Source organism: Poecilia latipinna, unplaced genomic scaffold (assembly GCF_001443285.1).
Source record: "Poecilia latipinna isolate Pla-1442-1.1 unplaced genomic scaffold, P_latipinna-1.0 Scaffold2652, whole genome shotgun sequence".
NCBI classification, from domain to species: domain Eukaryota; kingdom Metazoa; phylum Chordata; class Actinopteri; order Cyprinodontiformes; family Poeciliidae; genus Poecilia; species Poecilia latipinna.
The window spans coordinates 11,240-78,352 of record NW_015115268.1 but is presented as its reverse complement, the minus strand read 5'-3'; the positions used below and the strand labels follow the sequence as shown (position 1 = coordinate 78,352).

The window sequence follows — 67,113 nt, the reverse complement described above, 5'->3', positions numbered from 1 at the left end:
TCCCCCCCCCCATCCTTCCTTTGAGACAGGGAGTCTCTAAGCCATTTCTACAGCAATAAAAATGATTCTGACTATTGGCTGGGGACTTGGCTATCTCGTCACAAGAAGATTAGAAAAGTTGCTGGGATGTCAGAAAAAGATGATGTTTCAGCAGAGAACTCGTCTGCTGATGATGCAAAGATTAAATACTTTTGTTTTGAGGACATTCACCCTGAAGACAATTTAAAAGACAGTGACGTTTCAACAGAGACATCATCTGAAGATGAAAGATATAAATACTTTTGTTTTGAGGAACTTATCGACAAAGACAACGTGAAAGATGATCAAATTTTAGAGGAATTTGAAGTGGATGATAGATCGAGGTACGTTGATTTTGACATTCCTGAAGATCAAAATGACCTGGAAGCCTCCCCAGAAGTCAATACGCACTTCACAGTCAAAACATCGGAGGACACTGCTGCCTTGGAAAGCATCTCTGAACCTGAGAGCGAAACAGAGCTGCAATTTGAAGCTTGCTCTGAGGACACAGAAATGAACACTGAGGACACACCAGAACACTTGATGAGTCTGTTGATGTTGCTCATAGTCAAATGGACCTGGCTGTAAAAGAAAACTGTGACAGCAAAGAAAACCTGATGAATTTTGAAAAAATCTTTGAAGGTGCATCAACGTTAGAAACCTCTTCCATTGAAGAAGTTTCAACGGAAGAAACCTCTTTAGCTGATGCAACCTTCAAGAACGAGTTCAAAATTACACAGGACATTTTGAGAACCTGGACATGGATGATTCCTCGAAGGAAGTTTATTCTGAAAGCAGAAATGCTACAAATGTGTCATATTTTGATGACGTCTCTGAGGATTCTTCACCCTCAGAGACAAATATTCAGAAGAAGAATATTCTTCTTCAGAAGAATATTCTGAAGAAGATATTCTTCTTCAGAATATTCAGCATGGATGTAAATGCATCCATGATCCACACATCATCACAACCATGATGTGTCAACTCCGTCAGATAGACTTTTTGTTGTTTTTGGTTTTAAATAATATTTCTTTTGTTACATTGGCGAAGAAAAGTTTGAGGAAGCTCATTAATGACCTGATCCACTGGTGATATCCCAAGAAGTCGGGTGTGGTGTTTGGCCTGTCCCTGCCTCTGCTGCTCTCTCTGGCAGCCTTCAGCGTCAACAATGTGGTTTCCTACATGCTGCTTGCCCTGCTCTGTGTCACCATCACCTTTCGCATCTACAAGTCTGTTGTCCAGGCTGTGCAGAAGTCCACTGAGGGACGCCCATTCAGAGAGTTGATAGAGAAGAATGTCACCATTCCTCCCAAGATGTTCCGTAAGCACGTGTAGACCAGAAGCTGAAGTTAGCTTCTAATTTGGAAAATAGCTAAACGATTACACTTTTTCACTAACTTGAGCATTTTTAATGTGTTGTATTTTAAAACCGACAACACCCAGACATTTCAAACCCATCTAGATTATTTTTGCACTAATGCACTAATAGCAGAATAAATAAAACATTTGTGAAAACTTCTAATTGATTTGTGAGATTTGTAAAATATCAATGATAAATTTCAGAACTTTTTTGCATCTGGAACACATTAGATCTGAATTATTGAATTGGCATTATTTGTTATTTTATCTTTCCGTTTTATTTCTTCATCTTTATTATAGCTTAAGTTGGACAGGAGTTCTGTTTGGTGACTTCCTGAACGGAGGCATCGGCTGAGCTAATGCTGCTAACAACTTTTTCGTCTCCTATTAACTTTTTTGCTTTTCTTTATATAGGAAGTATTACTATCTGTAGCTCTGTTTCCATTTTCTATATTTACTCTATTTTTTATTTTTACCTTAATACTTACCTGATCAATTGAAATGGCAATGCATATCCTCTTGGTTACTGACAAATGTGTCAGAATCACATACTGAGCTGGTTACGTCAGATCAATCTAAATCTTTATTTCTCATTAAAACGACTTCTTGTAATTTTAAGACATTGTTGTAAAATTGCATCTTTATTCTGTTATGATGACTGCATTCCCGTAAATAAAAATTCTTGTAGCCTGACCATAATGCTCCCTTATACAACACACAGAAGTAATAATTGAAATAAAGGCACTTGTGGAAATATTTTTATATAGAAATTGAGGACGGGAGGAATCGATTAAAATCAAATCTGGTATGAAAAAATATATATTTCAAGTCATATCATCCAGCCTTATTCAGTATATTGAATTACATGACTAACGGCATATTACTTAATACTCACATTTTCTTGCTGGTATTACTTAAAAGTGTTTTTAAGCATTTTAATATCCCCCTTGAATCTGCAATGAATGCAAATACTTGATATAATGTAAACACTGAGAAAAGGGGAAAAAGGTGCTTGGATCATAAGGAAAAGTGGTTCAATCATGGCTCAGAAACATCACAAGGTGTTACGATGCAAACGTGAAAAATTAAAAACAATAAAAAGAATGTTCATATTTAGTCACACAATGTAATCAAAAACCTAATAAACCCTAAGCTCTTTTTGAGTTTTGCTTGAAAATAAATTGACAATATCTCAGGAAATTAAATGTTTAAGTGAAACAGTTCCTGTATCACAATAAAAGAAACTGCAAAAAAATATTTCAGAGGTGTAGCAACACTGAAGTAACTGAGTAAACTGAAATATTTACTACTTAGAAAGTGAATGTTAAAATCTGAATATTCTTTTGAAAGTCTGGAGCTGAAATTAATTTAAACTACTATCAAACGCAGTACAGGGTTTGCCTATTATCTGTACCAACATTAATACAAAAAAATGATACATATTAGAGGTATTAGTTTATAAAAGTCCAAGCAAACCTAAATTTACCATTTTAATAATAAAAAGCAGAAGGGTTAAGTAACTTCATAGCCTCATTTTTCTAAGCAGAATTTCAGAGAGAAAAAAAAGCAAAAAAAGAGTACTTACGTCTGTGTAACGCAAATAAAGGTTTATAGCAAATAAGTGGAAAAATTCACACGAACATGGATTATAATTATGAAACAAATAGCAAAGGTACAATGTCATCGTTACAACTGGCTCAAGGTCATAACAAAAACAGGACACCATGCAGTGGTTGAAGTGCAAAAGGAATATTTATTAACAAAAACAACAATGGATTGTGGATGTCAGTATCAGTGGTGTAATGCAAATGCTTGGATGTGTTTTATGAGTGCATATGGAAGTGTTGAGGTGCAAAAACAAACAAATGTGCAAAAGGAGGGGAGGTGAGGCCTGGCAACAGAGCACCGCAAGCGTCAAGCAGCAGTGGACACCAAAGGCGACCCAGAAGGTGGAGACAGCCAGGCTTAAATACTCTGTGCTCCAAATCAAACGGACCAGCAACACCTGCAAAGGGGAGGAGCACAAAAACAGACAAAGGCACCTGCAACCCAGCCCACAAGGCCCAGGGCCATAACAGTCATATTTTTAGGATTCAGGAAATAAGCCCTTCTTTACTATTCGTAGGCTGACTTGTTCTGTGGGGATTTTTTTTTATGTAGAGCGGTGACACTAATACGGCTAGAAAGGGAAGGTTTTGGTCTTTAATTTGTCCGGCTACCTGTGTGGTTTGGATCGTATTGCTCGTTGTTGGTAGAACAGAAAGATGAAATAATTTTCAGGCTTAAGTGTTGCTGCCCTCGGCTGTTCTTAAATTACCATGCTCGGTATTGCTCCGACTGCATGTTAAATGTATTTTATATAATTGTAATATATATATATATATATATATATATATATATATATATATATATATAAATTGAGTTACCTAAAAATTATTTAATACTCTGTATACAAACGCATACATCAACACACACACATTGACTTACCTTGTGCCGAATCGCTGCCTCTGTTCTCAGCCTGTTCCCGTAGCAATGGATTTCCTCCCGCATTATTTTCTTCCATCAAATTATTCCACTGAACGAAGCACGTTGTTGTTCTTTGGCTTTACGTATAGTTGCTAAATTTGGTAGATGACTTGGCTCAGCGTCTCCAAAGTTCTCCACACATGTGGCTGCAATCTACCTTCACAAAGTTCTTTTTTTGACTTCTGCAAACAATCTTCCAGACAATGAAAATACACTGTGCTCCAAAACCTTTGAAAACCCTGTGTGCAGGGATTTGTCCGTGTTTGCCATCACACACCGCATCACCATTGGGCACTGCATGTCTGGTTCCTTTTCACATGTAATGTACAGTTGACCCTTGCACTCTTTACAGAAACCTCTTATTTTTATGAAAGACGACACCTGGTTGGGGTACACCTTGGCTCTTTTTAATGTAAAAATGCAAGAACTTTTAATTTCATTCCAGATTCCCTGGTTCACAATATGAGTACATGTGCCTCTCTTCAAAATGGTGTATGCCCTTTTTTTTTTAAACATATCCTTTTTGTATGCGACTCCCTCTGGAATCATATGCATCCACTGTTCAAATGGGAGCTCCACATTAAAAGCCGTATTGCCTTTGTTTTGTAAAGGAGTCATGATTTGGTCAAAAGAAGCGTCTTTCTCACCGATGTCTGTCTCCGTCATGTTCTTTTCATTATTATAGTCAAGAGTAGCCCAGATATTGTGTCTGTTTAATTTGACAAATGTGAAAAGGGCTTTTGGTGTTAGCTTTTCGCCAAGTTTTTTACTGAGCTTTCCCCATATCCCATCACTTGGAGTTGCAATGTTGCCATTTCGTATGACTGTGTTTTTTGAAGCACAGAGGACTTCAATTACAGCTTTTGGGGGAACCAATGACTTCTTTGGCATCTGTTTAGCAAAATTATAAAAAATCTTGTTAGTTAAATATGTTGAAATATTTCAAATAACATGGCAGAGAATCAATAGCTTATAGTAGCTGTGTGAAGCTGACACCGCACCCACACCGAAAAATCCAGCAAATAGTCTGAGTGGTTAAAATTTTCGTTTGTGCAGCTTTAGTTTCTGGGATATAAAAAATTATATTTTAGGTCATCCAGAGTTCACCATCCCCCTATCTTGCTCCAAAACAAACCAAAGTGGGCTACTTTGTTAGTGCTCCATTTGTGCCATTAAAATTTTTGTTTGTGCAGCTTTAGTTTCTGGGATATTAAAAATTATTTTTTAGGTCATCCAGAGTGGATGTGGTGAGTATTCCTGACACTCCACCTTGGTTAAGTGGAAAAGCTGAAGTTGATATAAGCTTATTGGAAAAAGGCAGACAAATATAAAAAAAGAGGTGGAAAGGTATATAAATAAAGAATATGCTGAGTATTTACAAGTATGTACAGATGCTTCTAAATTGTTAATTGATAAAATTGGAATAGCATTTATAATTCCGGACTTAAATATTATGAAAAATAAGAGTAACGTATAGATTGACAGTTTACACGGGTGAGCTAATGGCTATATTAATGGCTCTAGAATGGAGTGAGGAAACGAGAAAGAAGGAAATATTGATTTGTTCAGATTCAAGTAGTGCATTAATAAGTATTTTAGAACAGAATTCAGAAACAAGACAAGATATATTGGATATTAATCAATCAATTTTTAGAATTAAAAAATATGAATCCTGGGTTAAGTTAATTTGGATTCCTGCTCATATTGGAATAGTAGGAAATGAGTAGGCGGATAAATTTGCTAAGAGTGCAGCAAAAAGGGATAATGTTGAGGTTAATATCAAAATAAGCAAAAATGAGGTCAAAAGTATAAGTAAATTATATATTAAAAAGAAATGGCAGGAACTATGAGATAGAGAAGAAAAGGCAAGATTTTATTATAGCATTCAAAAGAAGTAGGGGAATGTAGGGAAGGTAATAATAGGAATAAAAAAGAAAAGGATGTTATATCCAGATTAAGGTTTGATAGTACTTTGAAAATAATTAATAAACATAGTACAGGTTTGTGTAGTTATTGTGGAGAGTCAGAAACAGTGCCGCATATTTTTCTAGAATGTAATAAGTATAGTCGGGAAAGAAAGGTGTTAATCAGAGTTAAATAGAAATAAAAATAAATAATGGAGGCCTTAGTGCTCGATGCAGCTGTCGCAGGTTCGATTCCCGGCCTTGGCGACCTTTGCTGCATGTCTTCCCCCTTCTCTCATTACCCACTTTACTGTCAATTAACTTTTGAATAAAGGCCACTAGAGCCCCCCAAAAGATTGCTGCAAAAATCGTCTGAGGATGTAGTATTTAACAGCATTTTTAGTTTTCTTAGGAAGTCAGGTATTATGGGAAGATTATAGTGGTAGGACAACTAATCTATACTCCAGTCTGGAAGGTGGCGGTAATGCACCTATAAGTTGTTTGCCAACCGCCATAAAACAAGAAGACGACGACGACTGCGCTGGGTTTACACCTGTACGGCAGTGAAGGAGACCTGCTGCTGCTGCTGTGCAGAGCTACGCAGGTTTGTGTTACAATCATGGCAGCAAACCGCAAATAACTTTTCAGTTTTTCCCCCAAACTAACCGACTGAGTTGAGTAAAGCTGTTGGATGCAGGTAATGCTAGCTAAAAGATGACTAGCTAATATCACATCACCTTAAGCTTAACAAGCTTGATGTTGTCTATGTTCGGCTACGTACATTCATTTTGCCCCCAAAAAAGTCGACCCCCACCCACAAACGTCGTTCAAAAAGGCAGCTATAAGTAATCCATAGGGGGGGCCCAGAAAATGTTTGGAAACCACCACTGGGGGGGAGGTGAGCCCAGGTGAAAAAGTTTAGGAACCACTGCCTTAAGCTAACACGCGCGTGCCTCATGCTGACATTCAGATTCAACATTTTATCATATTTATCCCAGCATAAGATGTCCCAAACATACCTCAATAATGTTAACAATCATGTTCATTACGTATCGGCTTTCTGCTTAGCACGGAACTAACCTGTTTTAACAGGAGAAATAAGTGAGCCCCACGGTGTTGTTGCGCTGGTAGCTCTCATCTGAATGGAGGGTAGCTTTTTCAACACAGAAATATTGCACCGTCAGTCCCACAATGTCCCCCTTCTGCCATCTAGCGGCGCATTTGTGCTGCTGCATGACATTGCTTCAAAAATTTCCAAACAAGGTAAAATCTGAAACTAAAATCACAATTAGTTGTGATTTTAGTGGTCATACTTTGTGACCACATACTTTGTGGGGGTCACACAGATATCTAAATATTCCAAGAATGTGGCCAACCGGCTATGTTGCGTTTTGGTTTAAGTAGTTTTTGATGGTGCCATTGCTGCAGGCCCTCAGTTTCTTGAGTTTCACGAAGGTTTGACAGTTCTATGTCTCTTCACCTTCCTTTGTTCTCTTTGTTTTTGGATGTTTCTTTCTGTTAATAGTTTTTTCTTCCTAAGTTCGAGGATATTTTTTTTATTATTCTTATGTTAGCGGATCCAATCGTCTCCCTTTTTACTGGTGTGTTAACTCATTTTTAATTTTATCATATTTTTCACCATATGATGGTTCTTAATCTAATCTCAATCAATGCCGAGGTCATAACATACTTCACAAAAGCACCACTGTATTAGAGTTTCTCTGCAAAAAAAGAAAACATAGATTTTGCTATGATTCAGGAATCACATTTAGTGCACAAAGATGTGGGTTGACTAGCCAATAAATGTTATCATTCTATTGCAACTTCTTCTGCAGTAACAAAACGTAAGAGGGTAATGGTTGTGTGTAAACGCAAACTAAACAGAGTCGGCCACGTTCCCCACCTCCATTGACTTATCAGAGTTGTGGCCACAAGGTTGTCAGTACCTGTTTTAGGAGCAACCCTAGAATCAGCTGGTGGGCAGTTGTCAGAAGTAATGGATGCTGTCAAGCTGAAAATAGAGAGCTATCAGGTCTTTTTGGTCTGTGGGACCCTGGAAGCAGCTGATGGCTACTGGCAGTCCAAGCGACATGCAGCTCAGGTGGTCGCTGAAGCAAAAACTTGGGCATGGAAGAAAGTCACAGAGGCCATGGAGAATGACTTGGTCAGAGTACTTTGAAGACCTCCTCAATCCCACCATCGCATCTTCCACTGAGGAAGTGGAGCCTGAGGACTCTGGATCAGGTTCTTTTGAGTTGACCACGGTGAGAGGCGCAGAGAAGGAGTGGGCATACTTTTTGCCTCCCATCTTGATGCCTGTATGTTGGGGTTCCCTCCAGTGAAGAGGGAACTCCGTCTACTTGTGGGGGGGTACAGGTTTTGACTGTTGTTCGTACTTATGTGACAAACGGCAGTTTGTTTTGAGCATTTTTAAGATCAACATTTCTTTAAGCCGAATATTAGTGACTAAAAATTAAAGAGGGAAATGAGAGCCTATCGAGGCTGATCCAGATTTCCTGTCATGCTGTAGTTTGCATGTGATGTTGCACAATTGTCAAATGATTTCAAATTGCTGCACCGTCATTCAACAGACATTGAGGATGACAGAATCTTTAAAGCTCTTTGTCCAGTGTTTGTTTTAAGATCTTGGGAGTGTTTGCCTTGGAGGGAGTGGATTTTCTTCAGCTGAGTCAAACAGTTAAATGACTCATTGAAAAATGATGTAGCAATCACTGTTTCTGGTTTAAATAGGTTTACATCCAGCTTTTGTCTTGAATGACTTTTAGTATCTTTGCTCTGTCAGAATATATATATATATATATTTTATTTCCAATAAGTTAAAGTTTGAATAGGAGAAAAACAAGAGAACAGTTGTTTTTAATATTTCCAAGCGCATTTTTCACAATTGTTCTATTTATTTCCCAATATTAAATATGCAGCCACAAAAACAAATAAAGAAAAAAGAATTGGAACAGCTAATCTGTATTCATAACAACAGATGGTTTTAACGCAGTGCTGTTAATACATCTGGACTATTCTCTGATAAAAGACAAATGCAGTAACATGTTATATTTCACAAGAATGATTCATTTCATCACAGAAAGCAGCAGCAGCAGCAGCTTTATGTGTCTTAGTGCTGGGTGGAGGGAACGCCCCCCGGTCAGCCTCCTGCTTTCCTGCTGACAAGAAGCACATGACCAGGCGTGTTTACACCTGCAAACACGTACTCGTTACGCACACCGTGACGGTCCCGCTGCCTGTCTGTCAAGCCAAGACAAAGATTTGACCTTGTGTCAGGACGCGATTCGCTTTGGGGACGCTCTCTCGGTGAGTGGGTTCTGTGTAAATTAGCCTCATTGTCTCTGGTTGTCCTCCTCCTTTGAGGAAACGGCTAGCTTCTCTTCCGTAGCAGAAGCTGCTAGGCTAGTGTGCTAAGCTGTCAGAGGGTTTACTGCAGCACCTTTACTGTCCTACTAATTTAAAACTGTCTCTTTAACAACTTTTTTTTTTTTTGAACCACAAAATACTATATTTCTGACATAGGAGTGCAGAGTATGTTTGTCTTTTAATGTCATATAGTGTTTGCGCTCCAGCAACTATATCGGAGCTGCTTGTCTTAATTTATAGGGACTTTGAATGGATTTTGGGAGAAAACTCGTGTGATATCTGCGATTTTTTTGTTTTCTAGATAAATACAGTTAAACTGTAATGGCCGTTTCCACTCATTGTTCAGTATTTAAAGTGTGTGTAAGCTGTCACGCAGGTTTGTCGTATGGAAGCATTACCTGCTGTGTGAGCTCTAAATCAGTAGAAGCTGCACAGTTTGCCTGTCCGCTTCAGTAATAACTTGGTTTACATGCATCTTAGCACAACTAATAAGACATTACTTATTTGCTGCTGTCTTTTCTAGTTTTGCAAGCTAATTTTAAAAAATAACTATGTGCACAAGCTTTAGGAAATCTGTTGTTTATATAAAACTTTAGAAAGCTACAAACCCGTTTTTAATGTGAAAAGGGATGTTTGATGCGTCTTGATGAGGTTGGCAGCCACATATTTATAAACCAGAGATCAGAATTAGTTAGTTTTCTCTTGTTCTGTTCCGATTGGTGACATGAACTTCCTCCATTCAAAGTCAGTGAAAGCATCAACCTACTGAATATATTTAAAAGCGCTTTTTGCATTTCATAGAAGCAAGGTTAGGGAAGCGGTCCGATGCATGTACGAAGATGATCTTTTGATTCCTTTTATTTCTGTTTGATTCAGAACAACTCTCTTTATGAAAAAAGGTACAGCAGATTTGTTTTTTCTCTTTTGTGCTGTAATCCATTGGAGTAAAAACTAGAATGAACAAGGAAAACCAGAAATCTGGTGGTAGTCTGGAATAAACTGATTGATGGAGCTGTAATTCTTGCCAACAATCTCTCCCTGTATTAATGGTAGTTTGCATTTTGTTTCTCAGCTCCAGGGAGCCTCTGCTCGTCTGTCCCCAGCAGAAAGTGTCCAGCTTCGCTCACTGGTTTCAGGAAGCCTGTCTTCTTGACGGCTACCATGGATGACACAGACGTAGAACGTACGTTTTTTTTTTATGCTAAAGTCTTTCTTTGTCACAACGTTTTAAATCGAAATGTTCTGACTTAAGTTTTCCGTCCTCATTTACATGCAAGTACAAGTCCGCCTGACATATTTGTTTCTTCTGCTGTTTTTTTAATCCGCAGAGGTGACACTGGCTCTGCTAGATGCAGCCAATGATAAGGACTCTGAGGTCCAGGATCAGGTCAGAAAGTCTATGTTGACTCTGGGAAAACAGCAGCCAGACCGAGTGCTGGCCATGTGCCAGGACTACCTCCTGAAGCATCCCAAGGTAAAACTTCAGGATATTCAGTGTTTGTCTTGAAATTTTGTCCCATCATTAGGCGTAAATTAAATGGACAACTTCTAAAACGTTTCTTTTTTTTTATTATCTAAACTTCTGCAAATTGGTTGTTGCTGATGTTTGCTTTGAGACACCTGGTGACATATAAATGAGGAAATGAAACTGTGTCAAAGAGGTTTCACTGTGTAATCTTGAAAACGGCATCAAAAGATAAACTATAAAGTAAAGAATAGACGTGATTTGATATAACGTGTCATTTTATTGGTCCGCAGGTTTTAATTCAGCCTTTTGTTTCTAGCACAACTGAACACATCAAGTTGAAACGTAATGTTTGAGGTTCAAGTATGAAACGTCAATAGATTCAGCTTATTTTTACATTAGTCCAGGGCTCTGACTCAGCTCATGACTGTATAATAGGGATCCATCTTATCACACCGCCACAGCTATCGATCTCGCCATCTTTGGTTCACTGTGACACATTGCAATCAGGAAGTTTTAGACGACATGCGCGGTGCAACACGCAAAGCAGAGGAAGGCATTTTACGCGACACACTCTGTATTGCAAATGTATTTCTTGGAATCTTCACATATTTTTATGCCTTCCTCATAATCTGCTCTCCCTTGGTTTTCCTCTTGCAGCTGGTAGTGAGTCACAGAGTCGTGGTTCTTCAGACCATTGAGCTGATTGTTGGCTGCAGGATAGAGGAGATCAGTGCTCCCCGAATAAAAAGCATCATCTCCCTCGCTTCAGAGGAAATGACCAGGTCCAAGGTGAAATGGCCGCTCCTTTATTTTTATTTACACAAAATAAATAACATCCACTGATAATAATGTTTTGCTCTCATCGCGCCCTCTTGGTTGCCTAAGGATGTCGTTCCTGACTGGCAGCAGGCGGCCAGTAACATCTTGGTTGCCGTGGGGAACAAACACATCAACGACATCATGGAGGAGATACTGAGCAAGTTCCAGCCAGGGGTCCTACCTCACTTCTTCGTGGTTCAAACACTGGCCAACCTCTCTGACTCAAACGGTGAGACACATGAAAGGGGGAAGAAACATTTCAGTCTCCGATAAGGTAACCACCACAGAGTGGCTCACGTGAGCCAACTCGCCAGCCACTGACCAGGAAGTCACAGCTCTGGCAGGAAAGCAGTGAGTGACTGTTAGGAGAAGAACAGGAACCTGTTTAACCTGCCCAGAAACGTTCCCACCGTTTGGTTTTTTACTAGAATGAGTCGGTTCCACTGACAAGAAGACTCACTCAAACGTTCCTACACCTCTGAGAGATTATCCTGCCGTGGAAAAGGAAATGTCTGAATGCTATTAAACATATTATAAAAGATTGTATCATGAGGAACTCGTAGGAAGTCTTTGTTGTTTCCTCCAAAAGCTTTCTTGCAAAGTCCCAAATAGGACTCATTCCAGTGCTGTAAAAAAGATTATTTTCAGTGGTTTTATTCTTTTAATTTCTCAATATTTCTATTTTCTAGTTTATGGGATGGTGCCATTCCTGAATGCCATCTTGGGAACCATGTTGCCAATGCTGGCCATGGCCAAACAGGACAACATGAAGTGGGTATTTTCATCCGGTAAGAACCTCCCACCATTCAGTTCACGTCTCATCTTAAAAGAACTGACTAAGAACTTCAAACATTTGTTCTCTGATGTTCTGTATAATAACGATGGAACACAAAGTGACACCTTCAGCGTTTCCTCCTCCTCCTGCTCTGTTCATGCTTGTCGCTCTCTCTCCTGCTGTTTTCCTCCTCATGCTCTCCTGGCAGCGCTGTGTCATTTCAGTGACAGCATCCTGGAGTACCTGGCCAACCTGGACAAAGCTCCAGATCCCACAGTCAGAAAAGACACATTCTCCGGTGAAATCTACGCAGCTTTTGACATTCTCTTCAATAACTGGTTACAAAGCAGGGAGCCCAAGGTAAAGGATACTCCAGATCAATACAGAAAGTTGAACAAGATGACATAAAATGCATCAGCCTACAAACACAACCTATAGGTAGCATAACGTCGTATATTTGGGGTGTAATTAGGACGATTTTTATCCTGTAGTAAAGTAAAAGTCCCAAAGAAACACAAGAGTCCTCTGTTTGTAATGAGTCTGCATTAATGAGTGCTGCTGAGTAACAGCCCCTCCACTGTTCTCCTTAATTGAAGTCGATGTTGGTTCCATTTAGAGACTTCCTGACAGTCGACCAGATGCTCACAGAGTGACGCAAGTTTTCTCTTTTCTTTATAACTTATTAGGTTTTTTTCGGTCAGTAGATTTTTTTTTTTTTTTAACTGGTGACTTGAAGACGTGTCCCAGTGCTATCGTGATTTTTCATTTGCTTTATTTAACTTGTAAATAAAGTTAGCTGGTATGCTGGTAGTCTCTTCTGATTTCCTCCCTTGCGGAGCGGCGAATGTGCAGTCCGTCTCATCTGTCACCTCGTATCCTGCCTGTCTTTGTGTGTCCTCCAGCTGAGGCTGACAGTGGGTGAGGCGGTGGGCTCCATGTGTCACCTGATGGCCAGTGACAAACTGGAGGAGCAGCTGCCCAGAATCATCCCCACCATCGTGTCCCTGTACAAGAAAAACACCGAGCACTACGTCATCAGTAAGGTGGGCGCAAACGCTCCGAAACAGTCAGGTTGTTGACTGCAACAAGTTTAGCTTGAAGCTAAGAGTCTTCCCTTTGGTCCGAACAGAGCTTGTGCCAAGTCCTGGAAGCGTCGGTCAACATGGGCAGCAGAGTCCTGGAGACGCAGCTGGACGGGCTCCTCTTGACTCTGCATCAGCAGGTAAAGACACGTCAACGCCAGGTTAGGCGCCGCGACTCCAATTTGAGTGATCCTGGACGTTGCCTTTAGTTGCATCACATGTCGTGTCACTGTAGTCATAGTCATGTGGTTTCATGGACTTTGACAGCACTTGAATAATGCTTGTTATTGCAGAAATTTACCACAAATGACTGAATGGATGTGCAGAAAATCTGTAAACATTGTAAAAGTGCCTTTTCCTTTTTTTTTTTTTTTTTTTTTTTTTTTCCTTTTTTCAAAAAAACAAAGTTTTTTGACCCAAAGTTAAAAAAATGGACACAGCATAGAGAAGTGTGATTGGTATGTCACGGCTTTCTTGTTCACATTATCATTGAAGAGATAATTTGTCATTGAATTTATAGCTTTATTACCTGGTTTTGTAACTCAATAATCAAATCTTTGTCAGATCAGTGCCCGAACCATATATGAGTTCTGGGTTACGATGGCAATACTTTACAATATGCAGGTTATTAATAAGCGACACAGACTTGAAGGTTGTGTTTTAAGATGAAGTCACATTATGCATTGAAATATAACAAGATATTTAAAAGGACTTTTCTGAAACACGTCCTCAAAAACACAACTTAGTTCTTAGTTAGTTGAGGCTATAAGAGAGATTAAGACTTAAAACAGAAAAAAAAATGTATAATCTGTTTTCTTATATAATTTAACAGGACACGACAGTCATTATTACTGTCTCATTCTAAGCGAAGCCTCCTTGCTAATTTAAAAAATAAGTGAACTTTCACAGCAGGACGGCTGGAATAAAAGCTTCAAATTCTTTTATTATAATTCTTAAAGAAAAATCAGAATGGGTTGTGATTGGTATAGGCACTTTACAAAACAATTGAATGTAAAATTAGTACATCTTTAAGTACATCCGTTTGCATTAAATTAGTTGTGATCTCGTGTACCTTTTCCTTCGTCTCCTGCAGGTTTCTGCTCCTGTCGATTACAGCGACCCTCCTACTGTCAAGAACCACAACGAAGTCTTGCGTTGCTTCAGCTTGCTCGGTACTGGTTCTGTTTTTATTTCTGTATATGTATTAAAATGTGAAGGGTGACCACAGTGTCTATATGGCAAAGTTTAAACCCCATCCAACCGGCTGATCTATCGGATGTAGCTCTACGGAGTCACAAGTGCAGTAATGAGATCATGCATTAGTGTGTTGGCTCTGTCTCCTCCACATAATCTCGTTAACTGTGAAAGTTGCTCCACAACTTCTCCCATTTCACTTACTTGCTTGTTTTTTTCTGGCTTGAACTATTTCTATTTAGTTATTTATTTTATTAATATCTTTACTTTTTTTGTCAACTTTGTCCATCTCACTGTTTTATTCCTCCTCTCCCACTAGCCAACTCTTTTCCCGACCGGCTGGTCATGTACGTTCTGCAGAGGTTGGAGAATAGCAACGAGCGCAGCAGGATGGGCTCCCTGGCTGTGCTTCGTCACCTCATAAACTCCTCCTGTAAGGAAAATGCTACAACCACACGCCACAAATTTCATTTTTTTTAACATGGCTTTTATGAATACGTTCACCTCTTATGTGCATGCGTGTTGCAGCTTCTACAATGGAGAGCAAAAAGCTTCTGATTCTGGCCAGCATTAGACAGCCGATGGCAGACCACAGCAACAAGGTAACATCATAACGGTGCAAAGAGAGATTCATTTTATTCTGGGGGACAGCCTGTCCTTTTTTCTTTTGGTCAGGGTTCTTGATGGAAAAATATGGAGTTTGAAGTATTTTCCATGTGTGCATAAGTATGGAAAAAATATTTTGTAGATTATTTCCGTTTTCACAGTTGGCACAACAAACATCTAAGATCTAATTTGCGCCAATCACACTGCTTTAAAACTTTTCTTAATATGGAAGATAAAACTCCATACAAACTCTCAGATATGGATGGATAGAGATCAGTCTATCAATGATGATTGTAGAAATATTCAGTTCAGAATGAACTTTTGTTCTTACGTTTTTCAAAAAGGCCAGAAGGTGGGAAAAGTTTGAAATTTTGACAATGATAAACAGTATTTCCATTGCTGCATATTGGCTTGTATCTGAGCATCTGGATTTGTCTGTTTTGCAGGTGAAGAAGCGTGTGGTCCAGGTGATCAGCGCCATGGCCCATCATGGTTACCTGGAATTAGAGGGAGGGGAATTACTGGTCCGATTCATAGTTCAAAACTGTGCTCTGCACGACACATACCAGGTAAAAAAAAAAAAAAACTTGAAACATCTGTTCCAGCTTTCCGCTTTTGTTTTGAGTGGAATTTAATGGATCCGACTAAAAAATTAATGTAAAAAATTGTGTGATGGATCATGTTCCACCAAAGCTGATTTGGCACAAAAACGAAGACGGCAGATTTACAAGCAGACACTCGCAGTAAAATAAAGCAACAAAATCATTAGTGCAGCATATATGAGATCTGCAGATGGCAGGAGATAAAAATGTACCTAATCAGCTCAATGGTCCTGCTAAGATTAAAGTTGTTTAATGACTCTTAAAGCTAACTAATTAACAATGTCTAGACAAAAGTTGGTTCTTTTATATCTTTTTGCACTTTTTATGAAAGTAAAATGTATTCCTATGAATATTTGCTCCTCTGTGTGTCCCAAAGTCCCACCAAAGAGCAACCAGCGATCCAGAGGAGGTGACCAATGAGGCACTAAGGACGATGTGTGACAGCACCCTCCATCTCCTCACCACCACCGTCGGCCGCCTCGCTGACGTAAATGTCTAAATGTCTCTGTCTGATCTGTTCATGGATAATGAATGCTGATATTCCTACCATGAATTTATTTTTTTTTTTTTTTTTGTTTTTGTTTGAAGGTGCTTTGGCCCAAGCTGCTGTACTACCTGACGCCTTCACAGTTCAGCAATGCCACGACTCCCCTCTGCAAGAGTCTCATCGTGTTGGGGAACAAGAAAAAAAGCAACCAGGAGCCCAGCTTCAAGATTGATTTTACACAGGAGGGTTAGTATGCTGCTTTTACTGATCAGTAAAACAAATTACACTTTTATCACACTCCGACAGTGTGACGAATGTGTGCTGTTATTTAATCAGAAAAGCAACAATTATTGTTGCTTTTCTGCTTCTAAAACAATGTTGATATTTACAGTTGTCCTATCTTTAATATTTATTTCTAGTCATTTTGAAAAAAAAACAGATTATTAACTTTTGCTGAGGAAAATCTTTGCAATTTTCAGGCTATAATTTCTTGATATGCTTTGATATCGGTGCTGTGAAATACATTTTCTCTGCTCATTTGGTGCAAAAAAATAACAAATTCTAATAAGTATTGGAAGTAAATCTTCAAACTGAAAAAAGTGTTTCTTACAGTTTGTCTTGTTCTTCTGATGAATTTCACGTTCACACATTCTTCTCTTTTTCTCCTCGCCACCAGTTAATCTCCCATCTCCTCAAACTCTAATGATCAGACTGCTGGTAAGTCAATTTGCACATTACAAATGAGCCATAAGCTCATATGCTAAAAGAAGGATTTGCATATGTTTCTTCTCGGCATGTAGAGTGTAAAATAGAGGCTGTAGAAAACTAATTATTAAGTATCAGGAACAGATTGTGATTGAATGGGGGAAAATTAATTGCGGTACATATTTGTCTTTCTGACTAAGTCTTGGTTACATTCTGCAGGATGCCATGATTTCCTTCTATGTGATATCTGATTTATTTTTTTTTCTCCTAGCCTGTTTAGGCCTCCAACTATAGATGTTTTGAAACTATTTTTACAGAACGGTGTCACTGTGTTCTAGGTCAACGCAGCGTTTCCTTTTAATAGCAGAGGCCATGGACCGCCGTCGCTCTCGCTCCTACAGATCCTCAGCATCAACATTCACCCCAAAACGGAAACGGTCTGGGAGAAGGAAATTCCTCCTCTGCTTTCGCTGCTAGAGGGTGCGGAAACTGTTTCTTTATTCATTTGATTAGATTGTAAAGTGTGCAGGTTTTCATTTTCTATTGTTATTATCAGAGTCAACAGCAGAGAGTCTGGATAAGAAGAAGTGGGATGAGAAGCTACTTGAGGTGGGTTTTTATTGTCAATAATGTGAACTTCTGCCAATAATTATTAGCCTTTTGTGTGTGACTAGATGTTAGCAGAATCGATATTTAGCTGTCTGAAATTGCCCCCAGCTCTTGTCTCAAACCCTGACGTCGATTGAAGATGACAAGTGGGTTTGTCAGTTTGCTGCTGAAGCAACAAGATACCTCTCGACATACAACAACGCCCTGGAGGAGAAGGTAATGTGTGTGTGTAATAAGCTTTATTTTCATGTGTCTAAAATTAAGGCCTTGAAATATAAGTTGGTGTTAAATTTTATCGTGGCAGGACAATTTAATGTCTTTTTTTTTCTCTCTCTCTCACAACTTTTCTGTCAGACAAAAAAGTTTGAGTCGCACACAAACATCTTCATTGCATTCTGTGACTCAAGGGAGACTTCCTGCTAATGTACCCTTGCTAGCCAGCTAGCTAGCTTTTTCATCCTTATTGTGGGCCCAACACCGAGTTCACAGTTTTTGCTATACTTGATTGTAATGCAAGTTCGCCTGATTGTCCCCTCTTTTGCTTTTTCTGTCTTAAATATCATTCAAGGTGACATTAAAAGCCTTAAAGTTGACTTGCTGTAATCTACAGATACCCTGTTTGAGTCTGGGGTTTATTAACTTCCCATTTTGGAGAAGCTACTGACATGCCACACAGTAAACGTGTTATAAAAGTCAAAAGCTAAGGCTTATAAGATTTCCAATAAAGTCTCTGAACTCACTACATAATTTGTAAAAGGATATTAAAGGGTCACTAGACAAAGTATTGAAGTTCTATAACCTAAATGTTTATGAAAGACTTGTTAAGATTGCATATTTGTATTTTACAGGGTGTGGTGCAAAATATGTTGACATCTATGATTGTGCAAACTCAACATTTATAAGGGATGTAAAACTGTCTAATAAAGAGCGGAAAACAAATCCCTTCCTTCTCTCGTAGAGCTTCCTGTACCGATGCATCGGAGTGACTCTCCAGCAGTGTTTCAATAAGGAGGTTGTGAAGAAGCAGCTACAGGAAGTCCTCCTCGCAGCGCGACACAATGACGCAATTGAAAGAGAGGTAAATGAAACACAAAACAGGTTATATCCATCATTAATTTCTGCTTTACATCAGTCTAACTTTTAACTTTCCATCCTCAGGGGGTGGCGATGGGCGTCGGTCTGTGTGCCAACAGCCATTTAGAGGGAACATTGGCCAAGCTTGATGAGTTTGGCAAATCGGACGCTTTCAAAAAGTCGCCGAGCATCTTCAACCTGCTCAAAGTACAAACCGTGAAACCCCCTCAAATGGGAAACGTTTTGTCCGGGTTCCTGCAAAGAGTTTTACCGTCCGCTCTCTTGCCACAGGAGCGTAATGAAGTTGAGGTGGAGAAGGTGAAGAGCACATTAATCCTGTGCTACGGCCACGTGGCGCTGAACGCGCCTCCGGAGAAGATTCTCAGCCGCATCGATCAGGACATCTTACGCTGCATCAGTAAACACTTCAACACCAAGGTACGGAGCGTGCTGGGAGAAAGAGGCAGCGATTACGAAACCAACCGTCTGTGCAGATAATTCGGATAAGTTCCTCCCTGTGATGACAGTAGTATTTATTATCAGTGAACAGTGGCTTTGTCTAAGCTCCTCTTTGTTGTGGGAAGTACTGCAGGTCACTTCTGTGCTGCTGAACTGAAGTGACTGTTCACAGCAAGATGCTGGTTGTTTAGATAAAGATTTATGTTTATACATAATTTTGTAACGTGCTTGTAATAAATGCAGGACACATTTAGTGACCAGTTTTGCATTCATTGCAAAAAAAAAAGGGAAAAAATCCTGGAGCTGGCCTGCAACATCTGACCAGCATCATTATATGATTCAGATCAACATTTAGCTTCTGATTAGACGGATATTTCAAGACTAGGCATGCCATCATTCATTTAATCCTTCTCTAGTTGTATGTTTATTCAGCATAAGATGTCATGAACAGTTTATAAAGGTAGTAACGTTTTTTTTTTTTTTGTTTTTTTTTGCGCTATTATCCCGTCACACTTTGGGTTATTTCTGATCATGTCACCTTTCAGCCTGAAATGCATAGAATTTATTGAGAATTTGTATATGACCTTATTACGTTGTCACCTCTTTTTATGCAGGTTCTTGGGATTAAAGTAGAGACAAAGGTATAGTTACAGGGTTAAAGGGTTTTGTTTTGTTTCTTCTGTTTGTTTCATCTTGCTCCTCTGAGTTTTCCTCTCCGGGTAATTTTGCTAAATCCTTGCCTGACAGCTCTAAAGTCAGCTTGATCTTAATGAAACAATCGCATTTCCTTTAAGCTTTTGCTGACCTTGCTTTAATATTTGTGAAAGGTCCACAGTAAACAAATTATTGATTAACTAAACAGTGTGTGGGTATAGACCTGATGATAATTAGAGGCATGCATTCATATCACTTTATGTACATCTATTTATTTATTTTTTGACACCAGGTGTCAGTAGAGTGACGAAGGTCCTCATTGTTACTAAAATGTAACTAAATTCAATTTAGAAAATAGCCTGTCTCCACTTTAGATCATGTACAAAGGAAATAGCCAGTTATTGTATCATTAATCATCACTTTGAACATTTTATTTTTTAAAATCATGATAGTAACTGTGATCTGTTGTGACAATAAGCTCTAATAAGACGATGTTTACAAACGGTAATCTTACGATTGGAGCTAAACGCAGTCAAAGCCATATCGGCAATTCAAACTGCAATATATTGTTTAAGTTTACATATGTATTTTTTTTTTTACATTTATTATTGCTTCAATAGAAGCCTACATTCCTCATATCTCTCATCATATCTCATGCCATTCTCAACCTCATTTCATAAATATCTACATTTCTTCCTTGATCCTGCTCTTTCTTTTTTGTCTTGGTAGTTGCTTAAAGGTGGACTGCTCTTAAATTACTCATCAGTGACTCACCCTCAGTGTGAAATGCTCTTGTGATTTCTTAACTCTTCATTTCTCCCGAGGCTTTAGGCTCATCCGATGCTTTTTTTTATTTTATTTTAGACGGGGAGCCTGCAATTGATCTGCTGTTTTTAGAAATCACTTCTAATTCTGCAATGATGATTTCAGATTTCTCTCCATCTTTGGGCATGGAGGATCAATCTACAACAGCATTTTTGGATTGATTAAAGTGATCGCTTTGCTGGGTGCTTTGCTCTTACGGTTGCGTTCACTATTAATAAAAATCAGTCTGCTGGAGTAGATGTTGTATATGATTCCTCTGCTTGTTGTTTTTGTCGGTCTTTGCCTTGGTTCAGGACCTGACTATGAAGCTCAGTTTGATCCAGAGCGTTGGGCTCATAGCCAAAGCCATCAGCAGATGTGTGAAGAAACAAGGCTACATCTTCTCCCGCAAGCAGGAGCTCATCACCGTCATGCTGGTCGGTATTATTACCATTTACCAGCTAACTTGTAGTTTCATTGAAATTACTGTAATATTTACCTTTATTATTTTTTTTAATTCCTGTCTTCTGATTTCACGGCTCAGGATTTTATGAAGTCAGAGCCGTCTGACTCGTTAAAGACTCCAGTACGCCCCCTGGTGATGACAACCTGTGCCAACCTCATGTATCCTTTATTTCTCTGTGTTTACCGTGTCGTGTTGCAGAAATACGATTGAACGATGATCCACATTTTCTAAAATGTTAAACAGCAAAAAGCTGTTTTACATTTTAGATGTGTAAATGGCATTAACTGTTGCTGTTGTTGTTTTGCCATATAGTAAAAAAAATATATATATTTTTGTAAAATCCTGATTTTATTACAGTAATTCTGCAATAAAAAAAACAAAGGGCATTCCCAGTGCTGGTCATATCTGCACCACTGACACAATGTGTCACACCATGCGGCTTTCATGGTAATGTTGCTCTGAAACATTAATAGTAACTATATTACATTAATATATTATTGTCATGTTGTTTATTAAAACCAGTAATCATTTCCTCCCTTCTGTACGAGCCGAAGGAGGACAATAAAACTGAAATGTCTGAGGTGGAGAATAAAGCTAAATTCATAGATTTTTGTCTCCCACAATCTCTCTTCGTTGTCAGCAATTTCGGATCCTTCATGATCTAATGTCGCCATATCGGCCCGCAGGTGTGTGCGCTCGCTTTCTTCCAGAGTTTAATCTTTAACTGCGAGTGCTTCAGGTCCCTGGACCCTCCGCTAAGTGAGAACGAGAGCTTTGACTTGCTCAAGGTGTGTGTAAACGGCGTGCTCTCCCTGCCGCCCGACACACACACTCCAGAGAAAACTAAAGACGAGGAGATCCTCGACCCCAAGCAGAGAAAGGTGACTCGCAGATGAAACGTGCTGCTTGGGTTGATATTGGTCTGTCTCAGTCACTTTGTTTTATTTTTAAAATAAAACATAAAAACACTCTTGTCTCATCCCTCTAGGTTTTGTACAGAGACACACTGGCTGCTTTGCAGGAGCTTCTGAGGAGCATACTGGCCAGGGATCCCAGTCCGGACGGCTTGCAGGGAATCTTTAAGGTGAAGCCTGATGTTTGTTCTCATCACTGCAGCTTCGTCTTTATGTATTCATGCCGGTGGCGTGTTGCTGTTCTGTTTTGATCTTGATTGGCTGAATCTGTGGTGGTTATCCTTGTTTAGACAATACAGTTGCAAAGAGAAGAGAAAATATGTTTTTATTATAGCCAGTCAGTGAAGTGAATGATGTATCATCCTTCTTTTATGTTCACACATACGTTTAAAGTTTGCCTTGCGTTGCTTTTGTGTGTTAATTTTACCTTCAGACGTTTTGTTCTCGTCCTTTGCAGCACATTGAGTCGTGGCTGGGCTCTGTACACGACCATGAGAGGGAGAGGGCCATTACAGCCACCTCTAACCTGCTGACTTACTACCTGGAGAGCCTGACCGTCAAGGTGCACATCAACACGTCACACAGAGGCCCACATGCATCCTTAAACATCTTAATGATCAAGTCTTAACTGATCTGCCATTTCTGCAAGCTTCTTTTTATTGCACAGCCCACACGTTTTTGTGATTTAAAATTTGTCTCTTATGTTGTTTCTCTTTGGTTGAACTAACAGCTGTTTCATTTCGCTCTCCCCACGTCTGCAGTGCATGGTGTCTTTCCACAACCTGGGAGCTCTGCTGGGCCGGCTGTCTCCCCGCTGCTCTGACCCTCTGCCGGCTGTACGCGCCGCGGCTGTCGACTGCCTTTACACGCTGCTTTCTATACAGCTGCGATACGAAGGTACCCACGCTCACCCTTATGATGCATGACAGTTTTACAGAGGCTTCAGGTATTTGCACTGTCATATAGGTATATTTTTTCTGTGTTTCCTAGGATTCTCCTTGGACTATAGAGATGAAGGCGTTGAAGGTCTGCTGCCTCTGAAAGAAGCTCTGGAGAACCCGGACCATTCAGTGCTTTACAAGACCTGTTCAGATCTCACTAAGGTGAATGTGGATGCAGTGTTGTTGTGCCATGCAGTCACAGCCATGCAGTTAATTAAAAACAGGAGTAGTACATAGTTCTGTGTTACTGTGTTAATATTATTTATTTGAACTGTAGCTTAAAGCAGTTGGTTGCACTAGGTTTAATTTACAGGGATGAAAGAAAAATGATGTACTTTCCCATGCATTTTGTTTTTGTCCTCTTAATTATGCCAAAGGCATACATTGAATTTTGGGATGTTAATGGAATAAAGTGTTGACATATCAGCATGTTTAATATTCCTGCCAAGTGAATTATGAACCTGCAAAGCTCAGCGGTGTGTAACTGCATGTTCTCCTGCGTGTGTCAGGTGATGAGTAAGCGTCTGCCTCAGCAGCAGCTGACGACGCTGGTCTTCATGTTGTTTGAAGGGCTGGTCGACAGTCAGGCCAACTGCTGCAGAGCTTCGTCCGTCATCTTGAACACTCTGCTGAAAAACCGGGGAGCCGGATTACAAGAGCTGGTAAACACACGGGAACACACACTCGGCCACGTTAGGGCCGCTGACGTCTAACGCCGTGAGGTGACGTAACGCGTGGCGTGTGTGTGCCGGCTCTGCAGGTCCCAGAAATGTTGGAGGTTCTGCATGTGCGTCTCCAAAGCATTACAGAGGAGCAGGTACTAACTAACTTGTTACATTTATGTTTTTGTGCACTTGCTTCGTTTGTTTCCACGTCTGGTCCGCCTAACATTTTACGCGTCTTTCTAGACTCTGTGGTCTAGATGGACACATAATTAGAGCTTTCAAGAAAACAGTCGTGTTTTATTATTTTATCAACAAATTTTAAGCAGTTTTATCTGTATTTTGCCAAATTGCGTTAATGTGTGAAGAAAGTCCAATATTATTAAGAACTCATCGACTGCACAGACCCCCATTTATTCCTATTATAACAGTTTAATTTGTAGTTATATTGATATATTTTGCCCACCTGTTTAGATTTGCTATTGAGCCATAATAAAGGAAACGCCAACCAATATTTTGATGTGTAATGACGGCACTTGTTTCAGTTGTTGATGACTTTGTACTTTTTGTGTTTTTATCATGGAAGGTAATTTTATTTATATAGCACATTTTCAGCACCAAGGCAATACAAAGTGCTTTACGTAAATTAAAAGTAAATGCAAACAAAATAACAAACCAAAGGAAAGAGCAAAAGAAGAAAAATAATGTAATAATGTTGATCCAAAGTAAATAAACTAGACACTCCTGTTCAAGGTTGCTAGATAAATATAAATAAGTCTAATTCCTTTTCTGGATTGGAAGAATGTGAGTCTAAAAAGTAGTTGCTAAGGCATTTTTTCTTTATTCTAAGTTTGTTATAATCCCTGTTCAGGGTTAGAACAGTGGGAATCTCTGCATAGCAATCCAACAGTATAACGTACCACCTTGAACTGCCTTGTTCTGGAAAACTGCAATACAAATAAACTTGGCTGATGATCTTAATGTTTCCTGAAGTAAAAACGAGTTTGGCACCCCTGACCTGAAGTCATAATAAATGTTTTTGTTGTGATTATTTTATTTTCACATTTAAAGGTGAGAGTAGCAGTGGGACAGACTGTACTGATCCTGGCTTCTCAGCATCTGCAGACTGTTATCAACACTCTAGTTAACCAACCTCTTCCATATGACAGGTACACAAAACCACCTGCAGTAAAATGCTTCATTCTTCTAAATACTCATGTTTTATTTGTATTTGTTTCACCCTTTTATTTTTTGAATTAATCTGTTGGTGTTAAAAATTTCTGCTTCCTCAGCTGGACCAGCGAGATGTGGATGGCGATGGGAGCAGATCCCATCGTAGCCAATCAGATCATGGAGATGGTGATGGAGAAGCTTGTCATCACAGCACCCTACGTTGACAAGAAGGAGTCGATGATGAGGGGAGGCATGACTAAAGTGGCCACCAATCAGCCACTGGCAGTAAGTGGGACATCCAGTTTGGAAATATCCCAGCGCTGATTGTTATAAAGTCTAAAGCAGATTGTGTGATGTGAAATTAAATCTAGTCTGGAGCAAAATAGAGTCAACTTTATGTGTGGAAGACAGCGGCGATGCATCGATGCGTGTTTATGTGTCCAGATGACGTGCGGCCTAAAGGAGCTGCTGTTGAACGGTCAGGCTCAGGAGCCAGCGGTCAGCCTGTTCCCGCAGCTCTTCTCCTGCCTCACCGTCAGACTGGGAGCGAGCGTCGGAGTCATGCCACCCAAAGACAACAACCACAAGCACTCTGGCTCCCTGCATGTAGCGGGGTACGTAGCTCGGGATTGTTTTTATTTATGTACTTTAAAATGGCCTTTAAAAATCCAAAGGGCCTTTTTACTTGTCTAGAGATGGAGGTAAACCAACCTGTCTCGTGTTTTTTATGTCTATACACTTATTTTTATACATATTTACTGTAGTAAATTTGTTCATTGTGAAATAAACTTTTTTTTTTTTTTTTGCAAAAAAAAAAAAACTCCCATTAAATTAAAATTTCTTACCAACCTCTCCACCTACCCTTTCCAATTTATTCACATCTTAAGTTGGAAATTCACTACATCATTTTAATTTCAATTCATTCACTCATTTTCCTCTAATAGCATTATCAATGGCACTCCCAATGTAAAAAAAAAAAAAAAGTCACTCTCTTTCATATAAAATTCTTTCACATTTGGTAGAATTTAATAAAGAAGGTTTTACTTGGTTTTAATTAGGTTTTGGTTTTAAAATCAAAGACAAACGACAAATCTTTTTACAAAAAAAGGGGTAAAATGCGTTTTTCTAGAAAAACGAGGCTTTTCTAGAAAACCCTCTTGAAGAAATAAAGCATATTTTAGAGCAAAGATTCTTGTAATATTATCATACTGCTGTGAATAGCCTGTGCAGATACTCCATAAAAGCATAAAACATGAAAGAGGCCTTTTACAGTTCCCTTATATTTATCAATAATCCTCGTTTATTTCCGTGTATCGTTTGGTCGAAGTTATTCAGCGCCGCCGTTGGCAGCACGGTGCTGTGGAGCCGCTGGCCGCAGACTGGTTGTTTTACTTTAGTGAAGATATATTTTGTGTTGCAGGGTTGCAGCCGAGGCTCTGAGGATCCTGTTGGCCCGAGCTCAGCTGGACGAGGTGATGAAACGACTCGATGAAGACGATGCCTGGGATGCAATGAAGGAGCTGAATACACACGTTACCGGGGTAACACTACTAGCAAGGTAAGCACACGGAAACAAAAGCTAGCTGGACAATAAAAGAAAAATTAAAATAAATCTTAGCTACACAGAAGTTCATAATAACGAAATTATGTCATTTTTTCCACTCTACATTCTGTTCTGACTTGTACTTTTGGTTATGTTTGTCTTGTTTATAGAGCAATGGCGAAGCATGCTGGTCCCAGGCTGCCTGCAATCGTAGAGAGTCTCTGTCCGTCCCTCAACAACATCTACGAATGCCAGAGGATTACCGTCACTGCTTTCTTTTCCGAGGTGAGAAACTGTTTGAAAATCGCCAACACGCACGCTAACTTTTAACGCCGACGCTTTCTGCTGATGTAGCTTTGATGACTTGGCCGACAAAGAAACGATTTAACTAAAGACGGAGAATCGCGTCACAGGAAGCGCTGATCACTTTTGTTCGGTAACAGATGAAGTTTGCGTTCGTTATTTTTCCCTCCGGCTCGTTTCCTGCGTCCAGCTGCTGAACCATCACGTGGCGACTGAGCTGATGCTGATAGACGTCCTGATGAACAACATGATGGAGAGGATTTCGGATCCCTGCTGCACCGTTCGCATGCTGGCTGTGCGAGGACTCGGCAACATAGCAGTGGGATCGCCAGAAAAGGTGAAAGGTCAACCCAGGCCAGCGTTGGCACGCCGAGGTGGCTGTAGCCTAACTCGTCGCTCTCTCCTGTCAGGTGAATAAATACGCCAAGGAGCTGCTTGCAGCCATGAGCTCAGGAATGGAGGAGAAAGACGATCCAGGTGAGCGAAGAACAGCAGTTTGGTTGAGGTGATGTTTTGTTTTACGTCTGATTGGAAACCGACTGGTTATTTACGGTTTTTCTCAGGTAAACTGATCACCCTGGAGGCCATGTCCGGTCTGTCTAAAGTTCTTCTTCACCTGGACAAGAACAACGTCCACTTACTGGTGGTCTACATCTTCATGAAGATTAGACCCTTCTTAGAAAGTGTAAGTTGATAAAACCCTTTATGAAATTGTTTTTAAAAACTAATGAGGTCATTCTCACCCTTACTCAGGATTTGCTCCTGTCCAAGTCAGTTTAGGTTTATATTAATCCATATCAGACATGAATTAAAGGACAAACATTATTAACCTTAAAAATAAAAATTCCCTTGGCTTCCCTTTCTTACTTTATTAAAATTGCTCATTAATTTTGGACATTTGCCTCATTCTATGCATAATATTTTACAGATTTTTAAAACGATCCTATTTAACATATTATTGTTTTGCTTCTTTTTACTGAACAGCATATTTTTTTTATCAACATGCCACCTAGAGCTGCACAATGATAGAAAAATATTTGATAACGATACTATTTCCTAAATATATTACTGCTATGCAGAAAGTGAAACGATTGCAGCTCATGCATTGTGCTGTTGTATTTTTTTACACTAAACATGAGTCATACTTTAGATCTTTGTTTTAAGATACCTTTTCGTTCTCCTGCCCTAATGATGTGTATTTTCTGCTGAATCATCACCTGTGTCAGCTGAAGTTTTTCAGACCTGAGCAGGTCTCAGCTCTACATTGAGGCCCACGATCTTAACGGATCCATCTGGCCGCGTGTTTGTGCAGGACAACGACGACATCCGTTGCGCTTCCATCCTCCTAATGGGCAACCTGTCCAAGTTCGGCTCGGGAGAGCAGGTTTTCAAAGACCAGATCCACAATGTCCTGGTCAGCTTGCTGTTGCACCTGGTGGACCCAAACGCTCAAGTGGTGAAGGTACAGGAGGACACGAAACAACTTAAGCTGCCGCTTTAACCTTTATGTTCACAAATCTCCTCGGCTGCAAATCGATGTTGAATTTTTCAGGCGTGTAAATATGCGATGCGAGTGTGTGCTCCTGTCGTCGGGTCGGAGCAGATCACAGCCATGTTTCAGAACCACCTGCACGAGGACAAGAGCTTGCACTACGGAGAGTTCATCAACGATCTCACAAAGTACCTGGTGAGACGGGTTTCAGCCGCTTTTATTTACAAATATTTGCTTCTCTGTTTGGAAAAAAAAAAAAAAAAACAAACATCGAAGCGTTAGTCTTTTTGCAGAATATTCTCGAGTTGCTCTAAAGGAGTCGTCGTTATGACGTTGTTGTACCAGCAGACAGTATGTTTGTTGTGATCAGTGGTGATTTTGTTGCTTGTAGATTCAGGACTTTCCCGGCATGCTGAACTTCTACCACATCTCCGTCATCCAGTTCTTCAAGAGCAACTGGGCTGAAGTCAGAGCTGCAGCGGCCATGTTTATAGGTACAGCAGCTTTCTGCATTACTGTAAACATTAGTTCCTAACAATGAAACGGAACTAATTCAGTGTTTGGTCATGAGGGAAATGCCAATGCATCTCAGTTAAACAGAATATCATCGAGAAGGTAAATCATTTCTGTTTTCAAACGTTGATGGTTGTGGCTTGCAGCAGATGAAAACCCCAAAGTTGGCTTCAGAAAATTAGGATATTGCGTAGATTACGTTCCTTCTGGGTTTTAGGTGAGTAGAGTTTGCAGGCCAGTCCAACACAGGGATTTCATGTTTCTGTTGCCAGACGATATGGCCGAAAACTTATCACAATTTAAATGTTTCAAATCAGTCTATTGATAATTATTGATTCGTATTTTGTTTTAAATATTTGAAATACTGCAAAATGGGTGACGTGACCATTCTTGTTTCACCCACAGTTTCCTCTCAAGCTCTTGTACTGATTTTCTCCTTTGATTTCATGCCGCCATTTTGTATTTTTCAGCAGTTATGGGACATGATGGTGAAACCACACGTCTGTCTGCAGGTTTCCTGCGAAAGTCTCAAAGTTTCAGGAGATTCAGTATAAAGAAGCACTCATCAGTGGAACCTATGCTAGAAAATGTCATGAAGATTAAAAACTCTACCACACTTTTTCCTTCCACTCACCTTTCCATTCAAGTGCTTGTACACAGAATTTAACAACCAGCTGGTTTTCGTCGTGTCAGCCCTCCTCCCGTCTCTCCCATTACGATGTAGCTCATAACATTGGGAAGGAAAGAATATTTCCTTCCCAATATCCTTACTTTTACTCATCTTTATATATTTCTAATTCTCTGAGGAAACAGGTTTTTGGCAAAAGGCTCTGACAAACATCAGCTGATGCGTATCAGTTTAATTAAAACCATTATTCTGGTCCATGTCCACCATTAGGGTTCCTCCTGGGGAACATTCAGCAGGAGCACCTCTCTCACCTCAACATGGGCACCATCTCCAAAGGTGAGTTCAGCAGCTACCTTTAAGTCAACAGGGTTGATTTAAAGGCTCACAGGTTCATTGTGTCTGTGCGTACAGGTTTAGTGGTGCTGCTGCAGGATCCGGATCCTGTGGTGAGGGCAAAGGCAGCTGAAGCTATGGGACACTTCCACTGACACCTGGACAAGCAGCTGTGGAAAAGACCGAGAGGTTTAAAAAAAAAAAAAAGTCTGCAGTGGTCAACTAGATCTGAGTAATACATTCAATAAAAAAACCAAAATTCAGGAAATAAAAAAAATGTTAGTTTACAAAGCAACCTGCACGCCGTAAAATGTGTAGCCTTCATATAAAGCGATCCTTATAACTTGATCTCGACATCTATTGAAACCAAACTGGAACAAGACAGAAGAGAACAAATAACCAGTCTTATTTATATGATCATATCAACCTATGAAGAGAGAAAACTCACTGTCATAAAAAACAAAAAAAAAAATGCACATTCAGTTAAGAATCAGCAGTTTCTTTTGTTTCATTCCGATACTTGAAAGACGTGATGTATAAAATGTATTTTAGCGACCAACAACTGTGTCTATAGTGTTTACTGTTCAGTGTGGTAATACCAGAAATGCATTGTGTTCCTAACACTGAAATATACAATATGAAGTTATTCCAAAGGTGAATGTGTTCAAAAATGAATATTTTATGTAGTATCTTTCAATATTACATCGTCATGCAAGTGGTATTTGTTTGCAGATGATACTTTAGCATCAGTTTGGCTTGTAGCTTATCGTTGTCATCACATCGTCGCTCTGCAGAAGTACAACAGATGGACGATTCAGAATTAAATTAGTTTATTGCAGTTCTGCTCAGTGGTTCATTTTCAGTAGCTATTATATAATCCAGCAATAAGTAAACAGCAGCTAATCAATGGCTGCTTTTTTGATAACTAGCATGTTTTTGCTTCTTATACATTATATATACAATGGGTTTGTTTAGAACAGACATGTCGGGCCAGCAAGATGTTGAACTCTTTTAGTTTCATGCCCTCTGGTTTATTAATGCCACACAGCATTAATACATGTTTTTAAATGCTACATCTGAAAGTCCTGTGGGACATCTTGGGTGTGTTTCCCAGAATCAGCCTCATCAGTCTGGATTATTCTGTTTCAATCCACACTGCCACTTTCCTGCGTACATTTCTTGGAATCGGCTCACAAACAATTCCCAGCAATCTGCGCAACTCATAAGCACACTCGGTCATATTTTTAGATCATTACATCTGAGCCAGTTAAAACAAATTATTAGCAACTCTTAGCTAACCGCTTGGTGAGGCAGAATATCCCAGCATAGCCATACTCTCACCTGTGCCAAATGTCTGTTATTTCTTATTACATTAAAACTGTAGAAATAATCAAAATAACTTCCAATTTTTAGTTTTCTCTCATTTAAGACACTTTTTCCTTCCCGGTAGTAAATGAATTAGTGTTAGAATGGAGAGGAGTACATTGTTTGTTGTAAAGTATACCTCTGAATTATCTGTTGCACTTTGACCTCTGGCATGCAGTCCCTGATCTCAGAGCTTCCTGGCAAGCTGCCGTTAAATCCCATTGGTTACAAGTTAGATGAGCAGCTGCTGCTTTCATTGTTTCTACCTGCTCTTGGTGATTTCTCTGTGGTGAAACCTGAAGGACATTTTAGTCTATTTCCGTTTGTTTGTTTGCCACACCACCAACTTGTCACAATGACAAGCCAAATGTTGATTTGAATGTTGCATCTCAAATTTTCAAATTTTCTCCAAACCGGGGCTCATGTCTTAGTACTTTTAACACTAGGGTTTAAGATCAATTGTACTTTTGTGTTTTTTTTTTGTTTTTTTTTAACATGTTGAATGTTTAGTGAGGTGTATCTCTAACGATGATACTATTTCAAATAAATAAATATGCTGATGTGTGGATGTCTATTTTCTTGTGCTACAGAAGAGCGAGATGACAATGTCATTTATTGTGTTGAAAATAAAGGAGCTAAAAGATTCGTGTGTGTAACAGAGTTTGTCTTTTTTTTTTTGTTATTGAAATTTTCACTGAAATAATGTGAATTTCTGCAGTGCAGAGATCAACACACTATTTTAAATGGCACCATGAATTACAACCTTGAATGGATTACAATGTAAAACTGTTAAATTCTCCTTTTTCTTTCATGTGTTCACTACAGTGAACCACTGGGACATCTTTGTAAAACCTCATAAAATGAGTGAGTGTTATGAAACCTTGGTCGATTCAAGATCCCTCTCTGAGACTAATTATTTTCCGATAAGCATCCAGTGATGTCCTTTTTACTTGAATAACATGCATGTCTTTCCCATATTGCACATGAAAATATGAATACCGTATCACAACGTTCTTTCCTCATGATGCCTCCATGAAGTTTGTAGAATAAAGCTGATCGGTAAGCATTAGTCATACATGCTTTTGTAAGTTTTAAAAAAATGTTCATCGCTATGGACTTTAATCTGCTGAATATTTCAACGCTGTTGCCAAATAGTGACCATCTGCTGTTAGTGTGGTGGCATCGACCACCCCAGTAGATCCGCCTCTGGATCTACTGGGGTGATCCAGATGTTTTGTACCTTGATACAAAACATCTGCATTCATTTCTGATGTCAGAGGAAGGATGAGCTTTATTCAATCTTGCATTGAATCAAAAAGAGTCTGGACATCTATGTGAAGTTAAAGCAAACCGAGGGTGTGTGCTGGGGAAGCGTTACGACTCCAAACAAAACGCCTAGGCTCTTTTTTATTTTTTGACACCAAAGATGGTGAGAGATTCAGACGTTCAATAAAATGCTCCAGAGGTACCGTGGTAGCGGTGCAGGACTGACGGTGGCCCTGGAGCCGAGCGGCTGTTTAAGTGAGCCGTACTCTCAGCTCCCTGGGAGAAGAAAGGAAGACGTATGGAAATTCATTTTGAATTTAATTTAACTTTATGCTGATTTTTTTTTTATGTGCCACCATGGAAGTAAACAGGGCCCAAATAGATGGTTTTCTTTATGTCACTCTTTCATGTTGGCCTGTCTAGTCACAGTGTGTTGAAGTACTCTATGGTTTAAAAAAAAAAAGTCCCCCTTTTTTGTGACTTATGGTGTCAATGCGTGTGTGTGTGTGTGTGTGTGTCTTACCACTGACTGTGGAGGCAGACTCAGGGAGCCACTGGACAAAGCAGCCAGGATAAAACACACATAGATACCTACATTCATGACTGGATACAAAGAAAAGAGAACATGAACAACACACAGTTAAATGATCAAAATCTTTTGCTCCAATTAGAAAGAAACCTACAGACAATTTAAGTTAAAAATGTTAAACACAGTTTCATAGTTTCTAAAGAGCAACGTGGGGGGAAGAGATTAATGTTTGGTGAAAATACGGTAAACATCATCTTGTCTGTTTTATACACTCTGGTTGAGCTGCCAAAGAGTGATGGAACATTTTACTGTTCAACACACGCACACACACACACACACACACACGCTGATTGTGGCAGTGTCAGCGATGAATAAATCTCAAAGGAAATATGATAATTATCTCCACATCTTAATTTGGCTCTGCGCTTTGCTTTTTGGGTTCAGATTATATTAAAATAAACTCACTGAGGAACTAAATCATATTTGTTTTTTCCCCATCTATAATTTCCTCTTTTAAGAAAATTTCCTCCAACAAATGGTGCCAATGAAATATTTCCTCACACTCAGAATATCGCTGATAGATTATTATTCTGGATGCAATATTACATTTGGGAGGCTGATTTAGCTAATTATTCACCCTGGTGAATAATCTTCATTAGATGTGATGAACGATGCTTGGTATTAGAAAACTCTTCCAGAAGAAAAGTCCAATTAGATAAAAACAACACCAGTTGCTTGGAGGCTTTCGATCTGCAGTAATTGGAAAATCCCACTGTCTCCGTTTGCTTCTGTGTTGCTATTACAGCTCAGCGCTCTGCAGACTTCTGTTTACTGTCACTGAACATGTTTATTCAGAACCATTTTGAGACTTTCCAGCTTTAAGTTCTTTGCAAAATATTCTGAGGTGATGGAGGCTTTTGCAGCCGTTCCCTGGTTATTCACTGATTATTTCATATAACATCCTAACACCAGGAGTTGTTCGGATGAGACGTGCAGCTCATAGTTTTAATCTCAGTTACATCAAGAATTGATCTGTAATTTCATCACTGGCACAGAAAACAAATGTCCATTTCAATAATTTTATAGAAAGTGGCAGAGTGGTGCTGTAAGTAGTCATTCTTTCAATGCTAATATAATTCCTGATAGCAGCTGGTCGTCTTTCATTCATTATTCATCGGGCTGATAATGATGAGCTGCTGTGTGTGAGAACCTTTTCCACAACTCTGCATCGCACATTTTACACTTTGCTTAGTATTTTTTTTTTTTTTATCAGATTGTAAAAGAGCTGATTTTTTATTTTTATTTTAATCATATTTTCTTGTCTTAAGTCTTTACTGAAATGCAGAAAACAAAAACCAAACAAAATTGGATTCAAGTTGAGAGTAATTGTTTTTCTCCACTGAAATTATTTATATATTCAAAAACAAAAATCCCTTGAGATCAAAACTTGGTTCACAAGGTTGACTTGGCCAAGAAAAGCAGCAGCACACGTCAGGATAGACTAGAAAACGGAAATAAGAAAACAGATATTAGAAATATAGAAATGTCAAGAATTTGACAATGAAGTGTAGTAATTCACAACACTAATTTAAAAACTGTCAATTTGAGGTTTAAAACACAGGGGCTGTTGTCATTTTCACCACAAATCTACAACTTTTGAGTTCTTAAAGGTGCAGTATTATGTAAAATCAACTTCTCTGAGCTTCATATCATATTATAATGACATTCCTTCATTAAAAACATACCTGGAATGTCGCTTTCATTCTCTCATGCAAGTTTGAGAAATCCTTTAATTTCCTGTGGCAACCATTCAGTGTAAAATGCCTGGGTGGACTTAGCTCCGCCTACAAGGCACAACCCCTCCTTGGAGTTTCTTCTTTCAAGCTTCTAAGTTCACAGAGCAGCTCCTTCAGACTAGCCAGCGGCAATTAGCAAAGACCTGGTGGAACGAGCTACTTCTCGGTTAACTGCTGGTTAAAAGCTTTGCTCAATGTTAACAGCCATGTTGTGATAACTTCCTGAAAACTTAAATTTTCTTAACCGAAGTTTAAAAAATTGCTATAAAATTGCACTGTGTGCCAGGAAAGCACATAATATTTCCCCTTTAATCATTTATTAAAGACTTTAAAACCTGGGGGAAAACAAAGTAACTTTTTTGCGTCTTTTTTAGAATTTTACACCAAGTGTTTGCAATGTTAAGTAGCTCTGTTTTTACAAAATAAACAGTTAAATGACCAACTGCATGAATGCTGTGTATTTCTTACCTGCAGTTGTTGGTAAACTGGAAGAAGAGGATCAGAAGATGCAGAGTTTTGCTTCAATGCTGATACTGAGAGAATGCAAGGGAAAGGATGCCACGTGTTATACAGACTCAGAGGGAGGAGCCTGTACATATGGGAGGAGCCTGTACATGTGGGAGGAGCCTGTACTGGTGGGAGGAGCCTGTACTGGTGGGAGGAGCCTGTGGAAAGCACAGAAACTGACAGCACTTACTGAGAGCTGAGCAACATGACATGTCAGGCCAGCAAGATGTTGAACACTTTTAGTTTCATGTCCCACAGCATTAATAAATGTTTTTAAAATGCTACATCTGGAAGTCATATGGAACATCTTGATGTTTAGGTTTGTTTCCCAGAATCAACCTATCAGTCTGGATACATTCTGTTATTCTGTTTCAATCCGCACTGCCACTTTCTGCGTACATCTCTTGGAATCAGCTCACAAACAATTCCCAGCAAATTGCGTAACTCGTGAGCACACTCAGTCGGGCGCTGGGCGTCCACTAAGTGGTCCATCTTCTATGGTGTGATCTTACAGTGCAATTAGAAGAAAAAAAGGAGTTAGCAGATGTCATTAGGGATGTATAGAAGTTCACTGCATTCACCAAAGAGACACATAGGCACCTTATCTCATAATTACAAGATGCCTGAAAAGTTGCCATTTAATGCCTGACATTCTGTGTCACCCTTGTGCCCAGGGTCTTCAACAGAGAGCCAGTGTGTTTATTAAGTGATTAATTTTCATTTTCCAACACTATGTCCATTAACCAACGATGCCCTATAATAAACCAACTGTTTGTGGAAGACTAATGGTCCTGCTTTAATTTTCACAGCCCACAAGAGAGGTGAGCGTGATCTGAATCTTGGCCAAACGTCATCTTAAACTCCTTAAGTTCCTGAAATGAGCAGGTAAGATGTGGGTATTTGTGAAAGTGGGGTTCAGCCCGCATTAAAGTTTTACCTGCCAAAAGGCCGAGTAAATAAGACATATCAGAGTACAGTAGGAAGCCCCCACTACGACCTATTTCACCACTAAACCTCTCAGTTGACCTCACAGCAGGGAGGTGAACTGAAAGGCCTGGGAAACGGAGCATTGGCGACATCTGCTGGACGAGGAGAAGTGTTAGTTGGTAAATTTTGAATCCAGGCGTTGAATGGTTGTATTTTGTTGATCGATGAGGTTTCTGAGGACAGCACCATGGGTTTGAGTGAAATGCATTGGTCTTCTTGGCCTGGGTGTTCTGTCATGATGGTGTTTAGCTTTTTTGACCCACATGCACAGACGCTCTCAGGAGACGAGAGAAAATGAGAGATGAACAGAGATCTGAAACTCTGAGACGAGACAGTGTTGAACTGGTCCTTTTGTCTTTTAAATGTGCATTCATGATGAAGGGTTTGACTGGGTCCCAATTCTCCATAGCCGTCTTAAGCCCCGCCCTTTTTGGGTCCCACTTCCGAACTTCTGCTAGGCGGACTTAAGCAAGTATGTTACCCACAATTCATTGCTGCATGAGGTATTTGAATTAAAAGATGGAAATACGGCTATTTTCACAGAGGAAGCTGTATCTGACACACACACACACACACACACACACACAAATCAGTTTTCAAATATAAGGTATTGAAATAATTGTCATTTCACTCTACTTTATATTTATGAATGCTATTTGCTTCAACAAGTCACAACAAAGCACACTTGTTCACCCAAATAGCTCCTGCGGTGATTTTGGAAAGCAACAATACTTCTACTGTAAATTTAGAAACGATTTCTTGTCGCAGTTGTGCTTTTTAGAAGGAAAAATGCCTAAATATCAACCGGTCCGCCATTTTGGATGTCGAAGTTGATGGCTCAGAGGCCGACTGTCCCAATTCTCACATTTTTACAAGCTTGTAACCTGCGCACTCGAACCCTTAAGTTCATTTTGATTGAGTACACACTTCATGGAGGGGCGTACGGTGCAGTCCGAGTATTGGCACCAGCCTGACCTAACACTCAGGCATCGGAGGTCAGGCAGCCAGCTCTTCTTACCCCGCCTGCTGATGAGCCTGAGGGAATGCAGGTGTTCCTGAGGACACCTGCTGGTGTCCGCCCAGGTGCTCCATGGCGCCCTCAAGTGGTTCCTGGAAAAGCAACACCACTGAAGGAACACACACAGATGCAATAAGCCACATTCCTGACAGTTTTAAAGTTCATATTGTGAACCTTTGTGGATTGTTTTAATAGAAGAATGAAATTGTTGAATGATGAGGTGACATTTTCTAATTTCACATTACTGAAGAAATCCAATGTGTTGGGCTCTTATTTTACCTTCGAACAGAACCATCAGCTGCATCGACTCTTTTCCACCGTGCAGTAATGAACAGTGACGCATTTCCCAGGGAAGTTAGCCACAAGCCTAAAGATGAGTTAACAGCTCAGTTTTTGTTCACACTAATTCATAATTTAGCTCTTGTATTATAAAGTTCTGGTAAAAACCATTTAATGCTCACAGATAAATGTTTGTGTTTCTGGGCTGACAGTGGCTACATGCTGTCTTTGATATCAGTCTTGATACAAAACGATGCATCTGCATTTCTTGCTGACGTCAGAGGATGAATGAGCTTTATTTAGACTTACACTGAATGAAAAAGAAAGTAGAAACTGAGATGGAGGAATGACTCTTCCCTTCCAAATCATAGCTACTTTTATTGAGCAACTAATTTGTGATGTCTGTCATTCTGGGGATATTATTACTCTGATATTATCCCCCAGGTTGGTGCCCCTCAATTTCTATCATCAGCAATAACAGCATCAATACTTTTTACCATAAACTGGACAATTACTAATCCTGTAGTTAAAAACTCCATTTGAATTTACTCACAATTTAGGAGATACTTTGACCTTTTTGGGGCTGTTCCTGACAGGTGGGGCTACCTGTTGGAGGACACAAAGTTATGGCTTCTTGAACTTTTGCTGGTGCAACGCTTGATCCTTTTGAGGTGGAGGGATGCTGCCCCACCCACACCCCTAATCCAGTAACACACTGGATTAAGGTCCAGTTTAAAACTGTAGAAAATCAAATGTGTAATGAGAGGCTCAGAAAATAATTTTTTACCAGACTTGGAAATCTTCTTTTCTTTAATCATAGATGGTTTCTAGTTCTACTGGTTGATCTGGTATAGTGTAGCTATATATCATATTGCTTTGCACTCTTTGCACAGTATTTAAATGACAGTGAGGGCTGCGCTTGTTTGTTAGTATGATGCGGGTTTTTTAGTAGTATTTCTTTCTTTTTTTCTCATTGGTAACTTTGGTACGTTTGGATATTTGTAATGAAAACCCTTCAATAAATATATTTGACACTAATAAGAAAGCAGAAAGATGCTTATTACAGAAACTTCCCAAAGAGAAACACTTTCATCATCAGCTGCAGAGACAATATGGAGAGTTGATGAAAAGTCCATATCCTGAAAACTTTTGAAACAAGCTCTGGTCTTTTCACTCTTTCACTCTGTTCTCCCAGATTCAGCCTCCGGAGGGCGGACCGGAGATGTTCCCTTTCCAGCCGCCCTTCATCATTCAGAGTGACGCCACGCTCCGGTGCAGATGGTGGGGCATGAAAAGATGTTCTCACTGGACATCTGTGTGAAGTTAAAGCAAATTGAGGCTCCAAAATAAAACACCTAAGCTCCTTTTTTTTTTTTTTTTTTTTTTTTTGACACCAAAGACGGTGAGAGATTCAGACGCTCAATAAAATGCTTCAGAAATATCCCAACACTTCAGCTGAATTGAGATATTTTAATATTACTTTGACGTAGCACTTGAAATTAACACCTTTTCACAAAAGTGTTGAGCAGAAATTAAACTGACATTAAAATAACTTCATCAGTAAAAATACTCATACTCCTGTGCACCATTTTCAGCAGTCCGATCCAATTGTGCTTTTATTCTGTGTGGAACTCATAAAAACCCTCTCCTGTCCTAAATACCAGAGCACTTAATCTGTATTTGGTAAAGGTTGAAATGAACCCGCAGAAAAAATCCCCCCCAAAAAACAGCAGAACTGATTTAAGACATGATGGAGCTTCTCTCTCTTTAATGAAATGATTTATTTTAAAGAGCAAATGAAGTAATCAGATGGAAAAATACTGCTTTCAAGCTTCTTAATGTCTCTTATCTGAATTAAAATATCTATTACTTTCCCATTTATTAAGTAAGTTTTGTCATTTTTATGCTAAACTCAATACAGGATTCTTATTTAAGTGTGTTGTAAAAGTAAAAAAAAAAAACAACTGTAACGTTATTCTGCTGGTTTAACTGGGGGTGTTGGGGGGCCGTGACAGCGGCAGGGTGGTGAGAGCCGGCTGTGGCTTCACGGGGAGTATTCATACTCTTCTGCACTGCGTCGTCCAAAGTCCATCCAGCCAAGGTAATCTCTGTCCTCTATCCTGTGGCTGGGGGCCAGGGCTCTGCTGCTGAGGGAGGATCTGATCTGGAAGCCAGAACCTGCAAGAAATCAGATCAGGTTTTTTTATTTTCTACTTTGCTGTTAATGATGGTATGAAAGGAGCAATTTAACTTATATTGACTTGTTCTGTTTCTGTCCTTTTACTTTCTGCAACGTGGAGACAAGGAGACGAAGGAGGAAATGATAGAGGGAGGAGGTTTGGTTAAAAAGAAGTGGAAGAGACGGGGAGGAGGCAGGAAGGAGGTGGGGCACGGCAGATGGTGGGATACGGGCTCAGCGTGAAATGACGGTGGACTGCAGACGGACGGATGCAGGGAAGAAAAAGAATAACCGGACGATGAGAGAAAGATAAATGATTGAAGGGAAGGACATTAATAACCTCAGCTTCTAGTTGCCTCTGTACCCCAGAGCACTCACCTTTCCTGGGGATGAGTCTGGCCAGCAGCTGGCTCAGGCTGTTGGGAGCCTCTGCGTTCTCACGGAGCTGGCTGTAGTGGGCGAACCGGTCTGATGGTGGCGCTGGAGCCGAGCGGACCTGGCGCGTTCGGCTGGACAACGGATCATGGAGGCTGTTTGTTAAGTGAGCCGTACTCTCAGCTCTCTGGGAGAAGAAAGGAAGATGTATGGAAATTCATTTTGAATTTAATTCTACTAGGAAAAAATGTAGATGATGATTTTCTTTATATGTGCCACTTTAAAAGCATGGAAGTAAACATATGTAATGTCTCTCATATTAACTGCTTTAACTTTTTTGTGACTTATGGTGTCAATGCGTGTGTGTGTGTGTGTGTGTGTGTGTGTGTGTGTGTCTTACCACTGACTGTGGAGGCAGACTCAGGGAGCCACTGGACAAAGCAGCCAGGATAAAACACACATAGATACCTACATTCATGACTGGATACAAAGAAAAGAGAACATGAACAACACACAGTTAAATGATCAAAATCTTTTGCTCCAATTAGAAAGAAACCTACAGACAATTTAAGTTAAAAATGTTAAACACAGTTTCATAGTTTCTAAAGAGCAACGTGGGGGGAAGAGATTAATGTTTGGTGAAAATACGGTAAACATCATCTTGTCTGTTTTATACACTCTGGTTGAGCTGCCAAAGAGTGATGGAACATTTTACTGTTCAACACACGCACACACACACACACACACACACGCTGATTGTGGCAGTGTCAGCGATGAATAAATCTCAAAGGAAATATGATAATTATCTCCACATCTTAATTTGGCTCTGCGCTTTGCTTTTTGGGTTCAGATTATATTAAAATAAACTCACTGAGGAACTAAATCATATTTGTTTTTTCCCCATCTATAATTTCCTCTTTTAAGAAAATTTCCTCCAACAAATGGTGCCAATGAAATATTTCCTCACACTCAGAATATCGCTGATAGATTATTATTCTGGATGCAATATTACATTTGGGAGGCTGATTTAGCTAATTATTCACCCTGGTGAATAATCTTCATTAGATGTGATGAACGATGCTTGGTATTAGAAAACTCTTCCAGAAGAAAAGTCCAATTAGATAAAAACAACACCAGTTGCTTGGAGGCTTTCGATCTGCAGTAATTGGAAAATCCCACTGTCTCCGTTTGCTTCTGTGTTGCTATTACAGCTCAGCGCTCTGCAGACTTCTGTTTACTGTCACTGAACATGTTTATTCAGAACCATTTTGAGACTTTCCAGCTTTAAGTTCTTTGCAAAATATTCTGAGGTGATGGAGGCTTTTGCAGCCGTTCCCTGGTTATTCACTGATTATTTCATATAACATCCTAACACCAGGAGTTGTTCGGATGAGACGTGCAGCTCATAGTTTTAATCTCAGTTACATCAAGAATTGATCTGTAATTTCATCACTGGCACAGAAAACAAATGTCCATTTCAATAATTTTATAGAAAGTGGCAGAGTGGTGCTGTAAGTAGTCATTCTTTCAATGCTAATATAATTCCTGATAGCAGCTGGTCGTCTTTCATTCATTATTCATCGGGCTGATAATGATGAGCTGCTGTGTGTGAGAACCTTTTCCACAACTCTGCATCGCACATTTTACACTTTGCTTAGTTTTTAAAGAAAAGCTCTGGTTTTTATTTTTGTTTATGTGCTCAAGTATTTATTATATCACTACTGAAATGCAGAAAGAAAAAAAAATCAAGCTATAACCAAAATTTTCTCCACATTCAGAAAGTACGATATATTTGGCCGTTAACCAACTTTCAAATTATCTTTCGTATGTAAAAGTGGTTAATTTTTATTTACCTCCTCACTGCCTGTAATTCAGATATTTATGAGTTCTTCATATAGTCATTAATAAAAACATTACAAATTGGGGGGTGGAGAAAAGCAAAAAACTTTCACCCTCTTTTTAAAATTCTACACCATTTAAGGGGTTTGTAACTTTAAGTGCTTATCTTTTTTTTTGCAAAATGCTCAAAGTTGAATGACAAAAAAAAAAAAAAAAAAGATGTGTATTTCTTACCTCCAGTTGTTGGCAAGTCAGGAGACGAGGATCTGAAGAGGCAGAGTTTTGCTCCACTGCTTAGGCTGAGAGAATATGGGAGAGAGGGAGGGGATGCTACACTTTATACAGACTCAGAGGAAGTGGGAGGAGCCTGTACCGGGTGGGAGGAGCCTGTGGATGGCGCAGAAACCGGCAGCACTGACGCCACTGAACACGCAAACATGCACGCATACCACGGGACACACACCAACATGAAGACAGATAGTTTCAGCTGTGGCAGCTTTGATAGTGATGGCTACGCCTGACTCACCTGGGTTACAGGGAACAACACACAGGCACAAAGAATGAGTTTATTGACACAATCAGAGGACTCAAGTGGAGACAAGCTAAAAGGCTCTATTTAGCCTCAACTACAATAGACTGTGGTTGAAGCGATTCATTGTGCAGCTCAAAGCGAAATCACTCTTGCTTTTAAGAGTGGAAGGTATTGTTCAGGGATGACAGGCTTCATGGCTCCATTAAAAGGCCAAATTTCAATCTGCAGCTTTGTTTGCATGAACCTACCAATAATCTCCACGGGAGTTCTCATCAAAGCCATTGTGGGGATTGTCAAAAAGTAATTCAGAGGAACTTTTAGTGTAACTTTCATTTTTGCAGCGGTGAAACAATGGAAACACAGAAGGTGTGTGTGATCCTGTTGGATCACTGAAACAGACAAATAGGAACTGATCAAACACACAGATCCGTGAGCTGATAGTGTCATTATCAACTCATAACGTCCAGAAGTTCTTGAGGTAATTCGTTGTTCAGACGATCACAGTTTTTGCATTTTTGGAGAATAAATTTCTTCGTTCGTGTTGGAAATATTGTTTGACTTAATCCTGACTTTCTTGAAATATTCAATTATGTCATTTGTTCACATTCATGTTTCCACAAAATCCCACAATTCTGCATTTTCCTTCTTCCAAACACAGTAATTGCATGTGACATTAGTACAAAATGAAGACAGGTTTGTACAATCGCTTTTTACTGCGGCATACTTTGCTACCACGCCTGGTTTTGGTGAATGTGCTGCCAGCTGCCTGAAGATTGGCACCAAACTCTCGCTGCGTTCTTGTGGGCTGATCACTTCCTTTCTGTATGATCCAGAAGCTAGCTTTTGTTTATCCAAAAGCTAGCTTTAGCACTGCAGCACTGCGGGCATTAGCAGGAATTTAGAAAAGTAGCAGTTTAAGTCCTTGATTAGCTTTGGCACTCACTATTAGTTTGTCTGCTAAGAAAACAATGATAATTTCTCCAGCAACAGCAAATATTGCAAGATGCGTCTGACTGTCAAGAGCTCTCTTTTTGTCAAAACTATCTTTTTTGTGAACCAGAAATATTGCTAAATTTGTTTCTTATATTGTATTTTACCAGATTAACTGTAGAATATTTAGAACATTTAGAGGGGAATTGAGGAAACATGATTTTTAAAAAGATATTTCTGGTATTAGAGGCCTTTTTCTCAGTAGACTAGAAAGGAAATGGAAAGAGAGAGAAAGGGGGACGACATGCGGTAAAGGTTTCGGTGGGGAATCAAAACCCAGACGCATAACGGCCGTAATATATGGGAGGCTGATTTACCTCTACACTTCACACATCGCCGCAGGGGAACTTACTGAATGGTTGTTTGTTGTTGTTGTTGTTGTTTTTAAGGAACTGAAGAAACTTTAATCTCTTTCTTAGTTTGACAAAAATCCTCTGAAACTCTGTTGGAATTTTTGTAAAAAAAAATAAAATAAAATAAAAAAAAGGGCTGAATAGATTTCTTACATTTTATTAACCTGCAACCCAGAATATCAAGAAAAAGTCGTCATCCAGCAACTTGCTTGTAAAAAGTTGAATCATCAACTTTTACACTTGTGACATAACCCACCATCTTGACTTTGTCAAGTTAAGTTGTTGCTTGCTGAAAATCTGATTTGTTTGTTGGGGGGGGGGAGTCATTAAAAAACTTCCCAGCTGTCTACCTGCTGTGAAGGTCACTCCATAAAGCATCTTTATTTATTTCATTCTTGAGTCTTTTGTAGATTAGGGCCTGAAACTTTAAATCCCCCAGAGAGATTCTGACCCTGAGGCTAAAATGAATAAAACTTTGTTATGCAGGTCTTGGTTATGCCTGAATTTTACCTGCTCATACGTGCAGCTCTGGACTATTAAACGACACATTTAAAGTGATATATGAACTTCTGTCACACACAACAATACATGCGTGCAAAGCGAGGTGCTTCATAACTTTGTCCCTGGAGAACCAGAAGGTTTCGACGTCAGGAGAATGATCGGATGTATGTTGGTCACAAGTGAGTTCAAATTATGGAAAATAAGCCATAGAAAAAACAATATTGATTAAACAATCGATATTCTGTACTTAACAGTGAAACCTTTACTGAGACTGGAAGCTAATTCACCGACCTCCTGATTAAATATGCTCAAATTTGTAACAAAGATTGCCTTTTCACGGATTTTTCTTATTAAGAAGCACATTTTTTAGTTATTGGTTTACCACACGGGTCCACATTTCCTTCATACACGCCGTTCTTTCAGCAACAAAGACTGCAGTCTTCATGTCTCCTCGTCTAATTTGTCGTGTCTAAATCCTCTGGTCTTTCGCTCAGACAGACATCTGACTTGAAACAAAATAATCCGCCCTCCTCCCCCAGGATTTCATTAGACAAGTAAAGCTGTCACCTCGTTAGTCGAGTCCTGTCGGTTATTTTTGGGCGAAGAAGAAAGATGGATGTTAAAGTAGAAAAATAGCAACTTAAATGAATGAAGGCTGTCCACAGGCAAAGAATCTCAATCGGAGAAACATTTTCTCAAATTAAATTCTTATGGAAGTTGTAAACAGATTTCTGCTCTGAAATCCTGGCCAACTCTTGGAGTCTACGGTAAATTCACAGCTTTTGCTGATGATGTTTCTGTTGCGCCTCATTATTTAAAAAACTAGTTCAGTTCACCTGTCAACAAAACCTCACTTCAAAAAGATCTCAGCTTTCTCGTTCGTATCAGTCACACCGACGTGAGATCAACATTTACGTTTAAAAGTTTTTACAAAGCATTTGAGCTTCTATTGCATTTTTTTTTTTATTTGGGGAAACTAATGAAAATGGCTTCAGCCAATCAGAAGCACTAACACATCCTAGTGTTGATAGTTTGCATCACATCTATACATTAGCATGAACCAGTTTCACCCTTTTTCCAATCATAATAATAATAGAGCCTCAGAGATCTTAGTGCACTGTTCTCTGAATTTATTCCCCTGAAGCCTTTGTGAGTCTTTCAACCAGTTTGTTTGCTTTTGCTGTAAAGGATGACTTAAAAAACAAGATTCCACATTTCCCCAGTCGCTGCCTCTGCAGGTGGATATGATGTTCAGCTGCCTGCTGTGCATCAGTCCTCCCTGCAGCTAAGACATCCAGGAGATTTTTATTGTTCTTTGACCATGCCAGAGCTTTAAATCTAACTTAAGCTTTACCTTAACATGCATTTGCTGTTTCTTGTTGTTTTTTGTTCATTAGTCTTTTCTGACTCTCCGCTCTTGTGTTCCCATATATGCTGATTAAACTGCCTGCTATTAGATGGATGTAGCTATTTTTCCAGATGCCAGCTTAGGTTGGTTCTTAATGCGTACTTATGCAGTGATGAAACACACGTCGGGTTCCACTGCTGGACTCAGATGGCTCCCCTGACGCTGTTGCCCGTTTCGTTTTGCCTCTCTTGTTTGTCTCCAGTTCGCGCCATCGTGTCGGGACGTTTTTCATGTTGTCTTCACCTGCTGGCTTTGCAGGGATGTTTTGTATTACAAACGTATTTATGTGTAAAATAACTTTCTTAGGAAAGCTGCTTCACGTTTTCCCCAACAACAAATAGATCCATGGGCCAATGCTTCTGATTTCTAAGAAACTACCACAGCTACTTGCGGCTGCTTGCTTTATCAACCTGATTTCATGTGCATTTGTTTAGTCAGCATAAAAACAAATAACAAAAAGAGCACTGAGGTATAGGTGTAGGTTTAAATTTGTATCCTTTCTGTTTGTTTGAAGCGTTTATTGCAGATACGTTGACAACTCAGTGGTATGTATTTGTGCTACGGTAGCTGCGAGGGCTAATTAATATGGTAATCCTAACACACAGTGCAAATAATTACATTGTTTACTTGTGTGTCATGAATTTATTCATGAACATATCTTCCCCCAAATGAACTTACATCAAACTAGAATAAATAAATAAACCTTGCACGCAAGACTATCCATCTGCTGGAATGAAGCACACTCTTACCAATGTGTGTGAGAAAACCCAAACAAGGTCACACACACACACACACACACACACACACACACACACACAGATCTACCGCTTGTGATGACGCGACCGCTGTCCCAGAAAACGTCGTACATGACATGAAGACAGCTTCTTACTGAATACGTTCATGTTTATTGTCTCCGTTTCTCCTCCGAGTGGTGAGTCATGGTGCTTCAGCTAATTGCAGGGCTGTTTTGTGCGGATCAGAGGCCTCTTCAGTGGATGGGGCCCTCTGCTCTGCTCCAATCAGCCATCATGCTCTCTATTGTTGCGCTGCACTGAAGCTGGTGGCTGAGTGAACACACTGTGAGTGTGTCGGAGGGGAGGAGGGGGGGGGGGTGATCGTACAGAACAATCAGACCAATCCATATTTTTGTTTATCACTCATTCACAACTCAAATGCAGCCGAGATTCGAAAAAAAATATTAAGCGGCAGACAAACTTTTTTGGATGTGTAAATTTGGGGGGGGGAGTTATGTGATAGATCTACACAAAGTGAAGCATAATTGTGAAATAAATCTAGGAGGAATTGATGAGACAAGAGAATATAAAATCAAATCAAACCAAAGTGATTAAAATGAATCATGGAAGGAAAAGCAAAGGACTGATTGGTATAAATAAATAAATAAATAAATAAATAAATAAAGTTTGATCATGTATTTTATGTGACAGGGAACTTTAGAAAAGAGCTGGGAATATTGAACCTTTTAAAGGATATGCTGGAACAAAATGAGACGACCAACCTCGCTGTAGCTCCCGGATGGAAAAGTCTCTTTATGTGCTCTATTCTGCTACCTCAGAAAGTCGGGGAGTGTCTTGATAAATCAAAGCAGAGGAATCATCCTTCGTCCTCTCCTGGCTGTTCGCTGTTGCCATACTGAACCTGGGGGCCGAGTCAACACTGCCTGCAGGTTGGGGGTCTTCAAAACAGCCCGGTAGCTTCAGACATTAAAGTCTGCTGATCATACCGGGCGCAACTTGTATTTTAATTGTGGACTAAACGAAGATTTGTCTCCACTGGGCTGATGAACCTGGAGAGTTGAATCACTTCCAGCTTCATTTTGTTCCTATTAAGGAAGAGGACTAATTATCCAGACTGAGCTTGTACATGTTCTTGGTGTGCTATCTGCAGCTGCATGTCGCCCCTGACAGTTTTTAATAATCACGGCATCGTTTCATGTGCACCGCTTGCAAAATTGTGTTTTTGGCCACATGCATTGTTTTGTTGCTGTAATTATTGCATTTCAGCTGTCTATACGTGGGGGAGGGGTGGAAGCTGAACAGAAAGCTGCTTAAACGCCGAGCCCCTAAATTTATGACATTCAGTGCAACGTGCCACGATTGTGAAGCAGGAGGACGACGTCTTTCCTCAACTCAGATCCTTCTCTGGCACTGCATTGAAACCTGCTTCATAACAATATGACCGTTCATGATTTTTACCACAGCATGCCAATGTTAGTTTAGCACGTCAGCAAACTGATTCTGAACACTGTAAGCAGGAGCAGGATGCGAATTTATTGGAGACCGCAGCCCTAAGCGTTGAACGGTGCTGGGTGGGTTACTTTAAAAATTGAGCTGGTTACAATTATACGATCATTATTTTATTAGCTATTTCAAATGCTTTTATAATGTAACTACTATGGGTTAATTATTTTTTAGAGTATTTGAGGTGCGATGTGTGGAGTTGCAGAGTTTTCTTTAGTTTAAACTTAATTTCAGTAAATATTCCCACGCTGTTCTAAATCCTATCGTTTAAAGAAGACATTTCTGCCATGTGGCTTTACGTTCACAAGCTCTACTTCTCTCTCAGTGACTCTACTGCAGGTTAGTAATGCTGTTCTGTCCTCGTCTCCCGCTGACATCGAAAATCAAACAGGCTGCAGTGAGTGAGCGCAGTACTGATGAAATACAGTGGCGATTTACACTTTAAATCTACTGTATTTATGGTGTTGCTTTTATTAACTTTAACACCGTGAACTGGGAAATGGGATCGCCACATAACTTGAACTAATTTACTCGAATCTAAATTTTCAGTGATTGACACTGAAAATCTCAATTCGAGTAAACACGTGAACTCTGAGGGATTTTTTTAAAACTTATTTTTAACTAATGAGGGCTCTGCATTGGCCCAGTTGCCTTGTTGGGAGAGAAGAAGGTCCTGTGCAAAGCTTGTCATGAGTTTCTGGGCCATCTCTGCGGTACTGAAGCAAAAACCATGAAGTGAGAAGCTGTGAGAGCAACAGGCCGTCTCAATCTGAAGGGAAATGTGACGTAGAAGCTGCAAAAAAGACAACAAAAAAAAAAGTGATCACATGAGATGCTTTCCACACTAGTTGTGTTATTCAGCTATAAGGAATTTAGTGGACCACCTCTGAGTTATTGTGCGCCGGTATTATTGCTGCTTGAACTCTCCTTTCTCCAAGGAAATAATCTCGCTGAACTTTGCCGCTTCCCGTCTTCCTGCACTTCGCACTGAAGCTCCCCCCCCCGCTGTGTGATTTCCAAATCTAACACGTCCCATGCAGACTTATAAAGATCCAAACTCGGTCTCAGGACGTTTCGGTTTGTTTCCTGTAATTCGAAACATCTAATAAGACGAAGCCACTCGGATTTCAATCGACAAAAGTCTGAGTTTAGACCTGGTTTGCTTAACGCTGAGGTCTTACTGAGAAATGAGTTTCTCTGGGGAAATAACAGGACTAACTTCTGCTGCTTTTTCTAATGCGCTCCTTTCATCAGTACTAATGTTTCTTTATGGGCTATAAAATCACTGTGCAGTAATATACGTGTCGGGGTGGCGACGAAAGTTCAGAGACAAAATATAAAACTGAGTTTTTGGGGGAAATAATCGTTTTGTGATGTTATTAGACATCCCTAAATATGGGAAATAACCCCGTTTGACTGTGATGATTTTTTTTCCTCTGAGGAAGAGCATAAATATGTGTATAAGACAGCAGAGATAGCTGGATCTGGAGATGGATCCCCAGACGAATCAGGACGCATTCTGCGTTTTTTTTTTTTTTTTAAATAGCTCTATTTAGCTTGGCCTAGTTTCCACTAAAGCAGCACTGAAAAGTCTGGCAGGTTACAAACCCATCAGTCACTCCCCATACTTTGTATTAAATCTCTTCTACATCTAGGACGGATTTCGAATCTCTCGAAAGCGATATTATATAGTTTTTGAACTACAAAGGTAGTATTTTGTCTGGCCTAGCCGTTGTTTTCACCTGTTTCCTCCCTCTCCTCTCATCTCTTCTCCCTGACAGGTTTATTGCCAGCCCAAGGCAGTCTGCCACTCACAGGAAATAGAGGAGTTTTGCTGCCTGAATGAAGAAAGCTGTGATGGAAACAGTACGACAGGTTACACACACCACACACACACACACACACACACACACGCACACGCACACAAGCAGAGATGATGTTACTTATACACATGTACTTCTATGAAAGGAAACTTGTAGATAAGACAGTAAGTAAAGGTTGTTCACTGTTTCATGGAAGAGGTGCACAACACTGAGATGACAAATAGATTCAATTAAATGTGTGCTCACACAGTAGCGCACATCTCGCCCAGACTTGCTTTGGGGTTCAGAGTTTTCAGTATAAACCCATAAACACTCACACGTTGTCCTTTCCACAGGGGCCTTTCCTCTCCAAACATGATTTCCAAACCAAAGTTCTGGGAGCTCAAACGTTCTCCAGAGCGTTAGCTGTTCTTTAATACTTTTGCACAGGCAAGTGATCCCCAAACTTTGCCCCAAACCAGCCAAGTCCCACTGACCTCTTTAAAAACTTGCTCAGCTTCCATTGCCCCTTTTACTTAAAGTCGCTGTCATGTAATTTTGTCATGTCTACCACTTTTGTCCAGCATCAAAATGTCTGATTAGTTCATTATTGCTCATCTGTCAGAGCTTCCAGACCTGCAGGCGTTCCTGGGTACCCGGTGTTATCCAGGAACTCCAGGCTGGTATCCTGCATGCTTTAGGTTTGACCTTGCTCTAAAACGACTGAATCAAACTTCCCGAATTTCCTCCTCAGCATGTCACCTAGTGCTACTGAATCCTGCTAATTAAGCACTAAATCTGCAGGTGTGTTGAATCAAGGCGACATCTAAATCCACCTGTTCTTAAAAACTGACTTTGGACTCCAGCTATACACCTTTCCCAACACTTTTACTTTTTACATTTTGACTGCCTGCATGTTACACCCTGCGCATGATATCCTGTGGGACGTTTTATTTTATGTCAGTGGATCTTGGACCCTGTATAAAGTGGCAGACCACAGCTTAGTCCACATAAATCCTTGTTCTATTTGCTAAATCACAAAAGAAGTGTTTCAGTTACTTGTTAAAATTATTAATTGGTACAACTGGATTTAATTATTTAAAGCAGGGGGCGCCAGAGTTTTATAGTGGGCAAAATGAAGAAGAAAAAAAAAAAGCAGAAAAAGTGACTGATGATGTTTGGGTAACTTCATAAATCCTATGCCACAGACAAACTGGATGGATTTTTAGTACGTAATATTACTGTGACTAATGAGAAAAGAGTCTGGACCGATTAAAATTATAAAAAAAAAAAAAAAAAAAAGAAGGACATAAAACCATGATTATTTAAAGTTGGCAAATCTCACAACCTCTGTGAAACATAGGAATGAAATATCAAGCACAGCAACAGCAAAAGGTTTGCAGAAATAAAACTTGGGGTGTTTTGAGGGGAGTGAGTTTAGTTGATTTGTTCTCTGAGGGAAGGCTAGATCTCCCACACTTTGAAAGTTCCTGTTTTAAAGCACTTGTGCTTCAAATCTGACCCATCGTCTAGGTTTTTAACCAGTGCACCACCTGGTACCGCTTGAATTACAACATTTGGGAAGTGCATTTTACATGTGCAGCAGGTGATAGGCCGCAATCATTCTGAGATGAAAATATTAAAGGTTTTTTTGTTCTGCCTCTTATGTTCATACAGTTTTTTGCAAAGAAATTATTGGTTTCTCCCAGGTGGCAAGGAAAAAAAAAATGCTCCTTTGTAGCAAACCACTTTTACCTTCACATGAAAAACGTGTTCAAATATAAAGGACCTGTAGAAAGTGCAAGGCAGAAATATACTTCTTAAGCTGACAACGACAAACATTTGAGTTATGGAAAGCTACTTATTACAATCGCTTTAGCTTCTGTGACGACATCAGTTTATTGTTGTTTGCCATCTGCCATTGCTGTGGTGGACTGGCGCTGAAGTGTTCGCTGTCCCACAACAAAAGCCTCAAAAATAAAAGTGTGCGGCACGCTGCTTGCTGCTGCTCACTGTTGTTAGCAAACAGCAGAAATGTGAGTTGATTCAAAACTTCTATCGCTTCACGGAGCTGGTGGCGACACTAAAAAGACCGATTGTTCCCGGTGGGAGGCTTTAGTGTATGATCCATCATCACACTGATAATGAAACAGCACCAAGGACACAACTCTAACTCACACCCACGCTCCCTGTTGCTCACCCCCATTTGTCCCTTTAGCTCACCTTGTGGTGCAAAATGAATTCTCAAAAGTTGCTGGTGAGCAGAGGAGAGAACCAATCCGTGGTCAACCTGTGGAGGCTTGCTTTATTATTCGTGTTCATGTGATTTGTATTTGTGAAATGATTTAAATTTGTAGGGGATAACTATAAAAAAATGACAACATTCAAAAGAAGAGCTGGGAAGAGAAAATATGGCAACATAGAGAAGAAAAAAAGAAGCAAGCAGAAACAGGTTTAGGGTAAAAATCCGTTAAAATGATAAAAAGATAAGTCATTGGTTATCAAAACATGGTCTTGCAAGTATTTAAAATAACAAAAACCTCTGCAAAATTATTTTCTCCTTGACATTTTCACAACTTACAGCCATCATTTGGATTTTAGCTCTAAATATTGGCAGGTTTTGTATCAGTTCTGTTCATTTTAGCACTTTCTGTGCAGGTAAAGTTTGAAGTCTGTCTTCCTGGTGAGGAACATGAAATCACTGAGGTGATGTAGCATATTGTTAGGCCTGGTGCTTTGCAAGGACATGTTGTTGAAGACCCACCACTTACTTTGCATGAATGATGGGACATTGACTCACTTCCTCATTGGCTTCTTCAGTGGCAGTGTAAGAAACCGAGGTTTGCTGTTCATTGTCGACATTTACTCCTGGATTTTCCTTCAGCTTGTAATTCATGCATGGCTGCGTTCAAATTCCCCCATCAAACCACAATGTGCCATGTTTCCTCTGCCATATTGTCACTGATTGTAGACTTTTTCTTTCCCACCCTTTCAAAACTTCACACATTTAATGGGGGGAACTGAAAGAGCATTACTTTGTTTCTTTGACTTCAGAATGTCATATTTCAAAGATCATGACTTTGTTCTTCAAAGTGGCACAATCATTAGCAGATTTTATGTCACCCCTTATTTGAATAGGTTGCATTTATCAGTAAAATTGCAGAAGTGTGGCTGAATCTTTAAAGGCCTACTTAATGTGAGAGAGCAGGTTATTTATTTCAGAACAAAGCAAAATGTGAAAGAGATTTTCAAGCAAGAAACAAAGCGATGCCATCAGTGGCACCACCGTTGCTGCCATTCTTCTCCTCTGAGTCTCATGAATAGCATATTTACACTGATGTTATTTAGTTATTGTCTATTCTGTTAGCTTGTTTTTATGTTGTTGTTTGTTTCATTGTCGGAAGCTAGCCTGAATTTCATTGTGCAATGTAAAAATCTAATTTAAAATCATTAATTCAAGCTAGACAATTTAAACATTTTCACACGAGACGTCAGGAACAAGAGAAAAATCAAGTCACACCAGCCTGAATTTCATCTTCAGCGAAAGGGATAATCTGAAGATCTCATTTTCACATAGAGGAAGGTTTGAATATGAGGCAGGATGAACAACCTGAGTGTCAACTAAAGATGGAGCTCCCTATTAAATTCGGTGCTGGCCAAAAGACTGATTCTGTCTAGATTTTCTCTTCCCACCAGCAGAATAATTTAACAATGTTAGATTGTTGAACATTTTCTGCTGTTCAAACTGATTTTATCATGAGAGGAAGGCTGCAGAACAACCAGCACTGCTGTGTTTTATACAAATACGTGTATGATAAATATACATTATCATGATACGTTTGTGGATTTCTATTAGGACGCTGAAACAGCTCCGCTGTGCTGAAGCTCCTCCCACATCCATCTCATGTAACGCTGCTGAAAGCATAGATTGTTCTTGGTATTAATTTTAGAGTAATGCACATACTCACTCAAACACTTGATGACCTTTTCGTTTAACGTCCAGGATGAGCTACGGCCATGTGAGCGTTTCAGACAAGACGCACTTACTCATACCTTGATTTTGCATAGAAACACACAGAGAGACACGCACAGGCCGAAACAGAGCTGTCACCAGTATAAAGTAAAGGGCCATAGTGTGTGAATCACTGAATAAACAATGTATTGTTCCTCAGCTCTCTGCGTAATTTGATGGAGAGCAGCTGGATGAGTGGCAGGAATATTCCTCAACACGATTGTGGATTACATTTTTTTAACGGGTTTACGGGTCATTTGACATTCACCTTCTAGTTTTTTCTCTCAGTAGAAGTGTTATTTATCACACCACTATTGTATTTGTTTATGAGCCTAAACTGTGGGTTAAGATAGCTTACGTTGTAGTTGTTGATATAGCGGCTGCTTTCAAAGACACCTGCAGCTATTGTCTATTGACTCAGCTTAGAACAGAGGTTCCCAAACTGTGGGGCGCGCCCCCTAGGGGGGGCGCCGTGTCATTGCAGGGGGGGCGCGGGAAGCCGTCTGGATGAAAAAACAAAACAAAACATGAACACTGTATGCGCTGGGTTTTTACCTTAAAATGGCCAATTCTGTTATTCCTATGTCAATTTGATACAGTAGGGGCTTCCACATTTCCCATATTTGTGTCCTCTGTCACTTTTATCAGCATTTAAAACTGTTTAATCCGTAGTTAACATGTTGTAACCTGTTTTTCCGAGCCGCCTTTAAACGCAACATGAGCGCTACGACGCTCGCGCTGGGTTTCCACCTGTGAAGGAGACCTGCTGCTGCTGTGGAGCTACGTAGGTTTGTGTTAGAATCACGGCAGCAAACCAGCAAAACGCAAAGAACTTTTAATAGTTTTTCCCTCCAAACTAACCGACTGAGTTGAGTAAAGCTGTTGGATGCAGGTAATGTTAGCTAAAAGATGACTAGCTAATGTTAGCTAAAAGATGACTAGCTAATATCAATACAGAACCTTTAGCTTAGCAAGTACCTTGTAGGCTACCGATGTTGGTGTCTATTTTCAGCTACGTACATTCATTTTGCCCCCAAAGAAGTCGATGTCCCCGGCCCCCGTTAATCCATAGGGGGTGGGGGGCGCAGAAAATGTTTGGAAACCACTGGGGGGGGCGCAGAAAAAAAAGTTTGGGAACCACTGGCTTAGAAGATGGGAGTCTGGACCTAATAATGCTGCGTAGTGAGGCATCCGCTCACAGATGTTCGTTAACTAACTGAGAAAATACCAACATGCACCAACAATGCATGTTGTTGGTGCATGCATTGTTGCACCAACAACATGCAACAATGTTGTTGCATTGTTGCATGTTGCAACAATTTCATTGGAAAATGACAATGAGGTCATTTTCCAACCTCATTGAAGAGGTTGGAAAATGACCCCTACCACTGACCTCAAAGGACCAAAATATTGCATAAAGTCACAGCCTTAACAGACAATCTCACACAAGTTTATGTTGTTTTATTAAAAATATATATTTGAATAAAACACATGAGCTGAAAAAAACAACATTTTATCACACCTTTAACTCAAACTTGGGAAATTTCTCACAAGGCTTATTTTAAATGATTTATCTGTCAATTCAAAGAAAAACAAAAAGCTGAAACACTCAAAGAAGAAGACAAACGTTTCCGTCTAAACTGAAAGCACATCACCATACGCCGATGGACACAAGCAGATTTACATATTTCTGACACACATGAGAACGTTTGATCCTCTGGCACATCTGGACAAATGACAAATACTCTCACAGAAAGCAAACACTAACACAAGTATCCCACTAATGCGAGTTTTTAGAAGTTTGAACTGCTGCGCCATTTCCACACCGAGCAAAGAGAATCGGCACTCATCGTCCTCCGGTTGCGATCGGAGAGACGGGTGATTGGTGGGACCGAATCACAGGGAACACACAGTCTGAGGAGGTGATCTTTAATTGGATCTCAGTCACTCCAGAGGACCATTTTGTGTTGCGCCGACAACAAAGAAACACTGATTCTAAGCACACTCTGACAGCGACGCTCATTTAAAAGACAAACACGCTGCGGTGTAAATCGCCGAGCCGCCTTGATAAGTCAGACTCTTGTGTGTCAACCTTCTCTGTCTCGCAGTTTCCCTAACAATCTTCCTGAGCGCTTAAGAGGTTTGTCAAACAATTACCCTCGCGGGAAAACAGGTCTAAAGGTCTAAAGGTCTGGCGTTTCATAACGTTTCGCAGTGGACTCTTGTATCATTTATGTAGACAGAGTCCAATTAACTCAGAGCGGCTTCTGGAGACAAATAGTTGTTTTTTGTTCTGTGAATACTATTTGAATTCTGTCAGATCTTTTACATGAACGACAATTTGCTCACAACCATCAGTATTCCAATAAAAAAATATATATATTTTTATCAGGACAGGATGGAAAAACCTAAGACAGGGTAAAAAGAAAACAAAAAAAACCCCACAATAATAGACCATATTTACACATCTACAGTGTTTGTACACTGTTTTAGATATTGCACATGATATTAAAGCTCAGGATTTATTTAGCGCAATAACTGCCTTTGGGTGGAAAGTGTTTTTTAAAACGGATCGTACGTGCTTTGACTGTCCGGTACCTCCGTCCTGAGGGTGGAAGCTGAAACAAAGTGTGTTGCATCTTTAATAATGTTCATGGCTTTTGTGAAGCAACGGGATCTGTAGTTCTTCCTGGGTGCGGAGGGAGCAGCCAGTCAGTTTCTCTGCTGACCTGATGAGCCTCTGGAGAGTTTTTCTATTTGAAGCTGTGCAGCTGCCGTGCCTCACACAAGAGCAGTAAGTCAGTCACGGCCACGACGGAGCTGTGACTCAGGAATAAGAGGGTTTTTTTCTCAGAGATAGTTTTTTTTCCTGAAGACACCCAGAAAACAATGGTTTTGCTCCTGGATTGGCTGTTTTGCAAAAGTCATTTAGCAATGATCTGTCTCAGGTTCACAAGCTGCTGCGTTCTCTTTCAGATGTCCTGGATGTGCTCTACGAAAAAATTTGCACACTTTGGAGCTACGTTTCACAGAATAATCCACAAATACAGAACTGCGGATAAAGGCGGAGGGTCAACTGTAAACTGTTGTAGGAACTGAACATCTGGACCGACTGACAACAGAAGAAGAAGAGTTGATCAGTGGACTGACAAGATCCAGCAGGACTTGAAACATAGATGTGATAGTGATCTTTATATGTTTTCAAATCTACTTTTAATGTAATTATTTAGGGACATTTCTGAAATTATTTTCGCTATAATACCCAATTCTATGTCATGCTGAGAAACAGACACGTTAAAGTGCTAGCTGAATCTTGAAAAGGTTTTGCATTCCAGTAGGATATTCAGTAAATAGTAAAGCCTCTTTCAACTACAACTGAACTGTAAAAACAGAGATTTAGTCTCCTGGGGTTCTTAATTGTTTTATTAATTTCTATGTAACAATTAGATGTTAAGCTTCCACTTTCCGGAAGTGACTCAATAAGACAAATAAAAAAATTATACAAAAAAACACTGAACGCCTACTTGAGCGGGTTGAGAAATACCTGTACAGCGTTTTGTCGAGAGTCGGCTCAAATGTCACCAAAGCAGTTAAAGTAACGGACCGACCAAAATAAAAGAAAATGCTTCAAAGAATTTCATATCTGAGGATTAACCAGGGACACATGAAGAGCTTGAAATGAAGAGAAATGAAATGAATGTTGCACATTTTACTGCTGTGCGTCCTAATGCAGTTGAAAAATCAGCCAAGAGAGCAAATGCAATATTTAAATCAATAATCTTTCAGACGAGAAAAAATAAAGGCAAAGTTATGTCACTTTCTTCACAGCAACGAACAAATCTTTGAATCTTTCAAGGCAAGCAGCTGTTACTGTAAGGTTCTTGGTTTACCTTTAAAGTCAAAAGTTGGATCCATCCAGCTTGTTAAACTGTTGGAATAACATAAGGAGCGCCATTCCTGCCATGTTTTGCACCAAAACTATTTGAGTGAAATGCTGCCTTCTGACTGCATGGTTTTCTCACGTCACTAATGGAGCCCAACAGGAAAATATCTCAAGCTAAAATCGGATTTTAGTCTGATTTTGTCTCATGAACTGTCAGACAGACCAAATATTATTTGAATAAAGATATTAATGAAGCAGCGGTGACTCAGACGTCATCTTAGTGTGTCATTGATTTGTGTTTCCTGTTGAAAATCCTTCCGGGGGGGGAAAAGATCTGAACAAGTCTCTGAATTACAATTTTTCTTCCACCCAGTTGCTGCAGAATTGAGACAGAATATTTATTACCCTCGAGTAAATACTTCAGTGTTTCTTTTTAGTTGGAAATTCTGCTCTTGATATTTATCTATGTGGGACTAATCCTCAGAGTAATCCCTCATCGCTCTTCCATCCGCCCGTTTGCGTGTTTCTCTCATATTAACGATAATCCATCAGTCGAAGCAGTTCGTCCTCTCTGCCCTCGCAGGACGGGTCCAAAGTGTTTTCTCACAGATTTAGACTCTCAAACTTTTACTACATGTTACTGAATATTTGTGTTTGTTATTTGCCGCTTTATCTGCGAGACGTGAAGCTGAAAATTTAGTTATAGATTTGTGTGTTTGAAGTCGCTCATAAAATAGTTTTACGTCAAACTACTGAGAAACGCTTTTCTTACGATCTCTTTGAAGGATTTGAAAGATTTCAAGAAAGGTGAAAACGTAAAGAAATGCACTTCAGCAGTAATGGAGAAAACTGATCCTGGCCATTTGTTTCCAGCAGAAACTGTGATCTTTTCAATAACTGCGGAACATTTTCACACAGTGACCACAGCAGACTGTCCAGGCATGTACATGTTTTTCACCTTGTCTATTTCCATCGAGTTTCTTTTCATTGACTTTGGATGCTATAAATAGCAGCAGCCCTGAGTAAGGAGAGGCCGGCCGATGACACGCTCTGCCCCACGTCTTCAGTCTGACAAAGACCTGAGCTTCTTACTGCGTTTTACATCGTCTCGTATTTGAAATGGCCCTTCAAATAAAGATTTGAGAGGTAAGAAATACATAGGCAAAGTTTCAACATGTGACTATAACTAGCAGTGGGAAATGTTCTTGCATACTTTGCTTTTTTTTCTTGTGTACTTTGCTGAATATGCCCTTTTATAACTGTGGCACATCCATAACATTTCTGCATTAGCAGAATAAAATTTTTCCTTTTCTTTTTTTTTTTTTAATCAAAAAGCTTAATTTGGTGATAATTTGTATTTGGCTGGCTTTGTGTCAGGTTCAGACATGAGCTTTCTAAACACATCCATTAAAAATAAAATAAAGATTAGTGAGTGACAAGTACAGAATGAAATTATGCTTGGTATTGAATAAGGATAAAACAAAATTAAAGTATCTTCTGTATGTGCAAGATGACTCTCACCAGTCCACAGTGAGCTTATGTGAGCAGAAAGAAACTAATTAACGATCATTTTTTGCCAGAGTTACGGGTTTCTTTCATATTTTTAGTTTCATGACACGACTAAATCTGCTCAATATGAGGATTATTTCAATGCCTGCAGCAGCCAAAAATCTCATCATACAATTACTGACACAAATCATTTTAAAGTCGACCAATTTCACAGAATGAAGTTTCTACTCGTCACATTCAGTTTTGTCCAACTTCCAGCCATCTAAGTGTTGCTTTGAGGTTAGTGAAATACCACAGAAATCATCATTATTCATTATTCTTCATTTTTTCTCCAATGCATCAGAACCAGAGAGAAAAGCAGGCCCACATCATAATGCAGCCGCCACTATGCTTGACTCTCGGTTTGATGTTTTTAGGCTTGAAAGCCTCACCTTTACATCTTTAAACACAATCGATGCCCCATCTGAAAATTAAAGAAGAGAGACTTCTTCAGGCAAATCTAAAAAATATATTAGTCAATGTGTATGTTAATATTTGAGCCCGTTAGTGTAATTTTTACTCTTTGTAGATAACTGAAAATATAAATTCAAATGTGCAGCTCCACTTGCTGATTTGACATTTATTTGAAAGTTGTTTGTTACATTGTTCAAATATAAAATTAAAAAGTAAGAAGTAATGGCATTCAGATGAGTGAGCGGAAACTTTTGAAAACCTCTGGAGCCGTAAATCTGAAACTCTGCTTCAAAATGGAGGGGCGGAAAGACCAACCAGAGGCATTCTGGGAAATCTGACACAAATATGTGTCAAACTGAACTTCATTCTCTCCATCACTGGCTTCTTCTTTTTTTTTTTCGTACCCAGAGAGAGTTTTGCCCTTAACCTCATTTCCACTTACCGTCAGTAAGAGCAGGACTCAACAGGGGTTTAATTTCGCCGCCACTCCAATATTCAGACTTCAGTATTTGCATATTTTAGTCCATTTTACTGAAAAAGAAAATAATCTCGCAGCTTTTTGACTCGGAAAGTCATGAAACTCCTCTGTGAATACAAACTGTTGAATTAGGGCGAAAAAGTTTGAGTTTTTGTGCATCCTAATTTATACATATACAATCTCATCTACTACTCATGCATTTGCCTATTTTTCCAACTTTAAAAAAGATTTGAGATACTAGGTAGGTTTATTACAATTGTGTATCATTTAAAAAAAATTATTTTGAGTTGAAATGTTAGGATTTAACCCAACAGAAATCCCACGTTTACTATTCACCGAGTGTCTAAAGACCGTCTGGAGGCTGCTGCAAAAATTATTAAAAGTTACAGCTTCCTCAAGCTTTACACCAACGACCCTCAATAATAATAATAGTAATAATAATAATAATAATAATAATAGCACTGAGGGAAAATTGTGGCACTTAATCAGAGCTCGAGGTTGGCGACGCTGATGACTTTTGGGAAATGTCTGAGAATCTCAGGCACTCGTAATGCGGCCGAGTATTTAAATTCAGCCATTTTTAATGCCAGAAAGCGCGCACTGACACAATGACTCACACAAAGCAAAAACCACGGGGGAGCCCAGAATTCACATGACAAGAGCGACAGTAATGTAGGCAGCGTTTTTGACCCAGCCCTGCTTTCCGATGACAGATGGAGAGAAAGAGAGTGCACTTGTGGCGGGAGCGGTCCTGATGAGCAGAGCAGCGTGTCTGTGCATGTTAACAACTCTCATGACCTTAAAGTCAAGTGGACAAACCAAACATAAAAAACAAAACAAAAAAAACAGCAGAAGTATTTGCTCAGAGTTTAGTTTTTCTGGCATCGTAATACATTCAAGCATTGCTGTTTTGGGGGAGACTTGCAGAAGGAACTTGAGTTGAACAGGATCTTATGTTTTTTTTTGTTTTTTTCCAGCGTGACGCATTCTCTCACACTGAGAGTGCATCTGTGTTACTCTTCTGTTTTATTTTTAAAGCCTTCCGGTAAAATTCTGGTGGATGTCGTGTGTTTAAATATTGAAATCAATACACATAAATACCACTTTTTATTTTGTCTACGGAGCATGTTTCATCGACATGAATAATTCAGTCAGACTTTGCTCTGTTTTCAAGATGGCTGAGTAATCTTAAAAGGTGCTTCATTCTCACAGTGAGAGCAGCTGATGTCAGGTCTTCATAATATGTAGTGAGCACGATCATGCTAATAAGGAAATGAATTCATGAACATAAATGGTACAAAGGCCTCTCCTCACCAACCAAAATCAGTCTGCAAGAACCAAAATAGAAAAAAAACTGTTTGTGCATCAAACTTGGTTTCAAAGAAAACGACAACAGAATAGGTAAGAACACAGTTCATCCCACAGAACAAGAGATAATTCAAGCTAGCAGCCAGATCACAAGTATGAAGTTTCCTAGGTTAAAAAAAAGGCATTTCTTTGTCTTTGTTTTTATTTGTTTTGACAACTACGGAATATTCTATACAACCTTTCCCCCTTCATAGGATGAGTAGCTGCACCACTCAAGTCTGAGTCACAGGCTTTGCAACGCGTTTGGCTGCAGTTGCTGTCCATGCCAGTATTTTAAGTGCAATCCCAAGCCAGAATGACATGCTGCGAAAAAAACGTTGTAGACAGGATCAAACTTAAAACTGTAGAAGAATTAGACTTTTTTGCTGCTTCCTTCCACTGTCACTATGTTTTGTATCACCATTTCGTGGCTGGTTATTAAAAAGCATTGTATTCACAGAGTTGGTCCCTGAGTTACTGAGCCTCTCACGTTTCTCATCTTTTTTTTTTTTTTTTTTTTTTTTTTTGTTGAAATCACCAACTAGACCGTCATTTAATGAGTTAACATTTTACTTTCCAGTCGCTGCTTTCACATGGCTGACCTTTTTTTTTTTGGTGATTTTTTTGTTTGATACCATCGTCCACGCTTAACGCTGCGCTCACTTGAGCGCAGATTCTTTCACATTCGTGTAGTTTTTTCTGTTTCGTTACTTCAGACATAAAAATGAAAATAACATTCAATACTTACAAGCTCAAATACAATTGAAAAGGAAAAGGTGTAAAATGATTAAAAAAAAGATCAAATATTTTAATATTGTCTTACTGAAATATTTTCTTTTTCTGTAAATAGAGGTAGATTTTCAGCTGAACCGCTCCGTCTTTTATTAAAATGTCACTTAAAGTTTGAGTCAAACATCCTGGCAACAGAAATCAACATGTCAAAAATAATCAGAGAATCAGTCTACAACAACTGAAGAAACATCCAAGAAACACTGATATGTTGGAAGCACTTCTACATTATATTATAGCAAGATGTGATAAACAGTCTGTGCATTTTCAGCTATTCTAATTTTGTTTTTATTTACTTTTTTTTTTTAAGGAGTGTATTTAATGTGACAGCGCTGATCCAACTCACTTTGGAAAAAAGAGGAGTAAAAGGTCAGATTTTAAAATTCTTTGGATAATACATCAGAATTGCTTGTGTGTTTTTATATTATCCAGCATATTTTTTTTTAGCTCCATACATGTTTCACATTAATCCAAAAGTAAAAAAGAAAAACTGCACAGACCTCATTTTATACTCCTGTAATGAACATGTGTCACTCTGGTGTAGATCTGTCTGAAAAACACTTTCACCACTTTGACTTCTTCTGCTATAATATTTTCTATGACATATTTTCTCTTCTGCAGTAACCAGCAATTGTATTGTTGCATAGTTTTATTTTTTATTTTTTTTTTTTTTAGAGCTGAGTAAGACCTCATGTGTTCACAAATAACATGCTCTCGATTAATTTGAGCGTCTCTGCTGCAGACGGCTCTACTCTGTACCTCTGTACTTCCCTGGAAACTCAACAACACATTCAGGTGTGTCAAAAGTCTCTCCTACTCATCAGCAGTTTTAGTTCATCATCTTTCCAAGAATGGGCCTCGTCTTATATCTGTGGGTCTGTTTTGGTCCTGCAGGCTCGTCAGTGAAGTGCAGGTGCGTCGCTTCAGCTCATGTTGAAGTGGACGGCCCTAAAACGTGTCACGCTGAGGACGGCGGATTAGAAATGACACTGGCTGAAGGTCTGTGACTCTGTGTCGTTCTAATTCTTTCCTTTTTTTTTTTTCCCCTTCTGCTGTTGACCATTACGGGCAGCAATAAAACATCGGGACGTGTCCACAGGAGGTGGGAGCCATAAAAGAGGCCCGTCCTACACAGAGAAGTGTGGCTAATGAGTGTAAAGCACACAGAGCTGAGCGGCCGTGAAATGCAACGACCAAATAAAAACGGCAGATATCAAAACCAAAAAGCTTCAGGTATAGGCGTTAAGTACACTTTATGGAGATGGTCGTGTTCATGTTGGTAATGCAAACATATAATAAAGCTATTATAATGTCATTATTATTCAATTACTGGGCGTGTGTTTACTGTTATTCTGGTCTCTATGCAACAGTAGTTACCGCAAAGAAAACCTTGACAAATATTACATATAAAGAGATACTTGAACCTCTTTTCCTCTGCACGTAATGACCACGGCGTAAAATATTAGATTTTTGATGCGAGTATTGTTGCGTGGCTGGTAGTGAAGATGACCTTTGAACTATGTCAGCTTGACTGCTTGGTCAGTATCTTCAGTACTTCATGAGCTTTTTATTTTGCTCTTAAAACAACACCTTTCTCATAACTGAGCCTATTTTTGCCTTTAACAAAAATGACATTTTTACAACTTTATTGTGGTTGAATAATCTTGTGGTTGTTTGTTAAGTTTCATGTTACCTCATGCAGAGTTTATTTTGAAACTGCAGCATTAATCCCTGTGAGTCTGACTGTTTTTCACTTTGCTTGTTTCAATAAATCCCCAAAATCTTGTTTCTGCCTTTATCATGCCTATTTCTAGGTCCTTCAACTCACCATAACATGACATGAAGTGCATGTTAAATCATATTTTTGATGTAAGAAAGCCTTAAAATCTTGACTGTATAAACAAAAAAATATCCCAACCTCATTTGAATGAAAGCCTTTTGATTCAAACGAATCAAAAGGCAAACCTGCTCTACTGTACTTGGAGCTGTGCTCTGTTGAAGTTTGTCATTCAGAACTTAGTTTAAACTTTTTTTTAAAGATCTCTTGACTTGAGGGAATTACAGATGAACTACTGACAACATACTGCAAAGAAGACAAGTTTGTATTCATTTAGAAACAACAATAATATTTTCACTCAGGAAGAGTTCAGAAATCAGTGTTAGGTGGAATAACCAGGAGGTTTTCAGTGCAGTGGAGTCTCTTAATGTTCTCCAGAGCTGTGTGTACATGCAAACCCTCTAAACTAAACCAAGCTGATGCTACACTGACTCATAAAAACCTCTTCCGTTGTGCAGCCTCTGCTCTTGTTCCCAATCCTTAGCTTCCTGTTGCCGTTTCACACTTGTGAGTCGGCTGTCAAGGGCCATCAGCGCGGCCCCGGCAGCCCTGCTGTCACTCTGCCAGACGTGTCTATAGGGCCGTCCAGCAGCTTTGCTCTGGGACATTTGCATTTAAAGCATTTCTGCAAACTTTTAAAAAAAAACTTGCGGCTGTTTATTAAAGCCGCATCTTTGGGAGATAAATGTCTTTCCAGCTGTGTTTCGTCGAATCTTAAAACAAGCAACTGCAATCTAGAACTATCTAGAACCTCTAAAGCAACGTTTGTATTAAATATGCGTGCAACGTTGCGAGTACTTCAACTCACAGACACACCTATACCATAATTAATCCTGGCAATGCTTTTAAAGCAATGACACCTTTCTGTTCTGCCTGCTTCTCTCATCTTTTGCTCCAAACTGAATAATTCACACATGTCCAACTTTGTGTCTCCTGCTATAGCAACGTGCAACAGAGACAAAGGCTGTATGGTTAACCGCAGCAGTCGTTTTGTGCGATAATGTCCGAACACTTTATTCATATAAACAAAATCTGCCTCTCTAAGACAGGCGCAGACAGATAAATAAACACGACATCTTCATGTCATGTCATCTTGTTCTACATCCCTCCGATGACGCAGGTGATGCAAGCGGAGGCGGCTAAATATAGCTTTGTGCTGGAAATGTCATCACTGTCACATTCCCAATTAGAGGCCCTGGTATGTTTGCTAACCTGAGCTGGTTCCGTCCCAGAGGTCTGAAGCAAACTTCTGAGTTCGGATCCGTCGCAACACGCATGCTGCCGCCATTTGCCTTTGGTTTCACCAAGGAGCTTCCTAAAAACTCATATTTTTGAGTAAAAGGTTTAAAATCTACTTTATTGTGAAAAAGGGTTCTTGTGGAATTCTGCCTCTTTTTTTTTTTGCTACATCAAAGCTGAAAGACTTGGTGTCACATATTTGTCATCTGAGTGATCATAGAGCGTCCTGCTGCTTCGACCAAATATTTCAGAAGCGCTAAAAGTACAGATACGCACAGAGTTAAAATCAGAAGTTTCCATGCACTTTTATTTCTAAACTTACCCAAAGGTCTGAATGAATTACAATAGTATTAAACATTTAACACAAACTGCCATCCTCAAATGAAAGGGAATAGGTGAGAAGGTTCAGGAACAACCCGTCACATCAATCCGGTGACATGAGCTCAAAAGAACCGTCGACATCGAATTTAGTTGAACTTAAACACGGTTCAGACTCTGAAGTCACGAGCTAAGACCGAACCTCTGTGAGGAAGATGGTAACGGTGCTCAAGGGATGAAGGCTGCCCTGGGGTTGATGGCGAAGGCGCTGGTTTAGAAGATGACCTTGCCGATGAAGCATCGTGACACTCTAAAGTGGGACGTGATAAAGACTTCCCAGACGGTGTATGACCGCATGTCGGCTCTGAAGCCTTAAGAAGACAATTTAAGGCGGGATAGCTGACCTGAAGACGATGCTGGAGATTGAAATGATGACAAATCTTTGGAGGTGGGAAATCTCAGAAGAGATGTGGAGGGACTGGAGGGAAAGACGAAGACGCTGCACACAGTGAAGTCAAAGGCAACAAGACACAAACCCAAAGCGGGCCAAACTAAACTAAAACAAATCTAAGCCAGACATCTGCACAAAATGTAAAAAACAATTAAACGTGGTTTGAGTCACCGGTTTGGAGACTTTTGTCGTGCAAGCGGATCCGACTGATTGGCTCCCACATTGTTAAAAAGTTTTCCAGCAAGTCGCCCCGTCAGGGAGCAACTTATCATTCCCAGCTTCATTCAGCAGCTCATGATGATGAGCCAGAGACATAAACAGCTGTCCTCAGCCACAATAACAAGCAGACCTGCAGCAGATGGCGGGGCCCCGACAGGCCTCTGATCACAGCATCACGGAGTCAGGCTGGGAGCAGTTCAAGAGACTCGGAGGCCGATTAAACTCAAAGAACTGTCACAGGTTCTCCTAGATCGTGTGGAACAGACGGGAGGAACTCTGACAAACTTTTTTGTTTCGTTAGATAGCGCGCCGAAAAGCTTCATGACGGGGGCAGTTCTCTACCTGTTTAGGTAAAGCTTTAACGATTAAAAATAATTACTCTGGCCCACTTCGACGGGCGGAGTAAGATGTGTTTTTGGGGTGTTTGGGCTTCAGAGAGCCCCCATAATCTCTCACCCAAAATGTCAGAGGTTGTCAGGAGAAAAGGTCAGCCGACATTTCACCAGCTCACCGAGAGCAAATGCAATCCCACCTCATTTGATCTGATCCAATTTGCTGTCTGGCAGGTTCTGATAATTTGATGTACGTATTTGTTAAAAGCTAAAAATGTCTCGACGCTGTGATGATTAAAGCCGGGGTGGGAGGAATGGAGGGCCTTCCTCACACCGTCTACAATTAAGAGGACCCCCCGAAGTGAAAGACATTAACTCTCAATTTGTTGTCCCTTGTGGAAGCGCTGGCGATCACATGAAGGATCGTCGCTGCTGGAATGAATTGAAAAGCGTTTCCGGCTCACGCTCCGACAATCAGAAAGGTGAAGGTGGGAAACCTCACTTTGCTGGTTAAATTGATGTCTCTCTCATCATTTAGGAGGTTTGAATTTCCAATTTCTATTTATTAAATGACATTCACTGAACAGGTGGTAAAGAATTGGCATGTTCAGAAAATGACGTGACAAGATAAACAAAGACGTCTGTTAAAAATGTTTATGTTTGTTTGCAAAGATTGTCTGAAATGTACAATGATACTTTAAGATTGTATGTGCCTAATGTATCAAATAAAACAAAAAGATAAATGCAGATTTGACCAGAAAC

General features: G+C 39.7%; 2 protein-coding genes and 1 long non-coding RNA gene across 7 annotated transcripts; 1 reads left to right on the top strand and 2 right to left on the bottom strand.

The window, feature by feature from the left end:
* Nucleotides 1–8,964: 8,964 nt before the first annotated feature.
* Nucleotides 8,965–31,509, top strand: mroh1 (maestro heat-like repeat family member 1). 5 transcript variants are annotated; one of them, XM_015020756.1, is made up of 45 exons: nucleotides 8,965–9,134; nucleotides 10,273–10,377; nucleotides 10,523–10,668; nucleotides 11,320–11,451; nucleotides 11,548–11,710; nucleotides 12,171–12,269; nucleotides 12,465–12,616; nucleotides 13,159–13,299; nucleotides 13,386–13,478; nucleotides 14,432–14,510; nucleotides 14,852–14,965; nucleotides 15,061–15,134; nucleotides 15,585–15,707; nucleotides 16,117–16,227; nucleotides 16,329–16,473; nucleotides 16,904–16,944; nucleotides 17,271–17,412; nucleotides 17,483–17,541; nucleotides 17,650–17,757; nucleotides 18,500–18,619; nucleotides 18,700–18,822; nucleotides 18,907–19,053; nucleotides 19,689–19,715; nucleotides 20,847–20,969; nucleotides 21,077–21,156; nucleotides 21,738–21,879; nucleotides 21,987–22,082; nucleotides 22,370–22,474; nucleotides 22,674–22,809; nucleotides 22,903–23,015; nucleotides 23,363–23,515; nucleotides 23,614–23,670; nucleotides 24,587–24,684; nucleotides 24,808–24,973; nucleotides 25,133–25,302; nucleotides 26,109–26,246; nucleotides 26,402–26,516; nucleotides 26,725–26,871; nucleotides 26,945–27,011; nucleotides 27,098–27,219; nucleotides 27,847–27,996; nucleotides 28,087–28,221; nucleotides 28,418–28,520; nucleotides 29,438–29,503; nucleotides 29,579–31,509. In XM_015020756.1, exons 2-45 carry the CDS (start codon nucleotides 10,356–10,358, stop codon nucleotides 29,653–29,655), a joined length of 4,920 nt encoding a protein of 1,639 aa, XP_014876242.1. In that variant the 5' UTR covers nucleotides 8,965–9,134; nucleotides 10,273–10,355; the 3' UTR covers nucleotides 29,656–31,509. The 5 variants fall into 5 exon arrangements, with proteins under 5 accessions (XP_014876242.1, XP_014876243.1, XP_014876246.1 ...); XM_015020757.1 differs by having other exon boundaries at nucleotides 10,267–10,377; XM_015020758.1 differs by having other exon boundaries at nucleotides 8,966–9,134; nucleotides 17,489–17,541.
* Nucleotides 31,510–38,703: 7,194 nt separating this feature from the next.
* Nucleotides 38,704–41,976, bottom strand: LOC106938642 (cholecystokinin-like). Its single transcript, XM_015020763.1, has 4 exons — nucleotides 41,875–41,976; nucleotides 40,202–40,281; nucleotides 39,805–39,988; nucleotides 38,704–39,425 (listed from the first exon to the last, which is right to left on the bottom strand). Exons 2-4 carry the CDS (start codon nucleotides 40,277–40,279, stop codon nucleotides 39,292–39,294), a joined length of 396 nt encoding a protein of 131 aa, XP_014876249.1. The 5' UTR covers nucleotides 40,280–40,281; nucleotides 41,875–41,976; the 3' UTR covers nucleotides 38,704–39,291.
* A 6,157-nt stretch (nucleotides 41,977–48,133) lies between these two features.
* LOC106938643 (uncharacterized) lies at nucleotides 48,134–49,528 on the bottom strand. Its single transcript, XR_001422669.1, has 2 exons — nucleotides 49,425–49,528; nucleotides 48,134–48,475 (listed from the first exon to the last, which is right to left on the bottom strand). It is a non-coding gene; the product is annotated as an uncharacterized LOC106938643 (long non-coding RNA).
* Between the last annotated feature and the right edge of the window lie 17,585 nt (nucleotides 49,529–67,113).

What these genes read in the sequence shown, in the direction of transcription:
- LOC106938642 (XM_015020763.1), bottom strand. Translation starts at nt 40,279, where the DNA reads ATGAATGTAGGTATCTATGTGTGTTTTATCCTGGCTGCTTTGTCCAGT. An exon ending in GTCTGCCTCCACAGTCAGTG is followed by an intron (nt 39,989 to 40,201) that starts GTAAGACACACA and finishes TTCTTCTCCCAG; the next exon opens with AGAGCTGAGAGTACGGCTCA. An exon ending in CAGACTCATCCCCAGGAAAG is followed by an intron (nt 39,426 to 39,804) that starts GTGAGTGCTCTG and finishes GATTTCTTGCAG; the next exon opens with GTTCTGGCTTCCAGATCAGA.
- mroh1 (XM_015020756.1), top strand. Translation starts at nt 10,356, where the DNA reads ATGGATGACACAGACGTAGAAC. An exon ending in AGCACTACGTCATCAGTAAG is followed by an intron (nt 13,300 to 13,385) that starts GTGGGCGCAAAC and finishes TGGTCCGAACAG; the next exon opens with AGCTTGTGCCAAGTCCTGGA. An exon ending in TCACCTCATAAACTCCTCCT is followed by an intron (nt 14,966 to 15,060) that starts GTAAGGAAAATG and finishes TGCGTGTTGCAG; the next exon opens with CTTCTACAATGGAGAGCAAA.